Genomic DNA, 72,089 nt, shown 5'->3' with positions numbered 1-72,089 from the left:
AAGTTGTACAGAAGATTTTGCAAACATAAAAATACTGGTAAGCTATTTTTTTTTTCAGACTACTCTCCAACTGCAAATGGTGTTCTTTATGTAACAAGTTCCTTAGAAAGTTAGTCTTCTTTGAAGATCAAAGTAGTCATTTATAAGCCACACCCCCTCACTCAGTCAGGGATGCCTTTCAATTGCAGAACTCAGGACAGCACAGCTAAATTAAGTGTAGGAAATAGTTCTGCATTGACCCACATTGCAACTCCTACCCAGCAGTCATTTGGAAGCAATCAATAGTACAGAGAGCCCGAAGTCCAAGATTACAGAAATTGCCCATGTGAACGATCAGACTGAAACAGAGGAGTGCATCATCTTGTGTTTCTCAGATCGATGACTGTCAGAAAGGAAGCAAAGGATGTATAAACTTCCTCAATGCCCAGTCAATAAAGCCACAAGAAAAGTAACATCACCATTTTGTAAAGAGAGAAACTCCAGACAGGCGACCAACTTCCAAAAGTATAAACAAAAGATTTAAGATCTTCTGTGATAAAGACAGCAAGTTAAGACTAAGAAAAAGCGATTAACCAGCATGAGTTCTACGTTTTCTATCAGAGGGCAGAAATACTTCTTTTGCTCTGAAATTCTTCCACACACCTGAAAATAACCTTTTCACTGTATGACAGCAAAGTTTATCATGATTTTCTACTCCTGTAAAACTTAAAACAGCAAAATGTGTTTTATGACAAACAAACACGGATAAGCCAAGATAATACAACTATCAAAATGGAACTTTTCGATTTGTGTTTATTTTTTTCTAAATATTACTTACTTATAAAACTGTGTGACTTCTCAAAGATGTTAAATAAAGGTGAACATGAAACTAAAGAGGTTAATTATCTGTTAGTTACAAAAGAACTCTGGGGTATTCAAATATACTATGTTTTGTCCATATTATCCTGTGTATCTCTCTGTCATTTTATCATCAGTGTCTTCAATAATATTAAGAAAACAGAAACTAAGAAAATACAATTGCTTTGCTATATGATGTATGGAAATAGAAACCGTCAAGTATCAGATGACAATGTTGCTGTGCATGCTGAAACAGATGGCTATAAAGATGAGAAATTTAAACAATTTAGAGCCAGATACCAGGTCCAAAGTCACTTCCAGTGGGGGTAAAGGTGAGATTACACAAACCTGAGTTTATTAATAAGAAAGAATCTACTGAACTCTAATCAATGGTTTACTTTGTTCAGGGAGGACCATCCTAGTAACAAACTTGAGTTTTGCATTAATTTCTAAATGTAAGTATGAGAATCTGAAATACTATATAGGCTATGACAATTTAAAGATGAAGACTTAGCATAAAACAAATCAGCCTTTATTTCATTAATGAATTGGTATTAATTACTCACTACAAAGTAGAATATGGTATACATTGCATACCAATATAATTAGATAATGGAAGTGATTTTATTATGCTATATAATAATTAACTAAATGCTTAATATTCAACATATGCCATGGCAGTTCCAACACCACTTCTCCTTCTCACCCATATGGCTTTCCAATCTACAATACATTTTTTCTGTACATATTCATGTTTCTTTAAATACTTTGTATCTAGAAATCTGGTGGGCTATTAGAGTAAATTCCCATGTTCCAGTTAGCTCTGCAGTGAGATGCAAATATTTCTAGGACTATCGTCTTCAAAATAGCTTCAAAAACAACTAAACTCACTCTCTTGTCTTAGTATCTAATTTCTTGGATTTAACCATATTAATTTGTAACAATTATTTCTCTACTAAGGACCTGAATCTCAGAAATCCAGGGAGTAAAGAGAAGCCATTCAGAGTTCCACAAGAAAGTTCATGATTCCAGCACATAAACAGGTAGCAACTTCCAAAACTTTAGGGTACAAACTTCAAAGGTATTCTATGATAAAATGTTCCTAGATCTGTCAGTGAAAAACTCATTTCAATTATAATAGTTAAACATGTGAAGACCTGGGAGATTTCTCGGTGGTTAAAGTACTAGTGTATAAGTATGAAGAAGAGAATTTGGACTACCAACAATTAGCCGAAAGCCCAGCATGGTTGTTCTCCATCCCCTATAATAAAAGTTTTTAAATCAGAACAAAACATCAGTTGAGCTTTAGAAAATTTCCAATTATTTGAAACAAAAATATTTGAAACACAAATACAAGTATATATTTAACAAGTCAAATAATTTATTGTAAAGACTTGAAATTAATACAATTTTCATTATATAACCATAATTAATAAGTTATCATTTCAAATGACCTGAGCTCTAAGGTATTTATCAACAAATAAATGTTGTTCCTTTGTTTAATAAAATATTTACATTTAAAACTACCATACCTGCACGTAGAGCTCTTTTATAGAAACAGTAATTGAATATCTCTTTAATAAACATTTTCAAATATCAGCATATTAATACTTACAGTTGATGTATGCTTGAGATTTTTATTGTTCCAGGCTGACTATTCTGGACATTATAGTTAATTACATAACATATTAAATAGTTAATCTTATGATAGACTTGCTACGAAATTTGGCCAGTATCACACAGATTCTAAGTTACTAAGAAAGAACTTAAACAAAGACCAGTTAGAAACAGGGCATGAGCTTATATCTAATTCATCGAAAAGCATTGAAGCACGAAAAGCAACATACACATGGCCTTTATCTTTACATGTTAGAGAAAGAAAGACATTGTAACTAACAATAGACTGTAATGAAGATGTACAGCATCATGTGGACATTTACAGGATAAGAACTCTCTTAATCTTAGACAATCAGAAGATATATGCTAATATTTGTAGGAATATGTTTGGACAATAGAATTTTCTAAGAAAATAATTTTTGCGTTGGTAAAATATTATAATTCTAAGAATTTATAGTTGAAAATTCAACAAATAGAGCTTAAACTAGAAGTATTATTTTGTATTCTCTTTGTTTAAAATATCATTTTAGGACTGGAGAGATGGCTCAGTGGTTAAGAGAACTTTCTGCCCAAGCAAGGATGTCTATTTAATTCCCATCATCTATGCAGCAGAATACAACCTTTCCCTACTTCAGTTCCAGGGTATCTTATATCCTTTTTAACCTTTGTAGTCATCAGGCATAAACATGGTGCAATATATGCAGGCAAATCAGTAAAATGCATAATAAAATAATTAAATATAAAAACTCAAAATATATAATTGTTTATATAAATATGCTTGTATAGTCAATTAATGTCTTCAGTATGTTCAATTAATCCTGATCTTAACATTCTTAGAAGCACATTCCTTCAAGAAACACCTGATAATAAATGCCTGGCATATTTACTTAATAAATGAAGATATAAATTTTGATACTATTTTGCTGTTCTATCCTAGAAATAATCTTGCAAAGCATCTAACAATATTTCTAACCCAAGTTAATTATCAAGAATTAATCTCACAAGCAAATAACCTTGCCTATTTGGAACAATGCTTTAGGCAGCGATATTGCAAGTTGCACAACTATAAAATCAAACTTCTATACTGTGAATTCTGGAAGTAAAGGGCATTTAAAGGCACACACTTACCCACCCTTTCTGCTGTAAGCTGGACTGCTCAATGCTATACTGATGACGACCTATACAGTGTTAGCAGTGTAAGTGGTAGTCAGTATAGCTACCTTCAAAATTTAATGATCTGCCCTGATAACGCAAATCACTGATATGAGAGGACAAAGCGAAATCAGAGATATCAGCATTCCAGTCTTTTAAATAATGTCATTATTAAAAAAGAAAAACAATATAAAAGTAAGCATTTGAAAAGTGAAATAGTTTTACTTTCTTTATAAAATTCTTATGTATAATTTAGAATTTCTAGTGAATATAGTTAAAATTATTTAGTTTTATCCTAATTATTAAACTTTATGAGTCTCCAACAGCAAAGGTTTTATTCTGTCCAAGAATTTACCTCTTCTGTGTAAAATACGTTCTTTCTCAGTGTGGTTTGCAGATATGAATCCAGTGCCTAGGATTTTATTTAAAATCCATATAGAGTAAATTGAGGATTATAATTTCCAGTTACTAATTTAGTTATTTTCACTCTAGGGAATATATATTTCATTAGTGAATGCTGGTACTGTTACCATTTGAAGCAAATGGCCTTATACCTGAATGTTTATTTACATATGTGAGACACTAATATACATTATGCATATAAATCACTTTTGTCAAGATGCATTGGTACTTTACACTGTTGATGAATAATAATAATTATTAGAAGTGTTACTAATGTGTGTAGAGCTTGAAATTCTGCCATATGGTCTCCTCTCACTTGATCCCATTTATATTCTGCATTCTGGGAGAGATGGTGTTGCATTACAGCAAGTTGACAAAAATTCAAGAATCAAAGTGAGAGAGTAATGGGAAGAAAGAGGACAATGAAGCATCACTCCTTTAAATGTTACAGAACCCATGCTTTGCTACTCCGGCCATTTTCTCAATCATAACATTCAATAATTAGAATCTGTTTGGCTTTGCCATAGAGAAATGGGTAAAATGGGGGCAACATTTAATGATATCTAGAGAACACTTTCTACCTGTAAGATAATTTCCAGTTTTAGATGCTATTGTCACAATGAATACTTCTTATATGATAAAATAATAAAATTATGAGTAATGAGAGGAAGGACAAATGTTGGTGATGATCTGTCCAGCATTAACCACATCAAGCAGCAAAATAATGCTGCCAGTCCTCTGATAATCATGGCAGCTGCCAGAACTGCAAACAAGAGGGGAGAAAAGTGACAAACTGACAGCCATTTTTGGTAGATACAAGTCACAATTATTATATGATAGTTATTTATATTTTATCAAATTATAAACTATTTTAATACTACTCAGGAAATCATCTCATAAGTAAGATAAATCAAAAAGAAAACTTAATTATGTAAGAAGCCTTGTAACATTTTATTTTATAGTAAGAAGCGATTTTAGGTAAGCAACAAAGAAAACGGACACCATTCTAGAACAGGATTAACACCAAATTAAAAAGGGAAAATAGTCTATTTAATATTAATAACTATAATGGCAAATATTAAAATATAGACATATGTAAAATATCAAAATAGGTCACAAATTATTTCAAATTACAGACTCGTCTCAGTGTTTATTTGCTGTTAAAATATTGTCGAAATTTTTCACTGGGAAATGTACAAAATGCACAAGTTATATTCTCATTTTAATTTTTAAATGTTTGTAACAATTTAGAAGCAGAACTATTTTTGGTCCAGAAACGTGAAGTGAATGGTACTTTGATTTCTGTTAGGTGATCTTTGACATTTGCGGAGATCATAAACAGCTAAGATGAAAAAAGATCATTAAAACTATAAAATCACAACCAATCAAAATGCAGAATTGTGGATTCCAGTCCCACTGGATTCATGTACAAAACACTTCTGCATCTTAGGGTCAGAGGAAATTGCAGAAGAGGGGATAGAAAGATTTTACGAGCCAGAGAATTAGGAAGTTTGCTATAAGATTATGATTCCTGGTAACATCCCAGGCGACCCCCACAAAGTCTGATTAACACGGCAACCCAAATGTGAGCTGAACAAGAATGACACATGAGCATTCCAAACATCAGGAGGAAAGCCAACAAGGTCTTACTTAACCTTACACAGAGAACTATAAACAACTGGAAAAAAAAAAATACTGGGAACTTGAGAGGTGGTTCTCTGATGGAAAAGCACAGCATTTGGTTGTCCAGTGCAGAATGGTCAGCACTGAGCACGTACGTACAAGTAATATTATATGCACCCAACAGGTGATATTTAGAAATATAAATATACATATATTGCATAAATGTATATATATTGTACACACACACATATATATATATGTTCAGTGCTGAACACATACACACAAGTAACATTGTATGTACTCAAGTTGTTATACTTAGGAATATATGTACATATAATATATGTATACATATTTCACATATATTTATAGCAAACATATGTGCAAGCATGTGTATGTGTGTGTGTATGTATGCATAGGCAATAAAATGTAATAAACAACATGCCATGAATTTGAAGGAGAATGGGGAGGAATATATGGGAGGTTGTGAAACAGAAAAGGCAAGGGAGAAATGTTGTAGTTAAAATACAGTCTCGAAAATTAATAAGAAAAGAGAAGAAATATGAAATACTTCCTTTTATTAGGTTATAATTATTTGCTTACAAATTAACAAGAAATTTCTTACAAAGCAGGTTCCTATCTGTGATAATCCTTCTGTGTTTTGACCACTGGCAGAGGACGGAGAATATGTCAATAAGTGCCTATTGATTATGTAAAATCCACAGTAACAGTTTTGCATATCCCCATTAAAAGTTGTCCATTAGCTTGTAAACATCCTTAAATGAATTAGTAAGATTTTATTGCCTTGTGTCAAAAGTGAGGGAAAAAAAGTAGATGTAATTGGATCCCTTAACAACATAGTCCACAATAAACACTTTTTTGGTAAAATTTTACAAGTAAAATTTTGTAAAGTTTGTTCTTTTTTAGCTTTCCTAGTTCTTTTTACTGAGCAGTAGCAGTTCATTTTCTTGTGATATTTATTCTTTCTCAACACCCTGTAGGTTTGAAAGTTTATTTAGGGTGTTGACTATTATGGGCTCTTATAGGAGATATTGTTCCTTCATCTACTCCCAGTTTGCTGGACTTGTGCAAGATTCTGTCCTTGGAGGATTATAAAACAGTAGAAATAAATTTAACCTTAGGCAAAAATACACACATATTTTTATTTTCAAATTAATTTTTACCTCAGTATTGGTGCAATATTTTATCAGGAAGCCTAAGTATTGAATTTGGCTACAAGTTGTAATACTCATTCAAATGTTTTACAAAGAATGCCTTTCACTTCATCATTGTTCACAAGCAATAAATATGTTAGTTCTGTAGATGCCAAACATACTACAAACAAACTTTACATTAAATTACCCCATACCCACATCTGTGCAGATGTTACTCTAGATCATTGATTTTGCTTGAGTATCGTATATACTGTCCATTATTATAAACACTAGGGACCTTATTTGGAATAGGACATTTATAGATGAAATTACTTAGATGACTTTCATACTAGAATAGTGAGGCCCACAATCCAATCTAAATGTTTTATTTATAAGAAGATGTGAAAATACAAGGAAAGACTGTCAAATGAAGACAGAAACTGGAAATGCATGCTAATGACAAAAGATGCAGTAATATACCACAAGCTGAGAAAATCCAGTCATAGTTTTCCTAGAGGCATGGTCCCTCTGATACTTTAGTTTCAGATTTCTTGCCTAAAACTGGAGAAACATTATTAAAATGAATCTCATCTGTAGGCTTTGCTATGTACGATAGCACTAGGAAATTCATATAGCTTTATAAAACTAATTATTTACCTGGATAATGCCGGAAAGACACTGCAATTGGTGGCAAGAATTTGAGTTTAGATTACTATTCTTGATGGTTAGTGACATTCAAAAGAATAAACAGTAAACTCAATCTGTCAGTGAAAATACTGTCAGAATCATGGTCCTGTTTAATACCTTGTTTTTCCTCTTTCCAGTAAGATAAGACATATTAAGGAAACTAACACAAAAGTAACTTACCAGGAGTTCTCATGTTATATAAAAATATTATACATGAGGTACCAACATGTCCTGTCTCAAACAGAAAATAAAGGGATCCCAGATAACTGAAATATTCTCAAGAAGAGTAAGGTTTATATATTTATATAGTTCACTCCAAATTTCTCCATTTATAATGGTTCAATGTTCATCAACCAGCAGTGTCTTTTATTTTGTATTATTTTAAACATAATTCTTCATTGGTTCTTTGGAAATTTCATATCATACATCCTAATCTAACTCATCTTCCATTCCCTCCATATCTACCTCTCACTTCGGCAGTATGGCTCTGACACCAAAATTAATTGGAAAAAAAACAAATAAAAAAATAAAAACACCTCACTCATCCATCTTTATATAATCTTATTCATCCTAATGTCATCAGGAGCTGCAGTGCGTCTCACAGTATACACCCTTTCTTTTTTCCAATCAGCTTCACCCACAAAATGTTCATTGCAATTAGTCATTGATCTGGTTCAAGTCCTCTGGTTTATGGCACACTGACATCAGTGGGCCACCATCAAAACCCCTCTCTGATATCCTGTCATGGAACAACAATAATTATTTTTGAATACAGATTGCACATAAGTTTCCTATTTCGTTGTGTGCCACTAAGGATGGCAACGAATATTTCCACAGCCCTGGATCCTGGTCCTACTGAGAGAGATGCAGTGACATCTCATTGCCATTTTTAATGTTTAATATGTACTTTCCAGGTGACATGTTATAAAGTGTTTTTTTCTTATGATCACTTGTTCATATTTTCTGAGGCATGTGTTTAAGTATTTGATCCACTTTTCAAGTTAGCTCTTTTAGGCTATTAATTATTAGAATTTGCTAGGTTTTTTGTGTTTTGGATAGCAGTGAAAAAAATAGGTCAGATAAATTTGTAAGTCTCTTCTTCTTACCTGTAATCTTCCTATAACTATTTTTAATTTATTTTATTTTCCATTACTCTCTATAATAATTTAATGGAGATAAATTGTTTAAAATTCAATGAATTCAGGTTTATACATTATTTTTATGACTGTTTGTTAGACACAAGATGAAAACAAAAAAAGTTCAAATCGTCTAAATACATTTCAATTTTAGTGTTAACAGGAAATCTATAAAGTTTTGTAGTTTTTCACTTTTTCTTTAAGCCTTCAATCTCTTTGCTTGAGTTAAGATCATTGAAGAGACAGGCGATATCTGTGTTAAGGTCTTGGTTATCACTTGGACTCCACAGATCTTCTCTTTCTAAGCTCTCTACTCCCACCTGTTGCTTTTAACAAGCCCCCAACAGTCAACACCTGCTAACCCACAATACCCAACTGGCAGGAAACCAGGTAGGTTGCCAGCAGATATTTTCTTCTGTCTCTGTTCCCCAGATCCAACCCCCAAGTCCTCACTCACAGCTCTGCAGCAGAACACTTGTGGCTGCCTTCCCTTAACTCTAAGCCATATGCTGTGGGCCCCACAGAGCGTTCCCATCTCATCCTCCTTTCCCCACTCTTTGCTTTGTCCCAGATCTCAACCCCAACAGACATCCACTGCTAAACAAAGAGCTGCTCCTCCCAGGACAACAAGCAAGCTGAAGGTGGATCTGAGTAGCTCTAACCGCTGCTGAGGTCCTGTCCCCCCCCCCCCCAAGTCTCATCCCCAGCTCTGTAGCAGCAAACCGAACAATTAAGAGCAGAGAGAAATAAACACACTTGCTTGATTGCTTGTGCTCAGCTCAGTTTCTAGGCTTTTAACTGTTCATGACACCCTGTCCACATAATGATGCTGTGCAAAGGAGCCCGGATTTCTCACATCAATTTATTGAATTAAGATAATTTCATGCCAACATATCAACCCATAAACCAACTGTACAAAATTCTTCATGTAGACTCTCATTCATGGTAGTTCTAAGTTGTGTAAAGCTGACACACACAAGATGCTGAAATTACACTAGGGCCTCCATGCAACATTCAGAAAGCTGTGCTAAAATAAAAGAGATATTGCTGCCATGTTCTTGGCCATAAAGGAAAATTCTCAAGGTTCTTAACGTTAAATATGTTAGTTGTAGTGTTTATTTAGTTATATATAACTTATAAAGTTGGGTGAGGTTTCTTCTATTCATAAATTTTTTGAGAGTTTTTAACCACATTTTCATTCGACTTTCTCAAATGATTACTTTTGTTCATTTTAAATTTATTATAATTATTTTCAAGATTTAATTTAAAAAGTGTATTAAAAGAAAAGAATGGTAGTCATGATTAAAAAGAATTATCTTTTTGCTAATATTAGATCTCACATTTTATTTTTTTCTTACTTACAGAAATGTGTTTGCATTTTTGAGTTTACTTCTTCAAAGACACTGAAGATAAAATCTTTAAAGCAACAAGATGTACTGATAATGGAGTTTTTCATAAATCCACATATAAAACTAACTGCAAATTATAAATAAACTTCTAAATAATGTAGAAGGAGTGAATAGGAGAAAAATACAGGGAAAAAAAGCTAAGGCAAAAAAAGATAAAATGTTGAGGAAAATGGATTCTACCCAATAGGGTATTTTATGTATTTGCAATTAAAAGCACATTGAATGAAATAGTTTCTCACTGACACACATGCCATAGCCATGTTTTTATGCTGTGTCTAGAGAGCTCAGAGGATGATCTTGAGGAGTCAGCTCAAGCCAGGCCATTTGGAAATATGAGTCACTAGTCTCTTTTTCTCTAAAGCACAAAACAGAATGGGGTACTACATCCAATATTGCATGTAGTTGTTCTTAGAATTGCTTCTACTTGTGTGCATGTGGTCATTAATAACTGGGTATTTTATTAATGAGGTCTGGCAGATATACAAATAACATTTCTAGATGTGCCTCCTTCTCTTAGAAAATTATTTATAGACTGAATTCTAGATCCAGACAGGCTCCTATAACATCAATTCTTTTGTATATGTGTGGTGTTCAAGTATTTGTCTCTATGTCAAGCATGCAGTCTGGGATGCTGTGTTTTGTTTGTTTGTTTGTTTTGTTTGTTTGTTTGGAGTGTGGTGTGTGTGTGTGTGTGTATGTAGGGCTCACACACAGAGAGCTGTTAGTAAAATTCTTCTGCTCTTCTGCTCCACTGTGCAGTTTCCCTTCTGACCACTGTCTTCAGAAATAACATTAGTTGTCTTCACCCATTCTCACATTTGGAGGTACACATTTATCCAATTTAAAAAATTATAAAATTAGGCTGCATTTTATCATTTAATATGGGGTGATATATTTAGTATTTATAATCTATTTATGGATTTATGAGTGATGATGTGTTTATAAATATAAGATAAATCCAAAGTAATTTAATAAGATAAAAAGAATAAAATAAATGTAGATGATGTGACAATATTGTGCAGTGTTTAGCTGAAAGTATAATTTTTATCTTGCGGTTTTAGATAAAATCTCACCTTCAGTAACATCTGAGGTTAAAAGAAAACCTGTAGTTATGAGAAGATAAAGTTATAAATATTGATATCACCACTTAATAGTTTAAAATATCCTAGTTGTAGAATTTATTTTGATGCTATAAATGACTTGCCTTAAAACTCTGTAAACTTATGTAATCCCAAATCATGTTTTTAAAGTTTTATTTATGAATCACTACTAAATTGTGATTTTAATAATTGTTATAAAATCTTTTAAAAGAAAGTACTTCCTTACACAGGATATAAGCATTCACAATTCCAGAAATATTTAGCATAAAGGGCCACAGATGAAAGACTGCCTGTGGTCTGGTCACAGAAGGTTATACTTTGAAGTCACGGTTTCTTGTGTGATTTTATGGCTTTGAGAAGGAACCCATGACTTTCCCTCTTCCTCTGTGATATACACATTGTGTTGTCACCTGAGTTTGAAATTCATTAATATATTGAACCCATAATCATATTTTCTAGTTAATATTTGAGCAAGTATGTTAAGTACTTGATTTTCAAAATCACTTTTTGTCTCTGCTGTGAACTGCACAGAGACATTCCTGCTACAATTTTAGCTATGTTATTATCTTCTTAATGCGAACAGTAGAAATAAAAGAATTTCATATAATTATCTTTATTATATTTGCTTCAATATGTTAGTTTCTTTATTTCTCTCAAAATTTTATTTGACTAAAATCTGTCTTTATCAAATTTTAACATTTTGGGAACAAGGATTGCTAAGCACACATGCTAGCAGTGAATATATATTGAAGAATAAAAAGTAAATATTATTCATATGAGAAAGGAGTTGGCTTAACTTACTTCAGACAGATGGCCAATAATTATACCTTTACATTAGATCTCCAAATTTAGTCTCATTTAAAGCAATTGCCCCTCGCTATTTTTGTATATCACTGTCAGATACTTTGGGACAGTGACAATTAGAAACAGCAGAACCTCCAGGTGTTTTACTGTAATGAACTGACTGTGGAATATTTACATCAGGAAATCACTAAAGTGTCTTTTTGTCCAATAATAAATACTACACACAGGACATACTATTTTCTAAATGAAAAACTGAAACTCCCAATTAAATCACTTAAATTCCAAAGACTCACGGAAGGGAGAGATGTCTATAGAAATATATGTTGATAACCCAATACATGGGAAGTTGAAGGAGGAGGTTCATAAATTGAACACAAGCTACATACAGTAAGCACTATCTAAGAAAAAAAAAAAAAACTAAAAAATCTTCATTGAAAGGATTACAGCCCAGGCAGCAATGCCACACACCTTTAATCCCAGGAGACACACCAGTTTACCAGTTTGCCATAGAAATCAGACAGTCATGGGGCACGCCCTTAATCCCAAAACTAGAAAGGATTATAAAATGGGAGGAGAGGAGACAGTTCTCAGTCTCAGTCACATTCTGCGGTTTCATCGCGACAGGATTACCATTTTTAGACTGAGGCCAAGGTAAGAGCCAGTGGCAGGCTACTTTGCTTTTCTGGTCTTCTGGATGAAACCCAAAATCTGTCTATGAGTTTTTATTAATCATGCTTCACAACTTCTACACATAGACTGTGCATTTATAACTCTCACTGTGAAGCCTGGTGAAATGAAATAGGGAAAAGTTTCACTCATCAACTCAGTATTGTTATCTAAACCCTTAGAACTGTTACCTTATTTTCCAGTTCAGATTCAGTAGATGATAGTTCAATATTTCATACATGACTTAGAGTTTTTATTTCAGAAATCAAATATCAGCTCAAAATAATTACTTCACAAATTCTAATTATATTAAGGAAGGTTCTGTTTTGTGGAAAGACTATAATAAAATCCTGAGAAATATCTCTATGTGTTTAATTTTTTTATTAATTAATTTTTGCCACATAGACAGAACATACATAACAATTATAAATACCAAGGAAGTGATCCAGACAAAGTAAGTACTGTAAAGTTAGGAAACCATGGATTTTAGTTGACTTCGTAGAACAAGAAGAATGTTCTCAGGTAGTTCTGATACAAAGGAAAGTAATAATGTGTTGAGTTTTTGTCCTGTGTATTATTTCTTCAACTTAAGAAATATTGAAAAATAACCATACATAGAAAATGTAGATATATATTACCACATCTCATTAATGCAATATTTGGATCACCTTCTCTTCCTCTTGTCACTTACATATGTGACTATGTTTGACAACTATAACAAATAAAACTTTCAAGGTCAGAGTTAAGATAACATCATAATTCTGTTTAGATTTGTGTTTCATTAACTTTAAATTATTCAGAAAGCATGTGCTTTTGTGAAAATAAAAACAAATTTTAAAATATTTGTTGTTGTGTTTAGCAATGCCTAATCCCCTTTTAATGGAGCTGATTGAAGAGGATTAAGCACATGAGAAATGAAATGAATATTTAGCACTCAGTAAAATACAAATAGCTTTGTCATTATAGAGTAGGAGAATGCAATTAATGCCCTGAAATTGTGGCAATCAGGACACCATGGCTATGCTCCTCAATTCAACCCACATGGTCAGCGTATTCTACCACTGACTGGTAGAAAAACTCGTGACAAATAAATAAAAAGTAGCTCAATAATGACATTTTGAACATTGTGAGAAAAAAATACTTCTCAACTAATTGACCTCAATTATCTGAGAATACTGCAGGTCAAATTCTATCTGTGTCTGAATCTACTTTTGAATGCCTTCATTATTCAAAATGGACAAAAGAATAACATACTTTCCCTTGATGATTAATTCTGTAATATAATCAAGGCTGCCAGTGGAACAGCCTATATTTTACCTTTTTACTTTTTACTATTAACTTTTTCAGCTTTATATAAAGACCTGTGGTCTTTACTCTTAAGACCTCCTTTTTCAATATGAAAGACTCAAGGCAAAGCTGTTTTGTACTCCAGATTACACTGGTTTCCATTGTGAGGTCAGTACATCCTTGAACTACACTGGCTGATTTAATTCAGAAGTTTTTCTATTATCCAATGTCTCTATGCTGCTGTTGTTTCTTGATCATTAGCATTAAGAAAATTCAAGGTTAATAAAGCATTATATAATCTATTTCTGGGGGTATTTTCTATCCCTTTCTGTTTGTTTAGCATATGATTTATAGTTCTATTAATCTTTCTATAACTGTTTCACCTGTAGGATTGTGTGGTATACCTGTAATAATCTTTATATTGCAATAAGCAAAAAACTGTTTAATTTTCTCAGACACATATGCTGGACCATTGCCTGTCTTTATTTTTGCAGGTATACCTATGATGGCTATAACTTCTAATAAATGTGTGATTACTAAATCAGCCTTTTCTGAGCTCAAGGAAATTACTCATTGAAAACCTAAATAAGTGTCAATGGTGTGGTGTACATATTTTAATTTTCCAAATTCTATAAAGTTGAACACATCCATCTGCCAGATCTCCTTTCTTCGAATACCCTTTGGGTTTCTCCCTGCTGGTAATGGTGTTTGGTTACAGAAAGAGCAAGTAGAATATCTCTTTACAATTTCCTTAGCTTGTTGCCATGTAATAGAAAACTCTTTCATAAATCTTTTGCTATTAACATGATGTTTTTTATGAAATTCTGAGGTCTTCAGCACAATTACAATCAATAATTGATCAATTTCTGCATTACCTTATTCTAGAGGACCTGGCAGACCCATATGGGATCAGATGTGTGTTATGTATATTGGACAAAGCTTATTCCTGATTATATCTTGAACCTGTATGAATAATGAAGTCAGTTCTGTATCATCTGGTATAAATTCAGCAGTTTCAATATTTAAGACAACTCTTTATGCTTATTGTGAATCAGTAACTATATTGAGAGGTTCTTTAAAGTCCATTAGCACCATGAGAATGCCTTTTGGACAGAATTATAAGGGCTTTGCTCCACCTTACTTAATTCTTCTGGTATATAACCTGCCTTTCCTGATTTATTTGCATCTATGTAAAATGTATGAGCTCCAGTTATTGGTGTGTCACATACAATTTGGGAACGAATCCGACTAGTTCTATTTATAAGGTTAATTCTATCACTTTGGGGATAATTGTTATTAACTTCTCCAAAAAATTAGCACAAGCTCTTTGCCAAGGTTCATTTTCTTCTCACATTTTTTTTTAAATTTCAGCAGGAGTAAAAGGAACTATAATCTCTGCTAGGTCTATAGCAGCTAGTTGACAAAGTCTCAATTTTCCTTTCATAATTAATTCAAAGACTTTTTCCACATATGTTTTTAATTTTTTACTTGGTTTATGTGGTTAAAAGATTCATTCTAAGATAATATCTTCTCTCCACATTTTAAACCAATAACTATAATAGGACATCCTTTTGACAATAAAGAAGGCAGAGGAATTCCAGACTATAGATGGCCCATAGGTTGGATAAACTTGTTGACAGCTTTTAGATCTGTCACCATTCGCCATTTCCAGATTTCTTTTTAGCAACAAATATAGGAGAATTCCAAGGGCTGGTTGATTCTTCAATATGGTAAGCATCTAATTGCTCCTGTACCAGCTGTTCTAAAGCTTGAAATTTGTCTTCCATTAAAAGTCATTGTTTAACCCATGTGGTTTCCTCAGTTAACCATTTTAAAGGCAAGGTTATTAGTATCTCTGAAGGTTTGTTAGTTGCTTTGTATTTTTGTACAACATAAATAGCTGGTAACTTCTTTTTATAATACTTTATAATATCCTTCCCAGAAACATGAGCTTTGTGGATTGCAGGAATGCTAACCTGGGTATTCCATTGCTGCAATAGGTCATGGCCCCATAAATTAACTGCAATATTAGCTACATTATGGCCTCAGCCTTCCTTTCTGTCCTTCTAGCCCTATGTATTCAACCCACCTCTGTGGCGGAGTAAATGAATATAGAAAGATTATAAAAATATATACAGCTTTAATAAGGAAATAGACTTATAGGACCACAGGTTCCCGCGGAGAACAGGAAAGGCAGAGCAAAAAAGGGGCTGCTGGGATCACGCCCAGCAGATTTATCAGTAAACATTAGCCCAAGGCGAACACGCCCCCAATGGGTGGGGCTACATCCCTACACACCTCATGCTTAGTTTTATTCGAGATAGGGTCCCAATTCATAGGGGTTGAATATCTGCTGCTTGGAGAAGCCAATCTGGACGCCAAGATTCTGGAGTAATGATAGTTACATTGGCAACTGTGTCTAGTAATCCCTCAGTTACAATGTCATCTATATGTACTCCTAGCTTTGGTCTTTGATCATTTATAGAAGTCGACCAAAATATACATTTCCTATTTCCTACTAGAGTTCTTTACTCATCCTCCAGGTCTATTCCATCATCCAGAACAATATGGTTTTTTACAGTAGGCACTGGATTGTATAATTTTCCTGGTGAAACATTCTCCAAAGTTACTTGGAATAACTGGGCCTTGTTTGAAACTGGAAACTGTGAGAGGCTCTTCAAGGAGTTTTGTGGTAGTATTGGGTTGCCTTTTCCTCTTGTCCACCTACATTTATTAGTCCAATGTTGGCTTTTGCCATACCTCCTGCATATACCAGAATTCTGAGTCCTCCTTTTCTTGCCATTCCTAAAGGAGACATTATTCCTAGGAATACCTTGTCTACAATCCCTTCTTAGATACCCTATTCTTTCACAATTAAATCATTTGGCGTTTTGTTATCTCCTCATACCATTGGAAATCACTTCTCCTACCCAAGTTTCAGTACTATAGTCAAATGTTTCTGGTGTAGGAGGTCCTTCTCTATTTGTGTTGCTTTAATTGGTTATTAAAGAAACTGCCTTGGCCTAATTGATAGGATTGAACTCAGGTAGGTGGGGAAGACAGAACAGATGTATGGGAAGAAGGGCAGTGTGGCAGATGCCATGGTTCTCCTGCCCAAGATGGATGCTGGTTAGACTCATGCCAGTAAGCCACAGTCAAGTGGCAATACACATAAATGGAGATGGATTAAACTGATATGTGATAGTTAGCCAATAAGAGCCTAGAAATAATGGGCCAGGAAGTGATTTAATTAATACAATTTCTGTGTGGTTATTTTGGGGGTTAAGCAAGGTACATTCATCTGTGGGTACTGATCTAACCTTAAAAGGCTCAAGGAGCCGGGCGGTGGTGGCGCACGCCTTTAATCCCAGCACTTGGGAGGCAGAGGCAGGCGGATCTCTGGGAGTTCGAGACCAGCCTGGTCTACAAGAGCTAGTTCCAGGACAGGCTCCAGAACCACAGAGAAACCCTGTCTCGAAAAACCAAAAAAAAAAAAAAAAAAAAAAGGCTCAAGGATCAGCCTACATCCTAATTTGGCATTTTCAAAAGTCAAGGATTCAAATAGTACACATCTAGCTTCAGGATCTCTCACTCCTAATTGTACAGCCTTAGTTAATCTTTGTAAGAAGTCAGTAAAGGGTTCTTTCTGGCATTGTTTAATCTTAATATATGGCTCAGTCCTCTTTTCTTGTTCCTGAATCCTGTCCCAAGCATTTATAGCATATATAGGGACAAGGTGCATTCATTGTAGGGAGATGTTCCTGAGGATCAGAGTAATGAACCTTGCCAAAAATTTGATCTTGGGGAGTCTCAAATCCTTTTGCTTTCCCCTGTTGCTCTAAACTTTTGCCTCTTCTCTCCGATAATACATCCAAAGCAGTTCAGGTCCATTTTTTAGGACCACCAAGATTAATTGAAGCCAATTGTGAGGTAAGATCTGAAAAACTATAAAAAAAAAATGACTGATAACATCCATGAGTTCAATAACAATTTTGCTTATATTATGGGAGGTATTGTGCAAGACTTATACTATTTTCATTCCTATTATTTGATTCTAGGAATTAGCTTTGTTTTCAATAATATCTCGTTAAAAATGGTTCAATACTACTGAGAGAGATAGCAGCATTTTGACTAAATGTATTTTTAAATATATTGTAAACCATTTAGAGGTTTTTTTCCCTATCTTAATCTATCTTTACTATATGTCTTTAATTTTCTGACCACATGAGTTTTTTTTTTTCTTTTGCTAAGTGATATGGTTAGAATTAAAGCTGTGGTTTTAATGACTGGATCCATCCAGTCCCTTAACTTTCTGAGTTCTAGCTTCATGGCTGATGTTCTTGTGGGAACCATGTTTATTGACACAACTCTACAGAGTTTCAAGGTACCTGACACCACCAAAAATCATGCTGTTGACTATTCATGAACACCTTTTAAGTGTTTGGTGGTGAGGCCTCTTTAAAGAGCTTCAAGGTTTTTGTAGCTTAAGCTGAATCAGGAAGCCTCTATTAAATGAGATATGCTTGTCTCTAGCACACAGAATCTGCCAGAGAAAAAAACTGCTACCACAAGCTGTGCTTAACTCTGTTATTTTGTGTCTAGATTTCCTTCCTAAACTCTCTCAGGTTTTATGTGAATGTAGGTGCCCACGTTGGTGTCATTTTGTTGGTGGAGGCTGTTCATTCATTCCTGGCTGCCCAGATTCAAAATAATTAGACAAAAACTTTATTAGGACCCAAAAAAAAAAAAAACACTCAGAAACTATATTATTTGCAATACTGTTTAGCCAATAAGTTAAGCATATTGCTAGCTAGCTCTTACATACTAATGCATCTCCATTAATTTGTGCATCACCACGAGATGTTGGCTTGCCAACAAAAAATTGGTGGTCTTGGGTGGAGGCATCTGTCTCTTGTGGAGGCTACATGACTTCTCCCTGACTCTGCTTACTCTCTCTCAATATCTCTGTTCAGATTTCCTGCCTGGCTTTATTCTGTTAAGCCACTCATCAAAAACAACTTTATTCACTAACCAATAAAAGCAACACATATATGGAAGAACTTCCCACACAAAATTCCATCTGTTTTCTTATGTTCAAAGAATTTTCAACATTCTTTGCAAGCCATTTTTGGTGGTAATAATAATAATAATAATAATAATAATAATAATAATAATATTTGCTTAGAGTCAACCATAAAATTCATTTTTCATTGTCTAGCATTGTTTTCTCCACCCTGTTCTATTAACTTTGGTCAAACAAACTTTGAAATTACTATAATAATCTTCCCTTAAATCAAATGCCTTGTATGTATTTAAGATGAAATGTCATTTGCCTTTAAAAGTTGCTTTAATCCCTTCCTCCCATTACTTCTGTGTTCCCTTACATGTTCCCTTCCACTTTTCTGATCTCATTACTGTCAACATTACTCACAGAACATTTTACTGGTTGTTAACACATTTCCTAGCCTAGTGTTCACTCAGTCTTCCTTAGACAAGAAGCTTTCTCTGCTGGGCATGGAATTTTTCCCATACAAAGGACTCATCACAGATTGTTGTAACCTGTTCTCACTTGAGGTTTCAGGAGAAGGCTTTCTTAGATAAATCCTAACTCATACTGCCTTCTACACTGATAAAAATGCTTAATACACAGCTAATTATAATAAATAATTGTGTAATAAAAAAATAAAGAATGTGCCTGAGAAGTTATAAGCAGCAAAACTCTTAATATTTTCTACCTATACAAAAATGCAAAAATGAGATCAGCATAGATACAGACTAAATTGTATAAAAATATCAGAATTAATTGTTTGGAAGAACTATATAATAGTCTAAAGAATTGAAGAGGAAAGAAAGCAGCAATGACTAATGACACAAGTCAAGACACAATCAGGCAAGAAAGGCTTTGTGCCACCTGTGTTAAATGAGATGATCATAATAATAAGGACATCATAAGATAGAGGACTGTATTTATTCCTAAAAAAATCTTTATTATAAGGAACCCCCTATGTTTTGCTTTGCAGTATATGTCCCCAACTCTATAGCAGAGTCTCAACAAGTAATAAGCCTTGAATTTTCCAAAGATCTCCCATCACAGATAACAGTTTTTCTAAAAATGACAATATGAATATTGTACCTAAACTTGATGGAAAGTTTATGTTGCTATTTGCAATATCAAAACTATGTCATTTTTAATGCAATACTTGTCTTCCTTTTATCTCTTATCTAGTTGCCATCCTGGAAAAATGTAACTATCCTAGGATACTTTATTGTAAGGTTAATTAACCATTCTTTACAAATGAATACACCATTGTTCCCAGAGAAATCTCTCTTTTTCATTACCTCCTTTTGTTCCTGGTATAACTTCCTAAATTCATGCGGTCTGTTCTGAACCAAAATTTATAAAAACAGTGTTTCTTTAATGTCTGTTTTCTGTTTGGGTATTTTAGAAAAAAGAAAGTCCACGTGGTTGTCCCCCTCCTTGCTCTTAATTTCTTTGGCTGACCTCTCAAAGTGCAGCTGTCAGCTAGTGTTAACTAAACAAGTATGAGCCATGGCCCAAGGCCCACTTACTGTCAGTCATTTGAATGAGAATGTGCCCCCTATATAAGCACTGCTAACGGGCTGGGGTAAGGACCATCAAAAGGCTCCTCTGTCTGACGCCCTAAAACCAAGGAACTATTGTAAAAACAGAGACAAAATCTCCATAAGCACATTCTTAAGTGTCTCACTCAAACACAGTTAAGCCTCATCTTATCAAGGAAGTCTTTGGTGACTGACCTCATCTTCTGTCTTTTCTAATGGAGCTCCTCTGCCTGTATTTACTCATGTCTCATGTTTAATACCATTAGAAATTTCTTAATTTGATGTGGGATTCCTCTCTGTGTGCTGTGAATACCATTGGTTGATAAAGAATTTTTTTGTTTGTTTGTTTTGTTTTGTTTTGTTTTGTTTTTCGAGACAGGATTTCTCTGTGGCCAGGCTGGTCTCGAACTCACAGAGATCCGCCTGCCTCTGCCTCCCGAGTAAGAAAATTTCTTGACCTGTGATATGGCAAAATAGTAGAGCTAGGTGGGGAAAACTAAACTAAAAGCTGAGAGAAAAAAGGCAGAGTCAAGAAAAGCCATGTAGCCCGGCCAGAGACAGATGCTGGACAGACTTTACCTGGAAAGCCACAGCCATGTGGCAATAAATACACAATAATATAAATGGGTTCATAAAAGTTAGCCAGAAATATGTTTAAGCTATTGGCCAAACAGTACTTCAAATAAAATAGTTTCTGCGAGGTTATTTTGAGTCTGGGCAGCAGCCAGGTAACAAACAAGCAGCTGGCCTCTTACTACAAATTCGCATTTCAAAATGTGCTAGCTAAATCCACATAAAGTTTGAGAGGGCTTGGAAAGGATATAGACACTAAAACACAAAGTTTAGCTGCATTTTTTCCAGATCCCTCTATTTGCTGGCTATGGCTCCTTTAAGAGAATCTTCCTGATTCGGTGGTAGAAAAAAAAAAAACATCTTGCAGTTTCAAACTACAGCTTCCTGGGCCATGTTGCCAGCAAAAACTGTGACTCTTTTAGGAGACCGAGAATTTAAATGGGTTTTGTGAGCAAAGTGTTACAAACTGATTAATAGTGCAACATGGACCTGCTGCATACTTGGAACTGGGGCAGTGTGCAAGGCTTGTAGAGTCAGTGAACACGCCTGACATTTTGGGCTGGGTTGAGCCAAAAGGCAAAGCAGCCTTGGCCCTAGTTATACTGCCACATAGCATTTTAAGGAGCTCTCCAGGACAGAAAAGGATTTCAGATACGTAATAGGACAGATTGCAACCTAAAAGAATTCTAAAGGAGTCACAGTGTTGGATAAATGTATGTAGGCTTGGGAGAGAAAAGAAAAAGTATTGAGTAAGAAAAATAAGCCACATAAACATGGAAAATACACAGAATCAAAAGAAGCCATGCAGCTCCAGCAGAGAGAGATGCCAGACGCTGGACAATATAGTTTCTGTGTGGTTATTTCGAGTATGGGCAGCCAGGAAAAAAACAAGAGGCCTTTTACTACATTACTTGCTTAACTTGTGGTTTTATTTTTCCTAGTATCTTAACTAAACTTCTTGATTGAGATGATCATAAATGTATACCATGCATCTTTCTAATTTTTTGTCCAGCCTTCCCACTTCAGGACTGTTGAGATAAGGTCCTGTTATGCATCCTAGGGCATTCTTATTTTTCAAGTTCCCAAATGGTGGGAATTTGAAAGAAAGGCACATCTGGATACTACTGTTAAAAAGCAACATAAACCAGGTGATGGTGGCATATTCTTTAATCTTAGCTCTCTGATCTTAAAGAGCTAGTTCCTGGATAGCAAGGGCTATCCTTTCTCAAGCCCCCATTACAACATAATATGGCAACAATAATGATAAGTATAAAGATAATCATTTAATTGATTAAGTCTTAATATGTAAATACAAAATGGTACAATAATTTCTAATTGTAAACATTTCGTTGAAAGAGAGAAATCATTCAACTCAGAATTACTATGTTAATCACTGTGACTTTTGATACATTCTAATATATTATGTATTTCCCATAATCTTTTTAAAAACCTGATTCTTTTGTTTTGTTTCATTTTATAAAACTAATTGTTTTTTCTTCAAATTCAGTACCCTTTATTCTGAAACAGTCCCTCAATACACCAATAACAACATATTTCATTTTCCTTCAGCATTTTATAATTATTTTTTGCACAGAATTTTGACTTGGGAAATTTTCATAGTTTTCTTGTTCTTAAGTAACAATCTTTATATATCTACTACCTTTTTGAAATTAAAAAATGTGGTTAAACAAGTATGTTGGAATGTGTTCTTTTCTGTTATTTTCTGTTACTTCTCCAATGGGCAGCTTTCTAATTATAGACTACAAATTTTTGATTTTTTTATGCCAAACTTTTTATCAAATGCCTGACATTGAAAATTGCCCCTTACTTATTACTATAAATATTTCTATGACTGAAAATATTATTAGCTAACACAGTTTAGCTATTTGGAAGCATATATTTCTCACTGAGTCCTTGTTCTCATAATTTTTCAAGTAGAACCACAGCAACACTAATTTAAGAATATTTCTCCTTGTAAGATCTTTCTGAGGATTCAAATCATACATACCTGTGTAAGCACATATATGAAAATATGTTTTCTAAATCAGACTAGTAGAAATTGGCCATTCCTAGTGTCATGTGAGCTTGAGTATGTGCCTACAGGGTGGTCCTTGCCCAGAGAGGTAGACAGTTTGTTCACAGATTCACACACTGGTGAACGCTAAAAGGGACTCTCATTGAATCTCTGAAAATTCCTGTGGTTAAAATTCTGTCCTCCTGGGGACTCTGCTCCGGCTACCTCAAACTGATTAAATCCCTCAACTCTGCCAGCTCAGTTGGCTCTACTTTTGCACTGTCTCTAATGCCTGACATTCTGCAACCCTAAGGCCTTCTCAATGCGGTGTACTTGGCCATCATATCTCCTCCCTAATTTATTACCTGTTTTCCTGATATCACTGTCCTTTGATCCTTGCTATGTATACTCTCTAGAAATATTGACTAATATATTGTGTGCGGCATATTAGATATTCAAAGTAGGGTGGCAAACAAAATCATATTATACCATCTTGGTAAGAAGCAAAAAGGTCTTTCAAAATAGTTGATATATGAATCTAATATGGTGGGCATTGATGATGACATGAAATGAGAAGTTGAATGTACTAAGAAAATTCCAGCATCATTGTCAAAAGCCAGACTACTCTAGTTCTTTGCCTAGTATGGAAAACTCATCCATTCTTAAGTATTACCCATACATAGATGACTTAAAACCAGGAACTGAAGAGAATAGAGTCCCAGGGAAACATGTTCACTTAGATCAAACAACTGTTCTTATTTAATTTCACTGATTTCTTTTCATTTCCAAGTGCTCATTACCATTGTAATAAAGTGAAGATATAGCGTTCAGTATGGTTACATCATTAGTCAAGAGTTTCTGAAATGTAAAGATACTAACATATATAACATTCCAATAACAAGTCAGACAGGTTAATTCTAATAAATGTCATTTTTTTATATTTTCTTACTAATATAAATGAAGCATTTGGAAGTTTTTTATGTTAAAAGTAAACTTGCAATACTATTGAGATACTAAAATACAATGTAAAATGGCTCAATGTTAGGCAGAAAAGTACAGGTTTTTTCTTGCTAATTTTATAAAAGCACGAATTTTGTGGAACAGGACCTTTTGAGTATAAAAATACCTTTACTGAATTAAGAAACCTACAAAGCAAAAACATATGTGAGATTATGTTGCCTCCTATGTAGTTCATAACTGCATTCACAAGGCTCCAATAAGCTACTATTGGGATTTAAAGATGTTATTAAAATAAATATTTTATTTATGAAGCTATGGAAATTAGACTGTTAGATTTTTGTTCTAAGAGTAAAAATTACATGAGTATTGTACTACGTGTTTTCTTTTTGCCCTGTATTCTCAAACACAGCTTAAAATGTCTTTCCTTTGAACACTAAATTTATAATATTAAAGTTAAATATACTAAGTAATATTTTCCCTTTGATTTATAAACACAGCATTTACGGTTTTATTTGTTCAACACAAGTTGAAATCCTACATTTGGTATTAATATATGGGGCATTAGTTTATATATTTATAATATTTGAACAAATTGAAATATTTCAAAGGGAGAAATTGTTGGAAGGTATTTTTTAAAAAGCACATGATAACAATGAGATATTGTTATACAACTGTTAGTATAGTCTACATCCATGGGACAAAGTGTTGGCTTGGAGCGTGAATTAAAGCTGAAAGACACCAAACACAGCAGATATTGTAGAAGATGTTCCAATCAACAAGCTCCACAGGCTCCCATCATACTCTCAAATGTCTGTTAGTAGGCACAATCACAAGTACGTACACTGACAATTTGAAATTTACTTTTAACGTAAAATAGAGCAAGATGCTCATGGTAATTTGATCACATTTCTAAAACCTGGAAGCCACCAATTTTTTTTTCAGTTAACAATTTGATTGATAAATTGTTGTACAATTCAACAACGAGATATTATTAGTCCCTGCCACCATCCAGGAAATAATTTTCATGATCCAGCCCATTCTTTAGCTTTCTGAAACTCCAGCCTCATGGCTGAGGTACCAGCCAAAGCCATGTTTACTGCCATAACTCTTTGGTGTTTCAAGGTTCCTGCCACCAACAGAAAGCATGCAGTCAGCTTTTCATCAACACCATTTAAGTGTTTCGTGGCAGGACCTCTTTAAAGAACTGCAAGGTTTTTGAGCAGGAAGCTTGCCTGAGAGTGCTTGCCTCTAGCAAGCAGAGCCCACCTGAGAAAATGCTGCTATCAATAAGCCATGCTTAACTCTATTCTTTTCTGTCTAGAATTACTTCCCAAGCTCTGTCAGGCTTCATATGGATGCAGTTGTCCACACGTTGGGCATCATTTGTTGTCTGAGGTTTTTGTTCTTCCCGGTTCCTACAGTCATTAAGTACCAAAGAAATCACACAGAGGTCTACATTAATCATAAACTAATTGGCCCATTAACTCAGGCATCTTATTAACTCTTATAACTTACATTAGCCCATTATTCTTATCAGTATTACCCACATGATTCAGTACCTTTTTTAGTGGTGTAGTGCTTCTTCTGTGTCTGGACAGGACTGCAGAGGGAGCTTGCCTCTTCTCAGAATTCTCCTGTTCTCATTGATCTGCCTCTATTTCCTGTCTGGTTGTCCTGCCTATACTTCCTTTCTGGCTACTGGCCAACCAGAGTTTAATTAAAACATAACTGACAGAATATAGACAATTGTCCCTCACCAAATTTTCTCAAGCCATGTTATTTCTTAAATATCTTTGAATTTTTATTACCTTTTTTTATCTGTTTAGTGTGTATTTGTGTGTTTGCTTCTGTGTGTATATATGTTGTACTTTAACACTTAAGCCTCATAGCTTATGTATGGAATTCAGGGGATTGATCACCTAGATGAATCAGTTCTTTCCTTATACCCTATGGAATCCAGAGACCTAATTTTGTTTCCCAGGCTCTATGCAAGGTTCCTTTATCTAGCCTATCAGGCTGTAAATATTTCATATGCTATTACAATCAATATGGAAAACAGAAAATTATTTTATGTAAAATTGACAGCTGGCTGGTGGTGGTGCATACCTTTAATCTCAGCACTCGGGAGCTGGAGGCAGGTTAATCTCTGTGAGTTCGAGGCCAGCCTACTCTACAAGAGCTAGTTCCAGGAGAGGCTCCAAAAACTACAGAGAAACCTTGTCTTGACAAACCAAAAAAAAAAAAAAATTGTCAGGTAACATATATACAGATACATACATATATATATTCAAAATTTATCTGTTGTTCCACTAGTGCTTGTAATTAAAACTACAACTTCATGGATCATTAGCAAATGAGCTACCACCAAGATATATTTATGTAAGAATGTATGATACATATTTATATTGAGACTGGGTTTCACTAAGTTGCCTAGGCTAATATTGAACTCACTGTGTAGTCCCAGCATAAGCTTCAAGCTCATGTTTTTCTGTCTCAACATTTTTGAGTAGCTGGAAATAGAGACCCATGCTGCCATACCCAGATTAAATTATCCTATAAAGTATTATTTTGTAGTCTAGAATCAATTCAAGTAATGGATATTGCATTTCATATCATATATGTTTGTTAATACTTAATAAGCAATCATTCTTTTATCTTACTTTGACTATGGAGATCTGTAATTTTTATGAAGAAAAATGTTACTTTTAACTAAGATTGGTACTTGGATACTAATTCAGGGCAATAGAGATTGAATATGATAAAATAATTCTTAAACAGGTAAGAACAAGTATTATGTTTTATAACATATTTGTGATGATATACTTATTTTCAAAGGAGTAAGTACTAGAGAATTTCATGTACTATTTCATTAAAAAGTGATTGGCTATCCATATACATTCTATGACTATAATTAAGTCAAATTGAAAAAGTTTAGAGATGATGGGACTTGGTTTATTCACTTTTTTATCAATCCTAATTCTAGAAGATTTTTGCTTTATCATTCAAAGCATGGATCTAATTTTATTTTCCATTTGATCACAATACACTTAAAGAAAGCTATGCATAGAAAAGAAGGACAATGAAGGAGAAAAGAAAAAAACAGTGCAGATTTTATAAGAAAACCACAGGATTTCCATGCTTATTTGAGAATTAGCCTGAAGGATTTTTTTTTTTTCAGTTGAAGATGTTATAGCAAACACTGAGAGTGCCTCCCTTCCTCTGAGTAAGTCATCAGTAAACTTTGGTTCTTCAAGCCTCCCTAACACACCACAACAAAAATATTCCCCTTGGTTATCTATTCTGATTCTAAGAGTGTCCCCTGTAGCAATATTAGTGGGGAACAAGAGTATAAAACATTCTTTGTTATAATCCACAAGCTTTACATAAGTGTAACTACAGTTGTGCTAAAATATGTATGGTTCCCAGCAATACCAGGCACTACTGACAAAGAAAACAACAAAATTATAAAGACTCTAGCAGTATATTGAAAATATGCTTTCATATATTACTAAAATATCTACATTAAAATAATAATTATTACATTAATAGAGGTCACTTGGAACCATCATAAAGCATCTTAGGTACCAAATTCATTAAATTCTTGTCAGAGGCACAGGCTTTTGTTTCAATAAAAGATAATTAATGCAGTCTTTGAACTGTTGGGACAATATAGTGTACAAAATATCTTTAATAATGTAAAAATGAATTATGAAATAATTTTAATTTTCTTTATCTCTTGGCTCTCTCTCATTACCGTACAATTCTTTCAGTCAGGGTCAAGACCAGGCCATTAGTTCAATTCTTTATCTTTAAGATTAAACATGTTCCAATTATCACTGAGAGAAATTAATTTTCTTTGTGAATGATTTTGAAAATATTTCCTACCTTGTTCTGCTCTTGTCTTGCTTATGTTTCCTGTCTTAAAAGTTATTTAGGCAGTGAATAGTCATTTTGTTAATATATGCCACTTTCCAACTAATATCTCTTGAGGACTGTACTTAACATGGGATAATTATTGTTGTCATTTTCATATGAATCAGTAGAATACATATTTAGTGCCCCTGACATCTTGCTGTTGGCAATTTAAAAAGACAAACATTGATAGCTATATTTCTAAAGTACCATTTTTTTTAATTCCACACAGTTTATAAGTTTTCCTTTTGTGTGCCTGATATGAGTGGTGTGTAACTATAAAAATGAAGGCTAAAATTTGAAGACTTGCACTGAGGTACTCAGTGGAAGGTACAACGGCATCTTTCTCTTTGTCAAAAATGCAACCTTGTCAAACTTACAGTGGTCAGTTCTGAGGGGCACATGCTGTTAGCTCAGAAACATGGGCCAAGCAGGGACTCAGGAATAATGGAACAGGGATATGTGGGCTTGACAGAGATAAATAGAATCAGGATTCTCAGCTGATCAAGGACAAAGGGACACTGAAGCTGAAGCCCACTTAGCTTTCTCCTGTATCTCTTAATGATGTGAGCAGAGACTTAATTCTTTGAAGTTACTGATTTAAGAAGCAGAAGAGCAAAGGGAGCTTTTTTTTTTACTTGATCTGATCCCTGTTATTAAAGGAAGCAGAAGAGATAAAACACTTTCTATTTTTATCGATTGATGTATTTTGAGGTCAGTATTTTAGTCTGTTCATCTATATCTTGCCCTCTGCCCTCATTTCAAAGTTCTTATTCACTTCTGATGAGAATTTCAATTAATTTGCTGAAATACCCTTTAACTGATTACAGTTAACTGTTTCCAACCTGAGGGAAACTTTCTCTTATTTCATTTGGGCTGATAATTGTCATTTATTTTGCACACCAATTTAATTATTTTATTATCTAAATGCCCCTGAAAAGTTTTTAGACTAAATAAATCTAGAGTGACACGTGTGATCATTTAAAAAATAATGTCTCCATAGACTCCTAAATTTGGATGTTTGGTCATCAGGGAGTGGCCATACATTAGAAGGATTAGGAGGTGTCGCCTTCCAGGATGAAATGTGTCACTGGGGGTAGGCTTTGAGATTTCAAAAGCCCAGTAAGGACCAAAGGCTCATTTTTTTTCCTGCTTTTTGGCAAATCTGCACATAGAATGTTCATATACTTCTCCAGCACCATGCCTGCCTTTGTACCTACATGCTTCCCACCATGATGTTAATATACAAAAACCTCTGACACTGTAAGCAAGGCACAATTAAATGCTTTCATTTAAAAAGTTGTCATGATCATGGTATATCTTCACAGAAATAGAACAGTGACCAAGACACTCTTTCCAGTAAGTAATTAAGAAACCTGAAATATTTTACATTAGAATAATTATTATATTCTCTAATAGCACTCAAACATTTTTTCTTTCTTTCTTTCTTTCTTTCTTTCTTTCTTTCTTTCTTTCTTTCTTTCTTTCTTTCTTTCTTTCTTTCTTTCTTTCTTTCCTTCCTTCCTTCCTTCCTTCCTTCCTTCCTTCCTTCCTTTCTTTCTTTCTTTCTTTCTTTCTTTCTTTCTTTCTTTCTTTCTTTCTTTCTTTCTTTCTCCGTAGCTTTTGGTTCCTGTCCTGGAACTAGCTCTTGTAGACCAGGCTGGCCTCGAAAGGGATAAGTTTGCCAAAATCTCGGTGGAGACCTCCAATTGCCGCTAACCGCGCCCACGTGTCTGCGCTCAGTGTGCTATTACCCAGTTCGTGAGCTTCGGGCAAGGAAGCTGGAGGTTAAAATACACAGACACACACACAGACAGAGAGACAGTGACACGGGTCATCCTTGAATTCCCCAAGAATGCCCGCTTTATTGTATTCAGGGGCAGATTATACAGAGATAGCCACGCCTCAGCCAAACCCACCAGAAACCACTCTCCTGCCATCAGGAACTCCTGAAGGTCTTGTGCTCAGAGCAGCTGTAGCCACTCAGATCAGGGGATTACAAGTTGTTAACAAGAAATTCAGGATCTGGGGTCTCACTGCTCCCAACATACGTTTCCTTCTTCTTCTTCTTCTTTTTTTTTAACTTCCCAAAAATCCTTGTTCTGCCGCTGTTCTAAGTTACAATGAACTAAACCTTCTTCTACACCAAGAACTCCAGCAACCTATTGTCATTTCTACGATTTATCAAGCCCAGAATGAGTGTGTGACTTCTGGTGCTTTCTGTCTTTCATGTGATCATTTTTTAAAGTTTGATTTGTTTTTCATCCTTTGCATGCAACTAATGTGTTTAAGGATATCAACAGAAATGCAAACACGTGTGCAAAATATCTGAGTTTCACACGACATTTGTGAGAAGTTACATTGGCTGAATGTTTGGAGAATGGGAACTTATAGAACATAGCCATGTTAATGTTCCAAGAAGTCAGGTATCTTGTCTTAATATTTCAGTATCCAAAGACCAGTGCTTCTCTGAAGTCAATTGCCACAATGTTCTCATTTTTTCTTGCCCTGTTCTGTCTTCAGAATGACCCATTTTTCTTTTTCTCTATATTTAGTTCTAAACTTCTAATTTCAATAGATGCTTCAGTTGTTATTATAAACAACTTATTGTCATTAACATTATTCAACAGTGACTTATTATCCTAAAGCAGAATATTTAAAACAAATATTATAGTAAAAACAATTCTTTAAAAAAAGAAATACTACTCCTCATTAGAATAACCAACATGCCCTACATTTCCAGATAACATGTGATGTTATTTACCCTTTAATATTGTTTTTTTATTTTAAATTTTTTAATTATAAATTAAGTATATAAAGGTGCATGTGTAGTAACTTTTTTTATTTTTGGTATTTCGTTTGTCTTCTAAGTGACAGCAACACCATTCTTTTTTAGCATTACTACTAAATTTACAACATAACTACCAGTACTATTATCAATATCATCCATAAGGTACAGCAAAATAGATTCTCACCTTTAAGAGAATAAAATCCTGTGAGGCATTTTAAATACAATACACTGTATAAGAGAAACAGTAGACTCTGGAAGCAAAGGTGTGTTTTCTAAATTACCACGATGATAGATAGATAATAGATAGATAGATAGATGATAAATAGATAGATAAATGTGTGTATATTCTATTTAAATATATATATTCTATATAAAAAATCATATTCCCACCTTACTCTTTTACTCTGTTGTTTCTCAAAATTTTTTATGTTTTTCTTGAGGCTGCCACTGATGCTCCTACATCTAATATGCGTTCTAAGACAGGGAATTTTTACCTAGATATGAAACATGGCCCATGTTAAGCATATCAATCTAAATCCAATGTTCATATTTTAATATAAGCCTTGATATCTTTTGTAGAGAGCTGTTAACTTGGGGATATTATAACTCAAATAAAACAAGTTATATATGCCCACCTGATAGAATAAACTCTCTTGGCAATAGATCCACATCTTAATTTAATCTTCAACTTTATTGTACATGCACATATGACAACAGAGGAGAAATGCATCTGTGCAAAAGATCCTGATGAAGGTGCACAGGTTTTAAGGATATATAGGGATAAAATGTTCAGTATATACACTTTTCTGAAATTTAACAAGTATAACTTAAACAATTCAGAGTATATAAGTTCCTTAAAAAGGAGAATTATATTTTAGAATTAATTACAGATCATTGATATGACATTTAGAGCATTAATTAATTTCTTCAATGTAACAAACGATAAAATACATTTCTAAAGATGATTTAATATGCAAAATATCTGTGTAATAAACTCATAGATAAATAAGAGTTGGAATTTAAGGGATTTTTGAGACCTACAATATTCCAATATTTATTAAAATATGTTTTCTTGACCACAAATTATTGAGAAAGATGGTCTGGAGAATGGCTCAGCAGTTAAGAGCACTGAGTGCTCTTCCAGAGGACCTGGGTTTAATTCCTGTCATCCACATGGCAGCTCACAACTGTCTATAATTCCAGTTCTAAGGGATCCAGCACCCTCACACAGACATGCAGGTAGGCAAAAGACCAATACACATAAAATAAAAAAATATTAAAAAATATTGTGAAAGAAATGTTTGAAACTTTTTGTTAAAACATTATTTAATTGCAGGGAGTCACAAAGGTTTGTTATAATTTACAGTTAGGTTTCCTTTCACCCTCACTGTGCTAAATTGGTAATTGCAGCCTTGTGGAATGGTAACAGAGTCTAAAACAAAGATGACTAAAGCATTCAGCGTGTTCTCAAGGATTGCTGAGTTTCCTGGGGGAGACATATGATTAAATTATGAACAAAGGAACAGTGGATATGTGAAACAATATTTTTATGCACATTTACATCATCATATAATGACCTCTATGATAGAGTATTATTCAAAGGACACTTTATAGGTGGGAAAACATACAGAGATCTTTTGCAATATAAAATAACTTTGTTGGTGAAAAAAGTACTAAAAGACTCTTTGCAAAAGAGAAATGAACTGATATGGGGACATGTCATTGAATTTATGGTCTTGTATGCAACTAATTAGATAAACATGCAAAATGAATTCTAGAGCCACAAGTAAATTCAAGTGCTTACCAGCAATCTTTAATTACTCAGCAACCTTTTGAGCATTTAATACCTTTACCAAAGATTTGTTCCTAGCATTGAAACTAATTTTAATGGATGCTTAATTATACTATATATTAACTGTAAAATAATTAAACTCACTATATTGTAATAAGATTCAGTAAGTTAATGGTGAGAGTTTCCTATCGAGGTGATCTGTTATTTTGACCACATTTTGTCATCTCACTTACAGGAGAATGCAGTATTAGCTGCTTTTCTCTGACCCCAAATGTAGCCATGTTACCATAGCTATATACAGTTACAATATTCAATTACTATTGGCTCCGCCTCTTCCTTCCTTCATTCTGAATAAATGTTTCAAAAACATAATTTTAATTCTAATATTTATCAACCTAATTAAAAAATGGGGCACTGAGCTGAACAGAGAATTCTCAACAGAAGAAGTTCGAATGGCCAAAAGACATTTAAGGTCATGCTCAACTTCCTTAGCGATCAGGGAAATGCAAATCAAGACAACTTTAAGATACCATGTTACACCTGTCAGAATGGCTAAAATAAAAAACACCAATGATAACCTTTGCTGGAGAGGTTGTGGAGAAAGGGGTACACTCATCCTTTGCTGGTGGGAATGCAAACTTGTGCAACCACTTTGGAAAGCAGTGTGGCGGTTTCTCAGGAAATTTGGGATCAACCTACCCCTGGACCCAGAAATACCACTCTTGGGAATATACCCAAGAAATGCCCTATCATACAACAAAAGAATATGCTCAACTATATTCATAGCAGCATTGTTTGTAATAGCCAGAACCTGGAAACAACCTAGATGCCCTTCAATGGAAAAATGGATGAAGAAAGTATGGAATATATACATATTAGAGTATTACTCAGCAGTAAAAAACAATGACTTGAATTTTGCATGCAAATGGACAGAAATAGAAAACACTATCCTGAGTGAGGTAAGCCAGACCCAGAAAGAGGAACATGGGATGTACTCACTCATATTTGGTTTCTAACCATAAATAAAGGACATCAAGCCTATAATTCGTGATCCTAGAGAAGCCAAATAAGAAGGTGAACCCAAAGAAAAACATATAGGCATCCTCCTGAATATTAACCTTCATCAGGCGATGAAAGGAGACAGAGACAGAGACCCACATTGGAGCACCGGACTGAAATCCCAAGGTCCAAATCAGGAGCAGAAAAAGAGAGAGCACGAGCAAGGAACTCAGGACCGCGAGGGGTGCACCCACACACTGAGACAATGGGGATGTTCTATCAGGAACTCATCAAGGCCAGCTGGCCTGGGTCTGAAAAAGCGTGGGATAAAACTGGACTCGCTGAACATAGTGGACAATGAGGACTACTGAGAACTCAAGAACAATGGCAATGGGTTTTTGATCCTACTGCACGCACTGGCTTGTGGGAGCCTAGGCAGTTTGGATGCTCACCTTACTAGACCTGGAAGGAGGTGGGTGGTCCTTGGACTTCCCACAGGGCAGGGAACCCTGATTGTTCTTAGGGCTGATGAGGGAGGGGAAATTGATGGAGGGAGGGGGAGGGAAATGGGAGGCGGTGGCAGGGAGGAGGCAGAAATCTTAAATAAATAAATAAATAAATAAATGAAAGTTTCTATACATAGAACTATAGAAATTAATCCGATTAAAAAAGCAGTATAATTAAGAATTTCAACTTAAGATTCCATAACCTTAATCATGTGTCATCTTACGTATTTATACAGTAAGAGAGAATTAAATCTTGTATACCAAAAGAAGACTAATATATTCCAAAGCTAAGTAAAAATAACTACAGTTTTTCTCCAAAGTATTTCATAAAATTTTAAGAATAAATTATGTAATAGAAACATTTATTTGCTGGGTTGATTATTTATTTGTGATTCTATTTTATAGGATTTTCCATTGCTTTTGGTGTCTCTGTTTTGTTTGGTCTGGACTGAACAGAGGATCCTTCTGAAGCATATTTCACTGCAAGAGTCTCTGTTCCATGTTACGCTTCATCATCTAACGGGCTGGTCCAGGGCTACTAGCATGGATGCTTCAGGATGATAGGGTAGCATAAAAGAATGTATACAGGCTAGCTAAAGAATTCAAACATAGTTTCAAAGAATAAAGAATATATTTTATTTCTTGGTAAAAAGTATGTGTAATAAAATTTCAGTTTGTCATTACATCTAAGAAAGAATTCAAATATAGTTTCAAAGAATAAAGAATATATTTTATTTCTTGGTAAAAAATGTGTAATAAAAATTTCAGTTTGTCATTACATCTAAAAATGTATGCTACATGATAGAAGAAAAACTACAGTAAAATAAAGGTAAAAGATAAATTGAAATAATAAAGATGAGAGGAAGAAGTGAGAATGAAAAAGGAAGTAAAAGGCAAATAATCAGGTTTGCGGGGAAGACAGTGTTAAAAAGTGACTTTCAGTAAGACGGCATTGCTAGAGGCATTCATTGCCATTTTATATTTATTTTACCAGTCCTCATGTATTCATATATAATCGCAATCTTTTTAAAAGTCTCTAAGTAGTCCTGACATTTCATTGGGTCTTTCTGTTTTCATAATAGGAAAACACTATGTACCAATAGAACAACAGCAAACTGTATTCACACAGTATTTAAAAACTTGATAAGAAAAGTAATAATTCTAATTGACTGATAAGCCTGCCCATAATAATTACTTAGACATTTATATAGTTCTTTAGTTGTAAATTCTTTCGTATATTTTGCTCTCCATGAACACAATTATTGCTAAAGGATAAATTACAGTGAATGTGTCTTACTGAAAGATCAATATGCCTGCCTGTGTCATAAATAGAAACTTTCTCAGGTGATTGGTTTATGGCAGCCATTGTCTTGTGCAGTGGTCCTTTAAATCTTAGTCTTTAGTTAGGAAGGAAAGCAGAAAAGGAATGGATAGAATTGAACTGTTAAAGCTAACGAGCGATAATTCACTATCTTGGAAGAATTCTGGTCATTTGATGCTAAATTTTTGAGTTATAACTAGGACATCTGGTAATAGTGATTTTATTTATTTTGTATGTGGGATGGGGTGTCAAATAAGTGAAAAATATAGTAATTAAATTTATAACATTGATCGAGTTTATAACATACCTACAGTAAATATCTGGAACTGTATAAAATGTTAATAGATGAATGGTGTAAAATTGCTAATGATTTAAGCATTTCTATATCTAAAGATTAAAATAGTATGGGTTAATGTCTGAAAGTAGTACAAATTATGATAACATTATACAACATTCTATGTGATTATTGCCAACCCCTCTTGCAAATGGGAACTTAGGTCCTGGATTAATTTGAGAACCTGAAAAACAATTCCTCAAACCTGTTCCACATCCACAGTACATCTTCATGTTCCATCAAAATATACGTTTATAGAAATAAATAGAAAATATAAAGATCTTAAAACTCGATTGTATTACATATGTCTATTTTTCTTTCTTTTTTTTTAATCATTTTAATGTATTTCTAATAATCTTTGCCTCGTCTACCAGACAAACCATCTAAATAAATAGATACTATACAGTCTCTTTTACCCATCAGTACAAAAATAAAACCGCACTTTGTACTTGCTGACTCTCCCCAGCACACATGCCTCGTCCCAATCCCTCCCAATACATTCATGTAGTCTGAACAAAGCTCGGAGCTCATTCTGTGCAAAGTGGTCTTGCGCTGAGACCTGGCGGGCGGGTGTGGTCCGCCACTTAAAGAAAAAAAAAACCTATACCACCTCGCCGACACTGAGCTCCTCCCCCAGTGGGCCGGAGGTGGGAGGAACTTGGCAATGAAATAACCATTTTACCAGATGATAACCACACAGCCCACATGGGCTCAAATGTGGCACTTCGAGTTCCACACCAGAAGCTGAGGCACATTTTCACCCCAACCCACAGTGAGGGAAAAGCACTACCAACCTCTACATTCAAATGGGTGGAGTCAAGGGAAAGATAAGCAGGTGGCCACCACTCCTCACTTGAGTACTGGCCTTGGAGGGGGTTAGTGTGTGTAGGGGGGCCCTGTCCACTTGGACACTGTCCAGCTTCCCCTATTTTTCTAGTCCCCAAATTTTATGCAACAAAATCATAATGACATATAAGCTTGCTGCTCTCACACTTTGTGGAAACATTATTTTCCATAATTCTTATTCTTCACTTAAAAAAATTCTAATGAGAAGCTGTTCAGTGCAGTAGGAAATGAGATGACCCCTTACGTGACTTTCCATCTCTGCACTGCTCTTATTAAAATCTGTTGAGAGCTGCGTCATTGTTACCCAGCTCATAGACCTGTAGCTATAGTAAAATAACAATTACAATCTGCATTCTGTTACAAAGAATGAGGAAAAGAATTTATATGAACCAGTTGGGTTGTTTTTATTTTGACTATACACTTAATACAACCAATAATGTTTCTAATTTTTATGTTTTTAATTTAGAAGTAACTACATACCTTATTCTGGTTACCATTTGTTTTCTTAGATGTGTTCGTGGTGAGCATATGTGTGCAGTATGCACTCTCATAAGCATATGAGTGTGCAGTATGAATGCCCATCAGTGTATATGTGTGCAATATGCATGCCCATGAGTGTATGTGTGTGCAGCACACAGGTCCATGAGTATATTTGTGTGCATTATTCACACCCTGATGTGTATGCGTGTGCAGTATGCATGCTCATGAATATGTGTGTGGGGAGTGGAGGTTGGGATCACATGCTATCCTCTATTGATTTTTATATTTCTATTTTAAAACATTAATTTTCATTAAATCCAGATTTTTTTCATTTCAACTTGACTTGGTAAATAGCAAGCTTCAGGGATGCACCCCTCTCCAAATCCTCAGTGTTAAAGTTACATACTTGTGTCACTGAGTTTGTACCATACTTAGACATGGTTGTTGTGGATCTAAATTTGGGCCTGAAGCTTTTGAAACTGGCCTGTTACCCACTAATCCATCTCTATAGCCTCTAACCAAGCTTTATGAATCATACTTTCCCTTATTTGTTTCTGATTCCAAATTCTGACAAAGAAAAATTGAAGAAAATTCTCTGGGCTTCCAAAGTTATCTAAATGTTCCCACTCTCGTGTTTACTTCTTCTCTGTCTTTTATTTCATTCTAAAATTATCTCCCCTGCTTTAGTCCACATATGACACAACCTTTGACTAAAAATATTTTTAATTAGACAAGGATTTATTCCTATATTTAGAGTCTGCTTTTATAAATAAAGCATTTATATGAAGAGGAATTAGAAAATAGATGTAAGAAAATTTAACTAGATTGTCATGTCACCTCATGTATCAACTGACTTATATCCCAATGCTAGATAGACTTTTCTCTGATGAGTCTTACATCTTTTTTTATAAGCACCTGGAAAATATATCTTTTATTTTTCAAATATCCAGTTAATTTTCAGTTTTTGTCAGATGTAACGGATTGTCTTCCTAATTAACCTTATCCCAAGGAAAATGCAGTGTTAGTGTGCTGAACAACAGACTGCAGAACTGGAAGGACAGAAACAAAAACATTTTTAGATCTCAAATAACCCCAAATAAAACACTTAGCACAATGCTTTCCTGACTGGATATGGCAAGAAGACAATATGAATTGATGGGCTCATTTATCTCCACCTCTTCAGGGACCAATTTGTGTTTTTTTCAACCAACTACATTAATGCATTCTGTATGTTTGTCTGTGAATAGTCACTGCTATGAGATACCTTCCAACAGCCCAGAAGAGTTTAATATTATCAAGGTTACAGCTGGACTTGTTCATAAATAATTCATTTAAAATACATTTTTTAATTAAAAATAGGTCATATGATTCATTTTGCAGTCCTGTGGGTCATCAGTAGATCATCTGGGGATGATTCATTAATGCTTCCTGTATAATCTGCAGTCTGCTACCCCACATTTTTCATAAATGTTCTGAGCAATACTGCCCGTGACTCCTTGTCTTTCATTGCAAAATTCACAGAGGCACCTTTGACTAGCAACCCCATGGATTTGAGAACAATATGGGCTCATCTATTTCTAATACACAAATACTAGCCATGTGTTGCTTAGAAAGCTTGACTTATTTGTCAGGCTAAATGATTGTTCAGATTTGGAAACAAATAAAATAAGGCATCATATCTTTACTTACATATAACATTGCCAGCAACTTTAAATTGAAAAAATATGGTAGAAAAAGGCAAGGGGTATCTGAGGTTCTATAAATCTGTTTCTGAACTCACAGCCTTTAAAAAAATGATTAAAGTGGAAGACTTGATGAAAAGCTTGTTTTCTTTTTTTTTTTTTTTTTTTTTTTTTTTGGTTTTTCGAGACAGGGTTTCTCTGTGGCTTTGGAGCCTGTCCTGGAACTAGCTCTTGTAGACCAGGCTGGTCTCGAACTCACAGAGATCCGCCTGCCTCTGCCTCCCGAGTGCTGGGATTAAAGGCGTGCGCCACCACCGCCCGGCGAAAAGCTTGTTTTCAGAGATACTTTCAGTTCAGTTTTCAAAGGTCATTGAATAATAGCTAACAACACTAATGTACTAAAAAAGTACATTCTAAGATTTTTTTTTTAAATTTGAGGATGCACATAAACCTAAGTAACTACCATCCCACAGTCCACTCTTGTCCTTATAGTGCTATATTAGTTCATTTTGATGGCATCCTTGGTCACCAAGTGTCACAAAACTCGGGGCATCAGAACAATTAATTCATTTCTTAAAAATACTTAGGTGTCGAGGTCAATCTTTTCACAACCACATTCTCACTACAAAGCCAAAACAGAAAATTCCAATTCAAGTCCAGAGAAACCCATACTTAACCTAGTATGATGTCCTAGCTTAGGGAAGGTGGTTGTGATGGCCAATCTTGCCTTTTCTTAGTTCAATGGTCAATAACCAGGCAGGAGGTATAGGTGGGACTTCTGTACAGAGAGAGCTCTGAAAAGAAGGAAGGAGAAATCACCAACCATATGCAGAGGAAGCAGAACTTGTAGGAGGAGAGGTAAAAGCCACAAGACAGCTGGTAACACACAGGTTAATAGAAATGGATGAATTTTATCTACGAGATTTAGTTAGAAACAAATTTAAGCTATGACAAAGCTTTTATAATTAATAAGAAGACTCCACATTGCTATTTGTAAGCTTACTGTCAAGACAGAAAAATGTTATTTATTTTCTCTCAAACTATATAAGGTGGGGTAGAAAGCTCAGTATTCCCCGGGAACACATTTTTAGCCTGATAAAAATCAAAGGTTTTCCATTTATCCATACCCCAATATGTCTTCTGTTGACTAATAATTCACCTGTCCTCCTAATGCAAAGTTTAGATTCTCAGGATATTTGAAAAAGAATGACCTGAATGGAGTCAAAAGAGAGCTCTGTCTAGTGAAGGAATGTATGAGATTTTCTGTCCTGCCTAATGGGGAATTAGTTTAAATGCTAGCTCTCCACCATAAGGGAGAATTTCTTAGCAAATGTTTTAACATCCCTTGGTAAAGGATGTGTTTCCTGTTTGGTTGCTTAGCCTATAGCCTCAAACAGGATAGTCTATCACCTTGACACAAGAGGTCTATCACCTTGACACAAGAAAGAGTCATTCCAGAAGAAGGACCCTCATCTATAGGATTACCTCCATTGGATTGGCAATAGGCATGTCTGACGGCATTTTCTTTACTATTAATTGATGTAGGAAGGCACAGCCACAGTGTCCGGAAACACTATCAGGCGTAGAGGCCTGAGTTATGTAGCAAACAAAATGGAGCGACCAACTAAGCAGTTTTCCTTCATGGTTCCTGCCCGATTTCCTGCCCTGACTTTCCTCAATGACGGGCTGTGATCAGGATCTATAAGTCAAATAAGCCCAGTATTCCTCAAGTTTCATTGGATCATGGAATTTATCACAGCAAAGATAAAAGCAAATCAGAACAAGCCAATATCTGGAGCCTCTTGAATATTCTCAATCCTTATTGTCTATCTCATCACAGAATAAAACCAAATTGTACAAGTAACAAATTTCTTTCTGATAGCATTCATATTTCTACAGATAAAGCCACTGGAAGTTTTGTCGAACCCCAAGGTAGACATCATCTTACTAGGGAAATAGAGGTTTCCTCTTTGGTTTCCTATACTTAGTAATAAGAAAATTTAAGGATAAACAGTAGGCACCTGGAGAACACGTTATTAGAGTTTGCGAGAAAACAAAGAGAAAGCAAATTGTAAATTTTGGCAGGGTCAAAGAGAAGGAAGATAAAGACAAAAAGTCATACCTTTTAAATAGTCTTCCTGTTTAGGAATCATTTTAGTCATAATGCGAAGTCTTCAGAGAAAGACTGAGGAAGCCTAAAGTGTCAGTGAAATCGGATTTAGGCTTTAGTTGGTATCTAAAAGGAGTAAAGGGGGGGTTCACTATGCTTTTCAGTGTTAGGATCCTTTGAAGTAGACAGATACTGTGAGATTCCCCTCTGTATGCTGTGAATATGTAGTACTACCATTGGTTAATAAAGAAACCGTCTGAGCCTATTGCAGCACAGAAAAGAGCAAGGCAGGAATTCCAAGCAGAGATAGAAGAGAAAAGAAGGCAGAGTAAGGGAGACACCATGTAGCTGACAAGGAGACAGACCCCCTGGAACCTTTCTGGTAAACCATGAGCCTCGTGGTAAATATAAAATAATAGGAATGAGTTAATTTAACTTGTAAGAGTTAGCTAGAAATGTGCACATGCTATTGGCCAAGCAGTGTTATAATTAATATAGTTTCTGTGTGATTTTTCTGGGTCTGGGCAGCTGGGAACAAACAAGTCGTCTCCACCTACAGATAGATTTTGCACAACTTTATGTTGTGCTTAGTTAGGAGATAGCATGGGGGAATAATTTCTGGGAAGGGAAATTACATTATCTCACAGAGGAGATAATTATTGCCTCCTACTTATTGTCAAGACTATTGGTGAATTGTACTTCTTAAGGAGTGATTTCTTGACCATAAAACTGAAAGCCGAAGTATATGGCATCCTTAAGACAGAGACAGTGATATGTAATACTCCAATATTAGAGCAGGTAAGAATGTCATGTCTTGACATGACATAAGAATGTCATGACACAGGGTCAGGACTAGATTCTATCCTCAATGTCACTTTAGGGTTTCTATCACAAATATTAATTGAATATTATTAGATTGAGGTGAGTGAGAATAACATAATGGCCAAATATGTCTGGCTCTACTTTATTGTCTATTTTTGCCACTAGAAGTTGTTACTCTAAGAAATGGAGAAAATATTTACTTATACATTTGATTGCTATGCATCCCTTTACATAATTATACCTTCTTTTACCTAAGATCACAAAACACATACCAAAAGCTACACATTCAACCAGCATCAACTTGTGATTACGTATCTTTACTTGCACTCCATGTAAAGAAAATGATTACAAGGGCATTTTTTCTTAGTCCTATGCTGTCTATATGTATATTCACAAATTGATTTACACAAAATATTAGGCTAGGCATGCTAATTGTTCACTCAAGAATTTTTTTATTAATCTGCCAGAGGCAATTCCATTCTTGATACAGCAATTAGGGATTAAGGGGCAATTCATTAATCATACACTCCAGAGAAAATGGCTTCTGTGATCTGTTTTTGTTTATGTGGAACAAAACACCAAATGAAAAACTGAGTAATGTAAAATACTACTTCTCATAAGAATGTCTGATTATTTCAATAGACTTTTTTTGGAGTATAACAAAATTTTATTTATTTGGGGATAAAAATCACAGTAAGGGTAGTGATTCACAGTCCTCTGTGTGTGCTGGAAACTGGAACCGAATCCAGCAGAAAAGGGGGCCATGCATGCTTTGCATTTGTACTTATAATAGACCACACACAAAGTGGGGCAGAATCTTAAAGGTTATTGGCAGGAGTTCCCACAGCTCATGGTCTTTCACTCTTTCCCTCCCCAATAACACTCTTTTTTAAATTTATTTAAAATTTCCACCTCCTCCCATCTTCCCATTCCCCCCCACTCCCCATACTCCCCCTCCCCCTCTCTCTCTAGTCCTAAGAGAAGTCAGGTGCCCTGCTTTGTGGGAAGTCCAAGCCTCCCCCGCTTCCATCCAGATCTAGGAAGGTGTGCATCCAAGCAGACTAGGCTCCCAAAAAGCCAGTACATGCAGTAGAATCAAAATCCAGTGTCATTAGCATTGGCTTCTCAGTCCGCCCTCATTGTCAGCCACATTCAGAGTCCGGTTTGATCACATGCTCCTTCAGACCCAGTTCAGCTAGTCTTGGTGAGCTTCCATTAGATCAGTCACACTGTCTCCGTGGGTGGATGCACCCCTCCTGGTCCTGACTTCCTTGCTCATGTTCTGCCTCCTTCTGCTCTTTATCTGGGCTTTGGGAGCTCAGTCCAGTGCTCCAATGTGGGTCTCTATCTCTATCTCCATTCCTCACCAGATGAAGGTTCTATGGTGATATGCAAGATATTCATCAGTGTGGCTATAGGAGAAGGCCAGTTCAGGCTCCCTCTCCTCTGCTGTTCACAGAACAAGTTGGGAAAATCCCCTTGGACACCTGGTAACCCCTCTATAGCCAAGACTCTAGCCAACCTTAAAATGGCTCCCTTAGGATATCTTCTTCCCTGCTCCCATATCCACCCTTCCTCCATCCCAACCCTCCCATTCCCCCAAGCTCTCCCCAATCCTCCCCTTCTCCCTTCTCTCTCCCAATCTCCCCTTCCCCCCATTCCACCCCCACCCCCTGCTCCCAACTTTTGCCCGGCAATCTTGTCTACTTCCAATATCCAGGAGGATAGCTATGTTTTTCTTTGGGTTCACCTTCTTATTTAGCTTCTCTAGGATCACAAACTATAGGCTCAATGTCCTTTGTTTGTGACTAGAATCCACTTATGAGTGAGTACATACCATATTCCTCTTTTTGGGTCTGGGTTATCTCACTCAGTAAAGTGTTTTCTATTTCCATTTATTTGCATGCAAAATTTAAGATGTCATTGTTTTTTATTGCTGAGTAGAACTCTAAAGTGTATATGTGCCAGCCCTTCTTTATCCATTCTTCTACTGAGGGGCACCTAGGTTGTTTTCAGGTTCTGGTTATAACAAAAATAATAACAGTTTCTTCTGTAGAGAAGAAGTGTTTTAATTTCATGGTCCTCTTGTTGATTGCTGTTCTTAGCCTCTAGGTAATAAGAATTTTATTCAGAAAATCCTTAGGTGAGTTCAGAAGCCTAAATGGATTCTTTCCTATTTCTTCTAGAAGGTTTTTCAATGTCTCTGTACTGCAGTTATGATACTCTATGCATTTGGAACTTATTTATGTTAAAGGTGTGAGGGGGAGTCATGTTTCATTTTTGTATATGTAGTTATCTAGTTTCCCATCTGCCTAAGACACTTTTTTGGAAAAACATGTTTGACATTTTTGTCAAAAATCAGGTAAGGAGGTAAAAATGAAGAGATGGCTCAACTGTTAGAAGTACTTGCTGTTCTTACAACAGACTAGAATTCTGCTTCCAAAATGTCAATGTAAGTGCATGTTATTCCAGTTTCATGGGATCCAATATCTTCTTCTGACCTCTGCTGGTTCTATGTATACATGTGGTAAACCTACACACACTCATGTATACAGACGTAAACATAAAGTAGAATAAGTGACTATTTTAATTTAAAACTCAGAAAAATATCAGATAGCTGTCATTGCATGGGATTGTATTTGGTTCCTCAATTCTACTCCTGAGATCAATATGTCTGTTTTCTATATGTCTTGCTATTTTTGTTATTAGAATAATATGAAGTCAGATATGGTGGTTCCTCAGCGGAGTTTTTATTTCTCAGTATTGTTTTAGCTATGTGAGATTTTTGTGCTTCCATGTAAACTGTTTCTCAATTTATGTGAAATAGTGCATTGGAATAATGATAGGAATTGCACTATATCTGTGGATTGCTAATGGTAGGGTGAACATGTTTACAATTTTAGTGCCAAGAATCCACAGGCATGGAAGATCATTCTACCTTCAGGTAACATGGAATCCCCTCTTTATGGTATGAATATGTTTTATTCTCATGGGTTAATAAAGAAGCTGCTGTGGCCTATAGCAGGGCAGAATATAGCCAGGCTGGAAGAGAGTAGGCAGAGTCAGAGAGATGCCTTTAGCTGCTGAAGGATAAAGACACCAGTCAGAACCTTACCCTGCCTCATGGTGATATACAGATTAATAGAAATGGGGTAATTCAAGATATAAGAGATAGCTAGAAATACATGTAAGCTCTTGGCCATATGGTGTTGTAAATAATACAGTTTTTGGGTGATGATTCAGGTCTGAGCAGTCAGGAAATGATTGAGCAGTCTCTGTCTACAAAATGTCGCTCATGCATTTAGGATTAACCTGCCACACATTTTGAGTATAGGTGCTTGTATGTCTGTTCACAGTTAGGAGGAGAGTAGCTGAGAGCATGCCTGCCACTCAGCACCCCCACCTGGGCAAGCAGCTGGATAGGGTCTGCTAGGCATGTACAAGCAGGAAAGCAAGGAGAATTTCCATCACCATACACAAAGACATTTCCAGGCCACACAGCATGCTACATGGGAGATTTATGTTTTACTCAGAGAAAAATGGTTTCTGTGCTGCTCAGTGCTTCCCAGAGTTGAGGTGGTGAGCAAGGCTCCCACCTAGCAGTCCCAGAGCTGGTGGTAAATGCACTTCTGCCACATTGAAAGACAAAGAAATGTAGAGCCAACATTCAGGGCTTCTACAACTACACTGGTTACCATTTTAAAATGCTCCTAGTCATAAAAGGATATCAGATACACAGTATGACAGATTCAGATATGAAAGACCTCTAAACAAGCACAGGGTATTTAAAAATGTACATAGCCTTGGGAGAGAGAAGGAAAGAGTATAGACAGTTATAAGAAGAAGTAAAGTCTTTAAAGAGACAGAAAAAGTAATATAAAAGAGCACAAACAGGCATAGATTAAAGGAGTAAAGAAAAATAAGGCATGTAAAGATGGAAAATACTTAGAGAGTCTTGATTATTTATATTACTGTGTTTTCTTTGAACTGCAGAGAGATACTTATTTCATGGGGCTGCTAAGTTAAACCAGCATAAAGGTATCTTTACTTCAAAATTTGGGTCTAAGTATATGTTGTTTGGAAAAGAGGTTCTGCTTTTGTTTCCACAGGAGATGAGAACTGTGGATTATGTGGGATTATCCTCTATTTGCTATGAATATGTTTTGTTACCAGTGGTTAATAAAAAATGTTTTTTTGGACGATAGCATGGCAGAATATAGCCAGGCTGGAATAGATATAGATAGAGACTAGGTGAATTCAGAGAGATGGTATGTAGCTGCTGAAGGAGAAAGATGCCTATCAGAACCTCGCCTGGTAAGCCACAGCCTCATGGTGATACACAGACTAATAGAAATTGGTTAATTTAGATGTAAGAGCTAACTAGAAATAAGCCTAAGATATTAGGTAAACAGTATTGTAATTAATATAGTATCTGTGTGATTATTCAGGTCTGAGCAGTCAGGAAATAACCAAACAATTTCTTTACCTACACTCTGGTGTTCTCATCTTCTTTTCTTTCTGTTATAAATGATCTTTTTTTTTTCATTCTGTTACTAGTATTACAAATGTTCCTGAGTTTCATATGTTTATTATTCTAGCCTATCAAGATTGTCCCTACTACTGTTTCTTGAGGACATTTGCAGTTGTCTTAACATAAAATTACTATTTGGCAAAAGCATTAGATAAGCGTGATTTGAGGATTTATTCAAAATTATAAAGCAGATGAGCCAGAGATAAGAAGTGTTAGGGGAAAGTAAGTATTCAGTGATTTGGAAGGAAATAAACCCAGAAGGTGAAGTGTGGATATATAGACAAACCAGCCTATAGAATCTAAGGTACAGAAATCATTAAAAGATTGCAGCTTCTATCTTAGTTACTTTATTATTATTGAAAGAAAAATATTTAATTTGGAGCATGCATTCAGTTTCATCAAATGAGTTGATGACCATCATGGTGGGGCACATGGTAGCAGGTAGGGAGGTCTAGCACTGGGCCAATAAAACTAAGAATATTCATGTTGAGACAACAACACTTAGGAAGAGAGAGAGGTGAAAATGGTGTGGCTTTTGAAATCCCCAGTCTTGCCTCCAGTAATCCAGCTCCCCTAACAATGTTATACCTCCTAATCCTTCCCAAACAGTTCCATCAACTGAGCACCAAACATTCAAATATATGCATTTATGGTAGCCAGTCTCATTCCATCTATAACAGTTTCCATCTTGAAGAAACCTATAATCTCTTTTGGAAAGAATAAAATGATCAAACATTTGTTCTGGTCTCTGATAAACTATGTATAGCTTCATTATCAAGTAGTGGCTCATTTCTTCTGGTAGCAACAAAAGTTGAGAGCAAGAGAGGAATTTGTCATGATCTAAACTGAGTCTATGGGATTATCCAAGCCACTCTATATTAGCAAGCGATTTTCTTCAATCTTGAATTCCTGTCACAGATAAAAATGAATTAAACAACAAAGATAAAACACAAAGAAAAAAAAGAAGGGAAAAGAAAGTAAGACCATTAAAAATGCTGAAATGCTGTTATGGAAAACTAGCCCTTTTTATAATATTGAAGGCTTTTCTGATGACTTCTCTCTGCATGCATTTACTGAGGGAAAAGTGAATGGAAGAAAGAACTGTGAGGCAGTTAAACTTTAGGGTTACAACAACATGGCAAAGGCTAAAAACACAGAGTTTCCTGTGCTGGCTGGTGTCTGCTGGTGATGCTATTGTCAGAATGTAAAGGGATAATAGAGAAAATCAGCATGAGAACAGCAGGCTTGTCCACAAAGCCTGTATAGAAGAATAGCTTTGGCTTGTGAATAAATGCTCTTTGTGTTTCTGGCTTGGCTTTGCCTTGTCTGCTACTTGATTCAGCCCACATTTACCTGCTGGCTGTTGCCTTTTATATACCAGCTTTCACTATTCCTTGGCAACATTCCGCTATGGAGCGTTACCATTATAGCTACATTTTAGCTGGATAAAACAAAATGTTCTGTAATCCAAAGGACTGGTTGCAGAAAAGTGTTAAATCAGGTTATTTGACTTTTTACAATTTACCTTTCCTCCTCAGGGCCCCAAACTGCCCTTAGTCCTGCTTCTCAGGGACATTTGTAGTTGTTCTAACATATAATCACTGTCTGGAAAAGCATTCAATATGTGTATTATTACATGAGGGCAGATTTAAGAACATAATCCTATGGGATAGCCTATTTTTGTTCCTTAACTCATATTTGGTGACTTGTTTTTGTTTATGCTACATAGGAACTTCTTGGAAATACAGGTGTAAACCCTTACCTCGAAGGAGTCAGTATAAAGAAAAACCAAGACATAGTAGAACTTCTATTTAATTGAGCTTTCAAATAGAGAGTTTAAGAGAAGGCAAGATGAAGCAACCACAGCCAACTTTGAAACCAATCTAATAAATGTTCCTAAGTAAAAAAAAGACTCTGAAACTAACTATTCCAAGAATGAAAGGGTAGATTATAAACAACTCAAGAAATCTTTAGCAACTACTAAAAGATTTGTGAAGAAAATAATGTAGATAAAGTTGGATCATAAGGAGGAAAGAACAGAAACCACACAGGATAGGATAATAAGATCCCTTAAAAATCTTAACAGAAGCTGCAAATGAAACAAAGGAAAGAAACATGAAAGAAGTTGGAGCTGGGCTCCTGATCATGAAAACCATTAGGAAGTGTCTGACTTCTCTAAGTAGGATTATATGGAATTGTTTGTGAGTAATAAATATTTATTTCTGGCAGGTATAGAGGCAGAAAACTACAATATAAAAAGATAGTACAGTTGGGCTTTAGGGAAGACCATATTCCTTGATCATTCCCATAGCAGGAAAAATGGCTTTTGCAGATTCAGTCCTGTCATAAGCTCACCTATTCTGTATAGTGCTCCCATCGCCAAGACCTCACTTTAGTTGGATTTGATCCCAAACTCCCTATTTCCTGATGGAATTGCTAATTAATGATTTGACATACATACAAATAATTGTGGAAGACACATAGTCAAGAACAGACATAGGTCTTCATATTAGAAATGACTTAAATATATTCATAGTAGAAACATTGAGGCATCCTATGTTGACATCAAAAAACACCAAAAAAAAAAAAAAAAAAAGAAACAAAAAACAAAGGAAAAATAAAAGAATGAAAGAAAACAACAAATGAAACAAGGTCCCTAAACTGGTTTGGTTATAAAGGACATCGACTAAAGGTAGCAAGATTTTGTCAGAATCAACAAAAACTTGGTACTCGAATCCAATTGGCCCATAATAAAGCATATGGATTAGTTAGCCAGGTCAAGGTGTGAGAGAAGGTCCTAATCAGGGCTAAGGCCATCTGAGTTACCAAAGTGGCTAGAACATTTGGCTTAAGAAAAAGGTCTGTGTGTTTAGGTCAACCCTGAGAAAAAGTGACTGAAAGGAGGCTATTACTTTGTCAGTTACATATCAGGTCTTTCACTGTGGGTGGAGACAATGCAGCTTTGAGCAGTGACCTGTTCTGATTCATACTCTTAAACACTGTAGAGAGGACCCTGTTAACAGTATACGTAGAACAGCAGTACATGTATGTGGGCCAGCTGAGAGGAGGTTACAGTCATCTAGGATTGGGTTCTGCTATTTCAAAAGATGCTATAGAAACTACTAACATGGGGAGTATATAGAAGGTAGAATCAACAAAATTTCCTTATAGATTAGATGCAGAGTGTGTGGGAAAAAAAATAGGAAAGAGAAAAATAAATAATAACTCAAAGAGTTTTGGCCTTAAGAAAATCTATGTAATTGTTTTCAAATGTGTTGAAGGTAGCTACAGTGATATCCATTTAGAGTAGAGTCTACTAATATTTGATTTTAAAAAAGTATTACATTGAAAAAGGTTTTCAACACAGAATGAAGGTTTTATATGTAGGTTTTGTCATTTAACCCTGCTTCATCTTTTCAGTAGCTCCTTCATGGTTCTTTTTCAGTTACCTCATGACGTTGTTTCCTACAGGTATATGTTTTTGCTTCCCATTCATCTGGAAGTATTGAAACTAAGTGATTGGGGAATAGGTAAATGCAAACTTCTTTTTTTCCCCCAAACCCTATGTATCAAATTTTTATACTTTATGAGTGTATTTTCAGAACCTCTATAGTAATTACAGTTCATCTGTATTAGGCTATTAACTTTTTAAAATTTGTGTGTAAAAAAAAACATAAGTATAATTATGAATAAATTATGCTTATTCTAGAGTATTTCTTTGGTTTTTGTTTGTTTCCTATCTTAGACTGTAGATCAATAGTAACATGTCTGATCACATTTCTATTTAGAAATAAATGGTATGCTAGTATACACAAGACTAAGCCTGAAACTCAAATTAGCTGAGTATATTAGTCAGGGTTCTCTAGTGAAACAAAACTGATAGATGGAATGTATGTTAAAAAAAAATTATTGACTAGGTTCATAAGCAGGATACAGTCTGGCTAGTCAAAGTGGCCATCTTTATACTGGGAAATCAGCAATATCATGGTGGCTTCTCACATCATAAGGTTGAATTCTTCATCAGTCCGAACTGGGGAAGACGGTAGGAAGAACCCCAGGGGTGCCATTGGTCTTCACTTCCTACTGAAAAGTTAAAGAAGTTGGGTTCTGATGTCAGGCAAATGTGGATCATGATCAATAGAGAGGGGAAATACCCCCTTGCAAGAGACAAGGGCAAGCAGTCTAAAGCAAAGAGTTCTGCTAGGACCTCCTTATATCTTGGCCACTGAAAAGTAATAACACACTTTAAGGGTGGGTCTTAGCACTTCACTTAACCACTTTTAATAATGCTAACCTTATCTAACACTCCTTCCCAGCTGGGCTTGTTTGTTTGTCTCACAGGTGATTCTAGAGCTTGCCAAGTTAATCAATAAGTTATTTTTTCAATCAGTATTAACTACTACATTAAGACCTGTGAAGACTTACAGAACTCTTTAGAAAAGTGGATTTTTTAAAATGTGGAAATTCTCAACTAGTTTTATTGATTTGAAAGGAAAACCTAGATAAAGCTAATGAATGTTGAGATTCACCAAGAGATACACTATTTTTTTTTAAGTTTACCTTTATTAACCCACACCGCTGAGCCTGTATCTCTTCATTCCAAGCTTGAGACACAATACACTATGAGGGAAAAAGGAGGCTCCTATAATACCAGTCAACCAGAACAGCTTATATTTTAACACCTATTCAAACAACATCTCTTATAGATATCATTCTTATAAAACCTTTGCTTCACATGACTCAGAGTAAATTAAACTGAGAAGTAAAAAGAAAAAAAAACAATACTTTTTAGAATTACCTTCATATTGAAATTTAAACATCCACATGAAAGATTTACATAAAAGAATCTGACCTACAGAATATAAGGTACATAAGTGAAAATTGTTTCTTGGTTCTTCAAAAAAATTTAGTTTGATTGACAGGTACAATACAAAAACAGTATGCATGCTCGGCTTTCATTTAGATTCAACTCCCCCATTTCACATAAGGCTAATATTTATTTAATATATTACCACCACAACAATCAAATTCACAGCATATTATGTCTGTGCCCTTCGGTGGTATAAACAAACAGATGCCAGAACAGAGATTTTTGTTTTCTTGTAAACCTTGGTCTATCATGTCTTAATGTACTTGTGTTTCCATACTTCAAGAAAAATAGAAGAATTAGACACTACACCTCAGTATTGGTACACACACATCAGCATATCTCTTCATATGAGATAGGTCTTCTATCAATGAGACTAAATAAGTGAAATATATAAATCATTTGGATGCTCTAAGAATGGGGTTTAGACATTTAATTAATAGTATACATTTGATTAAAGAAGATGAACTTTTAAGTACCTACCAACTGTCTATTATATATCTGAAAATTTACTCAATATAATAGAAAAACAGATAGATAACCTTTCCTACAATACAAGGGAACATAAAAATATTTGACTTTTTAATCCAGGATTTCCATGTTAAATAATAAGTATTAGAATAGATACAGGTATACTGGGTTCTGTCGTCACAGATAAGACCTGCCTTAGCTTTCACATTGCTTCAATAGAATTCTTTTTGGAAAAGAGAATTTGATATTGTTTGCCAAAATGTTATGCCAAATAGACCAGAGTTACTTAGGAATATAGAAAATAGCACTTCCTGTGCAAGAATGTGTTTTCCAGGTAATTAATATCTTGATAATTTATTTGAAATAAATGGAATCTTTTATTTTTAATGTTTGGGCTTGGTGTCACAGATATTTTTATTATTATTTACATTTTTTGTTTTCAATACATCCTGATTGTAGTTTTCTTTCCATTCCTCCTATTCTTCACATCTCATCTCACTTCTCCCCAAGATTCCTTTCTTCTGTGTTTCAATTCATAAATGAGTAGGCCTCCTGGGAATATCCATTTGGAAAACCATAACAACATCACATTAAACTAGGCACAAACCCTCCTATGAAGGCTGAGTGTGGCAACCCAATAGGAGGAAAGGGGTCTTAAGGGCAGATGAATCTGAGACATCCCTATTTCTGCTGCTAGAGGTCCCACTAAAATATCAAGTTAACAGCCATACCTATATTTATAAAATCTAGCACAGATCTATGCAGGCTCTATGATTGCCACTTCAGTCTCTGTAAACACCTATAAGTTCTGCTTAGTTGAAGTCTGTGAACGTTGTTCTTACAGTATCCCCTATGTCTCTGGCTCCTTCCTGTCTTCTAACTGTTCTTCTATAGGGATCCCAGAGCTCCAAACAAGAGACCTGATGAACATCTTCAATTAGGACTCTGTCTCTCTCTCTCTCTGTCTCTCTCTCTCTCTGTCTCTCCCCCCCCACCAATGTTTGGCTGTGGGTCTCTGCATCTGTTTCCATCAGCTCCTAGCAGTAACTTCTTTGTTGATAATTTGATAATTGGACTAGGCACTGATCTATGAGTATGTAAGGAAATTACTGGGAATTATATATATATATCTCACAGGTTTCTGGCCTATCCAGCCTCTGCTTTCTGGTCATCTAGGAAGTGTAGGGCATGGGCTCCCTCTCATGGTGCAGGGCTCAAGTTAACCCAGTCACTAGTAGCCAGTCCTACAAGTTCTGTGTCTTCATTTTGCCTGTAAATCTTGGGAAATCTCTTATAGGTCAGAGGTTTTGTGGCTAGTTGGAGCCCATGTTCTACATTTGAAAGCCTAACCTAGTTTCTGCAAATTGCCATTTCAGGCTCTGGATACCCCACTACTAGGAGTTCTCCTTAGTCAACCTTGTAGAATCCTGAGAGTTCGTACTGTAATATGATTCCACATAATTCCCCCTGCCCTCCAATTCTAACTGCCTTTACCACTATTCTCTCCCTAAATCCTTCCATTTATTTGATGTGGGGTTCCCCTCTGTATGCTGTGATTACCATTAATGAATAAAGAAACTGGCTTGGCCTATAGCAAGGAATAACTTATTTAGGCAGGGAAAACTAGGCTGAATGCTGGAAGAAAGAGGGCAGAGTGAGGGAGAAGCCATGTAGCCCCACCAGAGACACAATCTGGGAACATTACCCAGTAAGCCACAGCCACATGGGTTACTAGAAATGCGTTAAATTAAGATGTAAATGTTAGCCAATAAGAAACTAGTGCTAATGAGCCAAGCAGTGATTTAAATAATATGGTCTGTGTGATTATGTCAGGGATAAGCAGCTGGGAACCAACAAGTGGCCTCTTTACAACAAATTGGTGTGCTAATGTGGCCAACTAAATCCACATTAAACCTAGAAAGATTAAAAAGTAACTTTATACACAAAAGAATAGAGTTAAGTGTGGCTTTTGGTAGACACAATTTTTTTTTTCTAGATGGTCTCACAGTGAGCAGGGACACCATGGCTCCTTTAACACGCCTTTAATCCCAGGACTCGGGAGGCAGAGGCAGGCGGATCTCTGTGAGTTCGAGGCCAGCCTGGTCTACAAGAGCTAGTGCCAGGACAGGCTCCAAAGCTACAGGGAAACCTTGTCTCGAAAAACTAAAAAAAAAAAAAAAAAAAAAAAAAAGAGAGAGAGAGAGAGAGAGAGAGAGAGAGAGAAGTCTATGCAGCTTCTTTAAAATAAGTGGCAGCTTCCTTTGCATTGTTCTCTTTGTTTTTATTTAAGCCCTCTGTTTGATTATTACCTGCTGTCTATGTCTCCTGGACATGTTTTCTTTTTGTTCTAAAGTTTTCTGGTGTGCTCTTTTAAGTTGCTAGTAGGAGATATCTTGTATTTTTGTATGTAAGTACTTATTGCTGTGAGCATTTCTCTTAGCACCACTTTCATTGTGTCCTATGAGTTTGGGTATTTTGTGCATTAATTGTCAGTAAATTTTAGAAAATCTTTTATTTCTTTCTTTATTTTTGTCTTGATCCAGTAATCATTCTATAGACAACAGTTCAGTTTTGATAAGTTTGTAGCCTTTCTACTATTTCTTTCGTCAAAATCCAGTTTTATCCATGGTACAGGGTGTAATTTCAATTTTCTTGAATCTGTTGAAACTTGTTTATGACTTAGTATGTGGCCAGTTTTGGTGAAAGTTCCATGAGGTTTTGGAGAAGAATACATTCTCTATTTTGTTTGGAGAATTTGTTCTATAGATATCTGTTAGGTCTATTTCGTTTATAACATCTATATTAGTTCCAGTATTTCACTGTGTGTTTGTTTGTTTGTCTGGATGACTATCTGTTGCTAAGAGTCAAATATTGAAGTCTCCCACTAACAATATTTGAGAGTCAACATATGATTTAAGCTTTAGTAATTTTTTTGTACATATGTGTGTGCCTTTACATTTGGGGCACAGATAGTAAGAACTGAAATACCATCTTGCTGGATTTCTCCTTTGGTTAATATGAAATACCCTTCTCAATCCTTCTTGATTAATTTTGCTTTGAACTCTGTTATTTTGTGTGGGAAATTAAGCCCTACAATGTCAAGAGGAGTCAATCTGTAGTCTGCCTGGTGCTGTCAATACTTGGCCATGCCTAGTCAATGATGAACCATCACACAATGCTACCCAAGGGCCTTGCAGCAGGCACTGTCATTGGTCCTGATCATGCCTAGCCAATGAGGGGTATCAATGTGATGTCAACAGAAAAGAACTCAGAATGCCTGGGTGCTGGGAGGGTTTATAAGTAATTTCCCGTTGTTAAATAAATGCATCTGCTTTCTCCCTCTCACTGGACTCCTGGCATCTGTAATTGCTAACTCACCGCGTATGTATATTATCTCCTCCCCTAAGGAAGACGTTAGGGGCCAACAGCATCTGACACCCAGAACAAACACTTCCAATACAGATTTTTAGCTTGCCTGGTGTGAGTTCTTTTTGTTGTTTTTGTGGCTGTAATTTTCATGTTTTGCCCTAAACAGGTTCTAGTCATCTTCCGCTCCTCACTCACAATGAAGGACAGTGCTCCCAAGACAGTATGTTTTTTTAAGAAGTCTCCTGTGGGGGAGCTAGAGAGATGTCTCAATGGTTAAGAGCACTGGCTGCTCTTCCAGAGGACCTGGGTTTATTTCCTAACACCCACATGGCAGCTCACAACTGCTTGTAGCTTCAGCACCCTGGAAGCTGACACCTTTACACCAATGCACATAAAATAAAAAGTTAGAATAAATTATTTTTAAAAAAAGAAGAAAGAAATCTCCTTAGTGTTGGGATCACCATTCTTTCTCTCTCCTTTTTTCTTTCTTTCTTTCTTTCTTTCTTTCTTTCTTTCTTTCTTCCTTTCTTTCTTTTTTTTTGTGTGTGTTGTCTGTTAGGTTTGTCTGACTGACAGGTTAGGAAGGTACAATATGTGTAACCTCTTCTTCACCCTTCTATGTCTAACGTCTCTACTTCTGATGATGAGGAGACATACAGTTAAGGCCAAGAGGGTCCTGCTGTGCAGAGTGTTTCTCAGGCCATGGTGAATATTCCCATAGACATTCTCTTAATCCATTACATGAATGATCTCCTTCTGGCACATCTGGAAGTAGTCTATATGCAAAGGACTACCAACATTTTTACATTTGATGGTGGTACCCAATAAGGAACAAATGGTACCCCTCCCCCTTTGTCTTTTTAGGTGTTTCCATTGCTAGACAGATTTGCCTCCTTTTCTTTAAATTGGAAATGAAGGAATTGTACTCATTCCAAGAATTATTTGCTGGGCGGTGGTGGCGCACGCCTTTAATCCCAGCACAGAGGCAGGCGGATCTCTCTAAGTTTGAGGCCAGCATGGTCTACGAGAGCTAGTTCCAGGACAGGCTCCAAAGCACAGAGAAACCCTGTCTCAAAAAAAAAAAAAAGAAAAGAAAAGAAAAGAAAAGAAAGAAAGAAAGAAAGAAAGAAAGAAAGAAAGAAAGAATTACAACAATTATGTGACATGTTTAATTGGCTTAAACCTCTTTACTTTGTTGGAAGGACCACCTGCACATCTGCCAATGTTGACTTTCTCATGAGGCTAGAGAATTACTACAAAAGGTTGTGGCCATCCTAGATACCTTTAGCCTGCAACACCACAACCCTCAGCAGAAGCCCTTGCTGGCAATGATCTTCTCGACACCTGGGGGTTTGGGATTGCATTATGGCGATTTGGACCTCTTTTACGGGTCCATAAAGTACATGTGGCAAAGTCATCTCTAAGTTTGATCAATCCCTCCAACTTAGCCTTTAGGCATGAATGCAGACATATGGATGAGAGAACATATGGATGGGAGCCAGATAAACTTGTCTTTCCCTTTTCTTTTCTTTTTTTTTTTTACTGTGAATTTTTATTTATTTATTTATTATTTATTTCTTAAAGATTTCTGCCTTCTCCCCGCCACCACCTCCCATTCCCTCCCCCTCCCCCATCAAGTCCCCCTCCCTCATCATCCCTAAGAGTAATCCGGGTTCCCTGCCCTGTGGGAAGTCCAAGGACCACCCACCTCCATCCAGGTCTAGTAAGGTGAGCATCCAAACTGCCTAGGCTCCCACCAAACCAGTATGAGCAGTAGGATCAAAAACCCATTGCCATTGTTCTTGAGTTCTCAGTAGTCCTCATTGTCCATTATGTTCAGCAAGTCCGGTTTTATCCCATGCTTTTTCAGACCCAGGCCAGCTGGCCTTGGTGATTTCGTGATAGAACATCCCCATTGTCTCAGTGTGTGGGTGCACCCCTCGCGGTCCTGAGTTCCTTGCTCGTGCTCTGTCTCCTGCTCTTGATTTGGACCTTGAGATTTCAGTCCGGTGCAAATGGGGAGCCTGGTCCTGGTCCTGAAGATCCCTTTTCTTTAAAGAATACCCAGTGCCTCTGGGAAGAATCTATCTCACTCCAGAAAATAGTTGCAGAATTCACAGGAACTATTGACAATGACTTTCCCCAAAACAAAATCTTACCAGTTCTCCCTATACTTCCGATAAAACCTTATGAAGTCCTCTCCTCCACTCTAATCCCCCATGCCATCCTGGTCTTTTCAGAATTTAATAAAAACAGATATGGTGTTCTTATCCAGCACCCTAGCTCCAAAGATGTTACATATGTTTTCCCTAACCCTGGTTCTGTTAAATGGGGTGTGGTATAGGCCCTCCCTAAGGTTCTTGTGGAGTACCATCAAGCCTGTTAAGATTTTATTTCTGACAGCCAGTACACTTTATAGGCCGCTTGTGTGCTGGACTTTTCTTGAATCAGACTCACTGACCCCCATTACCAGCACTGTGCTTCTCATACAAGATGTCTTTAATCAGAGGTCTGAGTCCTTGTACCTGTCATATATCGGATCTTACTCCAACTTACCCGGAATATTGACTTGAGGAAATGAGGTCACAGATGCCACCATATTAACAGCAAATATGGGTCTCCTAGAGCAAACTAGGGCTCTTCAACAGCAGTTTCATCAATATCCACAGAATTTCCATAGACTTCATCAAAAATTACCAGTTTCTCAATGCAAAAACTTTCTTTCATTCTTACTCTGTGGCTGGCTGTATTACTGGGTGGCTTGTGCCTTTTCTTCTTGCTCCATGATCTCTCTTGCTCCTATTCCCTGATTTCTCCTTTTATTTATTCTCTCTGCCTGTCAGTAAGCTCTTTATTAGACCATCAAGTGTTTTAATCAGGCAAACTATCAAATCACATCTTCGCAGAGTTAAACGAAAGTAGCATAACCAAATCAACACAGCTTTACATTGTTAAACAAATGGTCCACAGCGTAAACAAATGTAGCTTGTCTTATAATAATATTCTACAAAAGATATAAGTGAGATGGTTCAGTCAGAATGATGATTGCCACAAAGCGTGGTGAGCTGAGTTGTACTTCCGGGAACTGTATGGTAAAAGAAGAGAACATCACCCTGAGCTCTGACATATTATTGTTTTGAGAAACTATTTGAACATTAAAGTCTGAAATGGGGAGTTCTGGTAATAAAATTTTCATTGAGAAGGAAATTTCTACTGCTTATTTTACAAGGGATTGTCCATAAAACAGCTTTTCATGTTATTTCTAAAGACTTTGCTCATCTATGAAGTGCTCTGCATTAAAATCATCTATCAAAAGGACTGTCTAAAAGCAAATTCAAGAACAGAATAGAGCAGTATAGTGAGAATTTGACACAATTACCCCTGCTTCTGTAAAGAAAGGTGGTGTTTGTGCATTTCAATTTCTGAACTAGGAATTTGGTTTTTGAGAAAAAAAAAAGTTTTTCAAGTAAGTCTTTTGTTACTTACTAATCCAAATATGGAATTACTAGTTTAGGTGTGAAATTAATTTAGTATTAATAAGAAGTACAATTTCAAGAGAAAAATCTATAGTAATTCACCTCTAGTAGTTTGAAATGTGCATTTATTTCAAAGACAAAGTTCACAGATTCAGATATCCAACATTTAAGAATAAAGGATAAACTACATTTTATATAGGTATGCGGAGCAGAGTTTTAAATTTTATTATCAAGTAATAGGTACAAATGGTGGGAAATCAGAAGTACTTGGTGGGAAAAAGTGAACTGCCAAAATTGTTACCCTGAAATGTAGTCTGAAATAGTTGCAATGAAGAGCCTGCATGTTTGCTTCTCAGTCATGTACTTTCTCTCCTTCAGTTCAACTTCACCAACTATTGCATTGCCACCTTCCAGTACCACTCAGACCCAGCCCCCATTCCTTGCTTATCTGACAAGTCCTTCCATTTGCCTATCTTAAAAACATCTTAATATATCAAAATCCAAAACAAATATTGTCACCCGACTTTACTCCTGTTGATTCCTCTGTTTCAATTAATGGCATCACCGTTGATCCCTTTTAGCAAACCAAAGACCCCTCTGATGTCGTTTATCCCCTCCTTCCGTCATAAAGTGTCATTATTGTTTCGTCTTAAGATGGACTGACTATGCTGCTCTTTGATCAAGGCCAGTAAATGACCAACAAATAAATTCTATTTTGCTACTCATGCTACCTTGTCAGTCCTGCACATTAACACTCCCAATTGCCAATCTTCTCTCTCGTTTTCTCTCCACACCTCTTTCTTTCTCCTCCTTTCTTTCTTTCTTTTTTTTTTTTTTTATTTTTGAGACAGGGTTTCTCCGTAGCTTCTTGGTTCCTGTCCTGGAACTAGCTCTTGTAGACCAGGCTGGCCTCGAATTCACTAAGATCCGCCTGCCTCTGCCTCCCGAGTGCTGGGATTAAAGGCGTGCGCCACCACCGCCCGGCTCTCCTCCTTTCTTTTCAACTTCCTCTTTTCTTTCCTCCCTTCTTGCATGTTTCCTTCCATTTCCTTTCTTCATTTTATACTATTTTAAATTTTTGAAATGGATAGTAAGGGACAACTCAATGTATTTTTTAGATCTATGATCTGATTCATACATGCAACAATTATTTATTTTAGTACAGTTTCTTCACCTACTTTATAGGTAGCCATATTCTATTATTTTCTTTTTTGCAAAATTTACACCAACTCTCCAAAAGCTTTTCAGTTACTATTTGAAACAATATTTTAGCATTATTGTCAAATGTACTTCCAGAGGGATAACTGAAGATACACTTGTAAAAATTTACTTTGAATGGTCTATAGCTATATTTGTGAGTTGGGTTTGGATCACCTTTTTAAACACATTTAGATTCATTAATTTATTACCATAAATATAGTAATTGTAAATAAGAAATTATCAATATATTAAAACTAAAGAGGTAAATAAATCACAAATAAGAGCTATGTTATTTCTCAGAGAAACTAAATAATCCAAAACAAGAAACCCTGAGATGTTAGCTGTGTGATCACAGCGTGGACAATACGCAGGGTAATCATACTTTCCCTGGATTAAAAGCAACTAGAAAATCACAGCATTAAGGATGTCCTTTCTCCTAACAACTTTCACAATTATCAGAAGATTCATGTGACTCCCTGAATAATGTAGTGATATCCATTTTTCCACAATCCACTAAATCTTCTTATTCTGTTTACTTAAACAAAGTTTATAATGATTTTAGGAGAATTTCTTATGATACTTTTGTGTATTTCAGAAACTGGTAAGCTAGGTCAGAAAATGAATTCTGATTCTAATTTTCTGTAAATCTTTTCACCATAGTATAGCAAAATATATTTGTAGTATTATTCCCACTACCTACACTGGAATTATACAAGGATAAAATTTAACTACTATCCCATAAATCATTAAAGAGGTAACAATTTAAATGTGAAAAATAATTTTCCTTTATAATTATGATCAGAAACATGAAAATCATGTTGAGATGTAGAAAAGATGATTCCAATGAAAAGTTATAGAGAAAATGAGGGATCGGTGTAAATGGGTCAATGCTCAATTTAAAGAACAGTTATAAGTTGACTAAGCCAAGATTAACATAGTCAAAAATCATTATTGAATAGCCAGGCTAAGTGATCTAGATCAAAATGATGGTTTCAAAGAAAGGGAAAAAAGACACACACACACACACAGAGAGAGAGAGAGAGACAGACAGACAGTCAGAAAGACAGAGACAGATTGTGAATCTCATCAAAACTGATCAGAAACTGTGAGTGATTTTTACCTAACTATACATATATACTCTTAGAAATCACCAACTTATTAAATTCTGATGACTGCCTGAGATCAAATCAACTAACTTTGTTAGTCATGTTTTTAAAATTAGTTTGATGTAACTATACAAATTCCCATTATTAAAGAAGAAAAATGAAATAATATATTACAAATTTAGATATTTTACTACATAATAACAAGCCAGCATTCTAGTTATGGGAAAAACCTAATGTTTGTTAAGCCTGAGAAGGATTTTACCCACCATTCTATCTATTATTTAATCTTATTGCTAGCATTTATATAGAGAGATATTACTTAGATATTTTACCTCTCTGACACACAACCCAAACTACTCATATAAGATGACAGATTTACTTCATCTCGAGGTTTGAATTTCTATCTCTGTTTGATTGACCCCATTGCTCCATAGGATGGAGCTTAACATGGGAGCTTCACATGCTAGAGGAAAAGTCTCACTTGATGTCAACCAGGAAGTAAAGAAAGAGTGGAAGGAAAGACTGGTTCACATATCCTTCAAGAACGTACCCACAGTGATGTAAAATCATAAAACTAGTCTCCACCTCCTATTGTTTGTTCCCCCAAAGGATACATAACCAGGGCACCAAGTCTTAATCCATGAGCTCCTGGGGTCCATAATTCCAGCTGTAACAGAAGTGTGGTGGCTTCATGAAGGTTATGCAGGTATTAATGTTGAAAGGAGGATGGAATTCTAGAAACTCCAATTTTCATTGTCGTTTTACAAGTATACCATTCTACTGTGAGAATTATTGAATATGTATGCTTATTACAGTAATATATCCCATATAAACATCCCTGTGATGGTCAATCCAAATGTGATAATGATGAAATCTCAAACAATCTGGAAGGTAGGTCTCTGGACACCCCTGTGGAAATCATGTTCATTAGTTTAACTGAGGTAGAATAGCATGTTCACTCTGGGTGTCACCATTCATTCTCTGGGATATAAAAGAAAAAAGTGAGCTAATCACTATCATTCATCTTTCTCTCTGCTGATATATTGTTATCAGCTTCCTCTGGACCTTCCGAGCATGGCCTCCTGATGTGATGACCTATATGTGGGTGGATAAGCACAAGTAAATCATTCTTCCCTCTTTAAGTAACTGTCAGGTCATTTTGTCACAGCAATAGAAAAGTAGCTAAACTAAACTAAGTACTAAAAAAAGGAAAACAATGATTCAGTTATTGAAGTTATATATTTTAAAATATATAAATATATCATTTGACAAGTGCACACCTTGAGGACTGTTTGTAGAAAAATATAAATACAAAATGTAAACCTGTATTTAGTTAGCACTCTACAAATTACAACTTTATTTGTTTACATTTGAAACATTGTGTGTCTGTGTGATTTCCTTTCTTTTTTATTTATTTTTTTTAAAAAAACAATATTCAGCGAGACCGGTTTTGTCCCATGCTTTTTCAGACCCCGGCCAGCTGGCCTTGGTGAGTTCCCGATAGAACATCCCCATTGCCTCAGTGTGTGGGTGCACCCCTCGCGGTCCTGAGTTCCTTGCTCGTGCTCTCTCTCCTTCTGCTCCTCCTTTGGATCGTGAGACTTCAGTCCAGTGCTCCAATGTTGGTCTCTGTCTCTGTCTTCTTTCATCGCCTGATGAAGGTTAATATTCAGGAGGATGCTTATATGTTTTTCTTTGGGTTCACCTTCTTATTTAGCTTCTCTAGAATCACGAATTATAGTCTCAATGTCCTTTATTTATGGCTAGAAACCAAATATGAGTGAGTACATCCCATGTTGGCCGGGGTCTGAAAAAGCATGGGACAAAACCGGTCTCGCTGAACATAACGGACAATGAGGACTACTGAGAACTGAAGAACAATGGCAATGGGTTCTTGATCCTATTGCACGTAATGGCTTTGTGGGAGCCCAGGTAGTTTGGATGCTCACCTTAATAGACCTGGATGGAGGTGGGTGGTCCTTGGACCTCCCACAGGGCAGGGAAACCTGCTTGCTCTTTGGGCTGAGGAGGGAGGAAGACTTGATTGGGGGAGGAGGGGGGGAATGGGAGGTGGTGGCGGGGAAGAGGCAGAAATCTTTAATAATTAAATTAATTAATTAATTAATAAAAAAATAAAAATAAAAAACAATATTTTCTCATTTTACATACCTATTCCCACTCTCCCCACCTTCCCCCACCCCACCTCCCTTTCTTAACAAATACCCTAAAACTCATTGCGGCAAATATTTTTTTCATTATGTGTACTTAAAATAGAAATAATGATGAAGAATTCAGATGCAAGACTCCTGTCTTCCAAACCATTATGCTCTCCCAGTTCTCAGACTGTGAAGGAAAGATGCAAATAAGCAGGGAGTTATTGCATACGAACTTTACCACTTGCTGTCATCCTGTTCTTTCATGAGATATGACCCCTCTCACCTGCTAGCAGCTCTCAGGAAGGCAGACAAAAGAGGAGAAAGATCAGTTGAAGCCTGCTGCATTGTGACAGGTGAGCCTGAGTGGCACTTACAATGCTGTTACTAATTTATTAAGTATTCCAAAGTTAGAATTTAATCGAAATATTCTTGTCACATTATCCATCACCAGTGTAGAAAAGAGTGACTTTTCTTAAAGAGCCATTAAGTACAACACCCTAAGGCAGGCTTTTACTTATTTAGGTATGTCACAATGGACTAGTTCCATTTTAATGACTTGGATAATTGTGTGACAAGTTCTAAAAAATGTGAGTGTCCCAATGTCTAGTCCAAAGAACATGCTAGGGTCTAGGAGTTAAGTGACTAAGAACCATTTGTACAAGGTAGATTTATACCAAGCAAGTTAGATTTGTTTTGAAAGAGGGAACTTCAGTTGAGAAAGTGCTCCAGGAGACTGACATCTGAACAAGACTGTAGAGTGTTTTCTTGACTGATGATTGATATTGGAACCCAGCTCTCTATGGGTGATGTCACCCCTGGTCTAGTGGTCCTGAATGCTATAATAAGCTGATAGAGCAATGAGAAAAAACCTATAAGCAGCCCTCCTCTGTGGCCTTCACAACAGATCATGCTGCCAGGTTCCTGCCCTGTTTGAGTTCCTGCCTTGCCCTTCTTCAGCAATGGAGTGTGACCTGAAAATTCTAAGGTGAAATAAACATTCCTACCCAAGTTGTTTATACTCAAAATATTTTGTCACAGCAAGAGAAACCTCATCTTATACATGTGTATACAAACAACAACAACAAAAACAAAAATGTTTCTCCATTCTATTTCCTTACAAGAACAACCTGTTATGAGACTGCTGTGACAGACCTGACCATGTGTTTTGGGTAGGATTGTGGTAGCATCTGGACTTTGGGCTGAAGAGCTGTTGAGCATCCCGAGCTCAGTGGGCTACTCTGGGATAACCTAGAAGATAACACTGACAGTAGAGCGGGCGATAAATTGCAGAAAGAAGTTTGAACGTTCCTCAAAAACTCTCATCAGGGTCTTTCAATATTTGAATTAAGAATCGTGGTTCTGGTCAGCTGGAGATGATGAGCCAGCTGTGATGAAGAAGAGACAGCACCACTAAAGGAAAACCTTTGCTTTGTGTGTCAAGTTGACAAGGGAGCAATTTTACTGGCTGGTTTTGTGCCATCTTTAGGAAAGCTGGAGTTATTTTAGACTATAGGAGCACAAATGGGAAAAATGACCCCACTAAACTGGCCTGGGCAAGCCTGTGATGCATTTCATTAACCAATTATTGTTGAGGGAAGGCCAAGCTAGTTGTGGGTAGTGTCATCCCTGGGCTGGTGGTACCCAATGGTATAAGAAAGCAGGCTGTTGAAGCCATGGAGAGCATGCCAGTCAGCAGCACTCTGTCATAGCCTGCATATCAATTCCTTCCTTCAGGATTTGCCCTGTTTGAGTTGCTGTCCTGACATCCCTCAGCATTGGGGTATAAGCCAAGTGCCTTAAGCTGACTTAAACACTTTCTTTCCAAAGCTGTGTATAGTTATGGTATTTTTTCCACAGCAATAGAAACCCCGACTAAAATGCCACTCCCTTCTAACAGTAGACAATTGCACCTATCTTTTACTTCTTCCTTTGTAAATTTCAACTTCCAATGTCAAACAAAAGTCAAACTATAAAATAGCTGTTCTTTTGTATAATAAAAAGATGGATATGCATAAGTTACATTAGCAGTGTGTATCATATCACATAATTTAGATTAAAATATAAGTCAATGTTGACAATAGAAGAAAAGGAAATGCAGGGTTATGCATAGAAACTCTCCATTTAGAGATCCAATATGTCCTTCTCCTCAAATGAATTAGTAGACTTAACAGCACTGACTTAGGTTATGGCACAGTCATTCAACTAGGGTGAAATAGTATCACACACACACACACACACACACACACACATCTTGTTAGTAACTTTTTTCAAAGCAGTATATATATTTATCACATTTTGACCAAAAGTAATAATTAAATGACTGCTAAATTAACTTCAGTGTGAAGATCCTCTTTCAAGCAAAGCTTCTGTGTAGTTCAAATATCACATTCATGTCCTTGGTGCTGCCTCTCAAGAGTGAGAGCAATCTCTGTGAGCTGTGACTTCTGTGTCAGACGAAGATAATTGCCTTATACAATTATTGCTAAGAGAAAATACGTAGTTGGTTAAAAATCAATAAAACAGATCTCTGTTTGGCTACATGTTATTCTGAGTTTTTTAATTTAATTTTGTTTGTTTGTTTTATTTTTATTTTGAAATAGGCTGTCAGGTTCCTCAAACTGATCTTAAACTTAGCTGGAGAGGACCTTTGAATTCTGGGTCCTATTTCCATATTGTAATAGCTGATGCATATTTTGTGAACCACATTTGATTTGCAATTATTCTGATAAGCATAAGACATGAGATTCTTAGATAGCCAAAAGGCATTTTTTTCGGACATACTGAAGTAGAACAATGGGAAACAGGAAACAGGTATTAAGGGCTTAAGGGGCATAGCATGTGATCATATAATGGTTGTTGGATAAGACCATTACACTATAGAAAGAAAAATCTCACTTTCATCTCCAAGAATATTATATTATAAATAATAACCAACTATGAGCTGCAATGTTGCAGTAGTAAAAAAAGGGAGGCTAGATGAAGAACTACATACTTTATTTCTTTATTTTCCTAAACTTTAGATGTTCCGTGCCCTATCACCCTGCCAGACCTGTAAATGAAATAAATGTGAGCAGAAATGCAATGTCTTAAAGCAAATGGTGACCTGGTTTTAGTGAAGAAGACACAGAACAGTTCTGTGATGGTGACCCACAGTCAGTGCACAGGGCAGTCAGTGTGATGGGGACCTGCAATCAACTCATGGGGCAATGAGATGGTGATACACAGTCAGCACATGGAGCAGTAGGGTCATGGTGAGGACAGTACCCATCTCACTGTGAGAGAGACATATGTAACAAACCAACAAAACACAAACACATTGGCTAACACCTTGAATCACAACATGTGAACGAAGAGGTTAATGTCAGCTACTGTTTGTTTATATGTTCTTTCTTAAAAAATTTAGTGCATTTTTCATAGAATCTATAAAATTTCATGTGCAAACATTTTTCTCTTAAAACATAAAATCACTCTAGAAGAGAAAGGTTTTATTGCTTAACTTTAATGCGATTAAACTAAAAAATGTTTCAATTCATCTTGCAGAATGAATGTGTTCTTCATAAATATAATAACAAATACATATAACTTCAATTATATTTCAGAGTTCACATAATATTTCTCTTAGAATGAATTTTTATGCACACAATAAGTTAGTTTATCAGACCGTTAGGTCTGGGTAGAAAATCTGTTTTCTTGGCACCTACAAAGAATCCAATTTCATTGTTAAAACTGTACTGAAAGTCATTTCATTAATTACTCTTAATATTACAGCTTTCTCCTTACAGCCTATTAACAGCTGGTTTCTCTTCTAAATTAGTTCAAATGACCAGGTATGATCCATTTTTTATTATCAATCAATCAAACTCCTACACATCGAGAACATTCCAGATGTGCTTGTTTATGCCTCATTTATACCCAGTGGCCAGGAATCATGTGTTTATGCACCAACTGGAGCATCTCCATATAATTATTAATGATACGTCTCTTCCAAATGCTTATACCTTAATCACTTCTGAAGGTTCCAGTCACCTTTAAGTCTAAAATATTTAAAAAGAAAGATAATTGCTTTGTGGGATACTTTGTATTTCTAATTTCCTGTTTTTGAAGTGCTATCATTAAGCTACTAGATGATACATTTAATTTAACCTTTCTTTCTGGAAACCATACAAGTGTTCCCATGTAGTACACACCTCCTTTATATGACAGGTCAGAGCAAGAGATATCCAAGACCTTCACAATTCACAGCACTTTATATGAGTCTAGGAGCAGCCACTCAAGACCACTGCCCAAACATGAACTCCTACTTCACCCCTGTCTCTCCTCTGAACCTCATTGCTATACAAATATAATCATAGAGCATGCAAAGAGAACTTCTCTCTTGGCATTCCGGACAATATAGATAGAACCATTTCATAAGAGGTTGTTACCACCTAAGTGCTGAGTATCAAGGACATAGGGTACAGGGGTATGTAACATGTCATCAGCAGCCACCCTTCTTGTATTGCACCTTGCCTTACTAATGTATGCACATAATTTCCAAAATCTAAACTCTACCAAAGAATATTTTATGAGGAAAAATAACTTTAAATATTAGTATTTTCCAAATGTGAAATCTGATAGAAGAAATCAGCTGCGTTGATTATCAAACAAAACAAAACAGAAGGCTGTCTGACATCATTACAAATCTGACTTCTCTGTAATAGCAAGAAAAATTAATAATTTATAAAACAAAAACTGTGTAAATCATCTTAGGAAAATACTAATTGCCTATATTACCACAGGACTAAATATTTTTCATGCCCCCAGCCCATACATTTTAAGCCCCTTTTACCAGACATATTTATTAGTGTTAAAATTCTTCTACTCACACTCCACTAAACTACTTAGTATAATAATTCAGGACCAGTAGTTCTCAATCTTGCCTAAGATTGGGACCCTTTAATATTGTTCCTCATATTGTGATGACCCTCAACCAAAAAAATAATTTCATTGCTTCTTCATAACTATAATTTTGCTACTATTTTGAATTTTAATGTAAATAACTGATATACATGATACATGATTTGTGATCCCAATGAAAAGGTTATGTGACCCTACCACAGGTACAACATGCATCTCTCCTTAATTAACATCTAGGAAGAACTCAGTAGACATGTACTAGCCTAGTGACTTTGTCATCTGAATTCTCACTCAATAATACTGTGGCCTGTAGCAATATCCTAATTCCAGAAGTATGCATTCATTTCACTTTTAAAAACTACCGCACTATAGTGCTAGTGCCAAAAATGTTTTTGCCTAGAATCTCAAGATAGTTATCATAATATGTAGCTAAATATTAACTTAATTTCTTGCTTATATGGAGGCCATCATGACTTACTCAGGACTGTTATATGACTAACTCAGAACTGTAACTTATGTTTTGTAATGTTGGTTTGAATCTTTGCTTTAAATAGTTACTAAAATGTGCTAGATTCTTTGGTGAGGGTTTTCTTACATACTAGAAAATAGACAATCTGTAACTAGGGCTCAAGGGTACAGATCTTGACTGGCAGATGCAAGGCCCTGGCTTAATCTTGGGCACAGAGACAAAAATAAAAGCAACAGATATAGCAGAATTTTTTTTGATTCACTGTAAGTAGAGAGTCATGAGAAGATTTAAAAAATAACAGGTAGTTGGTGTTGAAAATAGAAAATCTATGGGAAGAGCTGGGAAACAGGAAAGCAACCATGCCAACCTCTAAAAGTAGGACTTGGTGCTGCAGGTTCTGAGGCTACTATTGTCCTTCCACTCCACCATCCTCTCCCCTTGTTCTGCCAGGTAAGAGCAACACTGGGACTATTACCCAGATACAACTGTGCCTGAACTGGTTTCATTAGTTCTTTTCCAAAACCATGGCCATTGTGGGATTTAAAGATGAGGACTAGGTACAAAATAGAGAATCATTATACATGGGTGGAAGCAAACAGAGGAAAATAGATTCGCAGAATTCCAATTGCAAGTTCTAATAATTAGATTGGAAAAATCATTGCGAATATCCTGAATGGACTTGTTAGTACTTTTCATAAAGAATTATGCTTCAGCTTTAGATGAGTTTAGACTAAATCATACAGCTGCCAGATCTGAAAGGTCAAAATCAGAATGAATTTTGTGAATCTAATCCATTGTCGAATTTTGGACTTTTTTTTTTTTCAAATACACATCCACTTCTTGATAACCAAAATAACAAACAACATGTTTGGAAGAACTTCGAGAGTATGCACAGGTAAGAATTATTTAAGATGAGATGATATTTATGATGAGATGATAGAGGAACTTTGACATTATTGACAATGGGTGAAGGCAGCATGTCCTGCATTTAAACAGAAACCATAAATCTCTACTAAGTCAGGTGGATCGTTTTTAGAAGGAGGCTAACAATTGTTAGCAATTTGTAAAGAAGTGGAAATAAAATTCTTCTAATTGAAGAACATTTGTGAAGAGTCCCTGGTTATATTGCTATATTGTCACATGGATATTCATCAGAAATTTTGCAAGGGCCAAGTTCTTGAGAATGAATATCAATATACATGTATTGTTAAGGGTCCACAGGTATATTTTTAATGAAATATGTGTGTTCATTTGCATTTTCAAAAGTTAAAAATAAGGCCATTAGTATAATTCATAAAAAGATAAAGAATGAGCAAAAAAATCTTCTGGCAAATGCTGATGAACATTGCTCTAAATAACTCTCAATCTTTTGATTAATTTAAATTAAATTTTATTATTAATTAAAATTACATTAATAAATGAGTTTTTCTTAGAGTTTTTTTTAAGTTTTAACTCATTAACTCTGGTACTATTAATTGCTAATTGAAATTTTATCTGCTCCTATGCAACCTTATTTTTAATTAATAATGATGTATCAACCAAGAAAGTACTCAAGATATCAAAGGAAGATAAGATACATAGGGAACTTAGATTAAAAGAGTTTTCTTAGCAGACATAGAACACAAACAAACAAGAGCTTTTCACTAACATAGAGTGGTCAGTATGCATACGTATTCCTTAAATTGATGTATTAATGTTAATTATATATTTATAAAACATTGTATTTTAATGTGCCAAATCATCTTAAGGACCCGAGCATGACATTCAGATTCTTTTTTTTAGAACTTGGGAAAAATGAGGAGACTATCATCAGTTCAAGCCAACATGGTCTACCTTGCAAATCTCTCAAAAATAGTAAGTAAAATCTAAATTCTCCTTCTATCTTTAAGAAAGAAAAGAAGGAAAACTGTTTTTTCTGAGAACCCCTTGATATCACCCTTATATGATTCACACTTTCCTGGATCTAAGTATAGATGTTCATCTAAATTTCTTTATTTTTTTATTAAATTTTCTTTAATTAAAAATTTCTGCCTCCTCCCAGCCTCCCTTTTCCCTCTCCCTCCCACTCCCCCTCCCCACGCCCGAATTCCCTCCCCCTCCCTCTCCAGTCCAAAGAGCAGTCAGGGTTCCCTGCCCTGGGGGCAGTCCAAGGTCATCCCCCCCCCCCTCCATCCAGGTCTAGAAGGTGAGCATCCAAACCGGCTAGGCTTTTTTTTTTCCTGCTGATGCTACATCTTCTTCTTTATTGTGTGTTACTGCTACATTGATAAGACAAACCTTTGCAACCAAAGCAAAATGCACCTATGAAATAATACACCTGCCTTTTGTGAGGATGTCCTTTACCATTAATTTAATTTTATTTGTATATGATATAGAATTTAATTTCAAGATTTGTTGATAAAGAACAAATTCACAAAGAGATATCTCAATGATTAAGAGTGTTTGCTGTTCCAGTGGAGAATCAGTGTTTGATTTTCAGGACCTACATTTGGTAGCTCACAATTTCCTGTAGCTGCAGTTACTGTATCCCTTGAAATCCTCTTCTTGCATGTTCAGGTCCCAGGGCACACATGATACGCATACATAAAGATAGATTTAGGCAAAAGTAAACCTACAAATGGGTCAGAGTATATTTTAAAAATGTACGTAGGCTAGGGAGAGAGAGGAAAAAGAATGCAGACAATCATAGATTAAAGGAGTAAAGAAAATAAAACAAACACTTAAAAGTAACAGAGTTAAAAAACAAGCCACTTAAAAATAGAAAATACACAAAGAGTCTGGATTATGTATATTGCTGTGTTTTCTTTGAATTTTTTGACTGTGAGTAAGCTAACTACAGAGAGACATTTTATTACACATTGATAAGCTAAACCAACATATTTATTTTAGCGGTATCTTGACTTCAGGATAGAGTATCTTTATTCTAAGGAAAGTTACTTGGGAAAGCAAATTCTGCTTTTATTTTCACAGAAAATGAAAACTTGAAGATTTATTCCAAGTTAATGTTGTTTGATGAAGCAAGATCCCCTGAAAGGTGTCTATGTACCCCCAAAAAACTTAGCCCATCAAACAGCAGGAAGCAGTTTGGAAAAAACTACACTCAAATTACCAAAATGATTGTTTTTAAATGTTTGTTTTCATTTAAAGGGGGATATGATAGAGAAATAAATACTTTACATAGGTATGAACTTTGGTTTATTGATATAAATTTAATTTGCTATATGTATATTGCTAATCTTGTTTAAGATATTAGTTCATACAGCTTATTTGAAAATATAATGTATAATTAAGAAATGTAGATTAATAGATAGTCATCTATAATAATCAAACTTTTAGTCATGTTAGGCTTTCTACATATACAGAGATATATTTCAGATAAATAGGTATTCTTTGAACCTTTCAAGACATACAGAATATGGCATTTAAAATGCTTTAAGAACTTAGATTTTTCTTGACAGTGAGCCATGCTTCTGGCAGCAACAATTACTTCTGGGAGGTTGATTTGCATTGAAGAAACTCATTATAGAATTTGCCTTTTGGGCAAGAAACTACTCTTGGCTGGATTGCTTGATGGTATGCTGTATGAACTGGACATGCAAGAAAAGTGATTGCTAAACTTTCCAAAAGATGGAATGGTCTTTCAGGGTTCCTTCTTCACAAAAGAAACTATCACACATTCTGCAGGACACAAAAGAAAGTGACAGGCAAATTGCCTATATAGGCCAAAAAGATCTTCAAATTTACTACTTTATGGAAAACTCTGCCTATTGACTGAAGATGGATACCCCAGCATCACAGAAGAACTTTGGGTGACTGTTCTGACAGCAAGATTTTTCTGTCAATTCTACAGTTTTAGAGGTTACTTACAATGCACTTCCTCTTTACTAAGGTAATATTATATCTTTCTGGAGTCTTTGATGGAACTGAAGACAGATACTTATAGTTACAGTTTT

This window comes from Chionomys nivalis, chromosome 16, assembly GCF_950005125.1.
Source record: "Chionomys nivalis chromosome 16, mChiNiv1.1, whole genome shotgun sequence".
Lineage (NCBI taxonomy): Eukaryota > Metazoa > Chordata > Mammalia > Rodentia > Cricetidae > Chionomys > Chionomys nivalis.
Note: the sequence above shows the minus strand (reverse complement) of the source record.